Source organism: Impatiens glandulifera, chromosome 1, assembly GCF_907164915.1.
Source record: "Impatiens glandulifera chromosome 1, dImpGla2.1, whole genome shotgun sequence".
NCBI classification, from domain to species: Eukaryota; Viridiplantae; Streptophyta; class Magnoliopsida; order Ericales; family Balsaminaceae; genus Impatiens; species Impatiens glandulifera.
This window is the reverse complement of record NC_061862.1, coordinates 50,208,019-50,280,107: the sequence shown is the minus strand read 5'-3', so window position 1 is coordinate 50,280,107 and position 72,089 is coordinate 50,208,019. Positions and strand designations below refer to the sequence as shown.

General features: G+C 29.0%; 1 protein-coding gene across 1 annotated transcript; it reads left to right on the top strand.

Annotated features, from left to right (window-relative positions):
* Positions 1-19,750: 19,750 nt before the first annotated feature.
* Positions 19,751-23,424, top strand: LOC124924936 (calmodulin-binding protein 60 D-like). Its single transcript, XM_047464920.1, has 8 exons — positions 19,751-20,094; positions 20,372-20,447; positions 20,574-20,632; positions 20,711-21,204; positions 21,283-21,443; positions 21,633-21,836; positions 22,226-22,463; positions 22,548-23,424. The coding sequence occupies exons 1-8, from the start codon at positions 19,967-19,969 to the stop codon at positions 23,060-23,062; spliced, it is 1,875 nt and encodes a 624-aa protein (XP_047320876.1). The 5' UTR covers positions 19,751-19,966; the 3' UTR covers positions 23,063-23,424.
* Positions 23,425-72,089: the final 48,665 nt, after the last annotated feature.

Here is a 72,089-nt window from a genome sequence, read left to right as displayed (position 1 = left end):
TGTGAGTTTCAACTTGACACCAAACTTTTAAAAAGTATATTTATTTTATTTTATTTTTTGTATAGAGCATATTTGAATTAGAATTTGGATTTAGACGAGAAAACGTTACACATATTTATAAATATATATACGTATAATTAAGTTATATTTCAAATTATAACTTGTAAAAAATATTGTGAGCTTTTTTTCATCCCAACTTAGTTATAGCTCGAACTCCTCCGGATACAATGATTCCCTCTTTTGGTTTTATTAACCAATGATAATCATTGTTATGTATAAATTATTTATTTTATAAATTACAAATCCTTTATATACTGTCATATTTATTTTGTTGGGTTGTTAATATAAAAAAATTCCAAGTAAAAGACAATTATATCAGTCATTAGATATTGAATTGAAATATTTTAATATATTAATAAGTCATATTTGTCATTATATTGAATTGAAATGTTTGAATATATTACTAATAAGTTGTACAAAGGGACTGTATTTTAGCTATTATTTTCATTTTATTTTGAATTTGTGTCTTACATCATTACTTTTTTTTTCGGCGTTTTTGTATTGTCCAAATAATTAAGAATGATTGGATTGATTGCATTATAATATAATATATAAAATTGTTTGTGTATAACAATATTATATAATAAATAACTAAAATGGAAAGGTTTTATGTTACATAGAAAGAGATTCATTGTAAAAAATAAATTTGATAGTCATTGAATATATATATATAGTACCCATTCCTAAAGTAAATAAATGATTCGATTGTAATCCAATTGGCTTGGAACTTTAGTGTGAAAACGAGGAATCATTCTTTCAACATGATGACCCCCCACCGCACACAAAACAATAAAAAAAAAATATGGACAAACAATTTAAAAATAAATTGAGAAATAATGGTTTATGTGAAGAATGAAAAAAAAATTAGTTGGAATGTAATTAAATGAATAAATGATATTAAATTTGTTAATATATGTATAATTATAAAAAAAATACATAATATTATTTTATCTAAATTAACACCCAAATAAAATATCTAAATTAAAAATGTTTTTTTTTGTATTTAAAAATTAATTAAAAAAATAAAAATCTATATGAAACAAGTTCTAATATGAAACAAACAAATTAACATTAAAAACAGTAAATCCATGTGTGATTTGTCTCACGTGATTAAGGTAATTAAATAAAATACATTAAAAAGAACCGAATCCAATGACCAGACATACGTCCTTGTCACGGTCACGGCTGTTAGTATTATTAAAAAGAACAAATCATCTTTTACTTGCAATTATTATCCCATTTATATAGCTAACTGGATGTAGTCAAAATTAAGTGCTTATATATTAAAATATGAATAGTAAGTACATAAATAATTGTACTTGTATATAATTATATTTATTTCTTTTCAAATAATCGGTAATAGTACAAGTTATACTTGTATATATTATTTGAAATAATAATACAAATTGCATTTATGATAGGAAAAACCATTTTTGTCTTTTTATTTTGCTGTTTTCTTACTTTTAAGTGAGATTTTTGTTCAGACACACACTTGTTTGACTTGGGTTTTTTTGGAAGATTTTTGAGATTTTGTAAAAAAAAAAAAAACTTGTTTAATAAATAAAAAAGTTATTTGAGTTTTAATTAATTTAATTACTAGATGATACAAATAAAGTAAAAATGTTTTATCATTTTAATCGACGAAATCGATGACTTGATGATTATAATAATAATGATATAATTGAGAGAATTTCTAAAAATAAAATATGAGAGCTTATTAACAAAATGTGCTTATCGTGGATTTTCATAAACTTACTATGCAAAATGGGACATGCACTTTAAACTTACAATGCAAAAATCCTAAAGATAAAGGTTATATAACTACAAAGTAACACAGTTTCATATAAAACATAAGTAAATGAATATTTGCTTTTGCCTCTAAAGATAAAGGTAAATGAATAATCATTTATCCTTATCAAAGTATGCAATATTGAATCACTAAGCAAATAGTGGTTCCACTGAAATGAAATGTGTTGGAATGCATGTATGTCTAATCTATGCAAAATAGGCCAAAATAGTTAGGATGTTCTTCACTTACTCAAAGCATATTCATCAAACGGGTAATTTTCTCCAAGAATTACCATCCCAAAACTCTCATAAACTCAAAATTCATGAATTGCTTTAATTCGCATATTCCTGTTTGAATAACCTCAGTTAATCGTATCATTTTTTTTATAAGAATTGATCTTCAGTAGTTTGAGAAAAATCAACATATAATGATTTTTTGAATAACATATTGAGATAAAATTGAATTTGGTTATACAATAGGTGGTTGGTAAACAATTTTCGGTTTTTAAGAAGGTAAACAATTTAGTAACTTAAGTTCTCTTTTTCAATTGATGTAGACTGCAATTTTGAGGTAAACTTTTCTAGCAAAGATATATATTTTTGTGTTTGTTAAATATTATTAGATTTGATGCGAAAAGTAAGGTTAATTAGATTTGATGCGAAAAGTAAGGTTAATTAATGACTTCCGTTCATCTATTTTATTAGGTTACGGTGATATCAAACAAAATTTGTAGTAGTAGAAACCTTGACGGAATAAATATTTCTTACCTATATATGATACCAAAATGAGAATATTTCATTTAATTGAGTATTAGATTTAAATTATTATATCTTGCAAATATTTTGAGATTAATACTTTTTTAATTTATTCATACTTTTACTTTTTTTTCTATTGTTTAAAAAATTAAAGACAATATTAAGCTTATTTATCAAATTAAAGACCATGTTTAAAAAAAACATATAAACTAAAATGTGTATTATTAATGTCAAGGTGTAACTTAAATATTTTGTATTGTAAGAATTGAAATACATATTATTCATTCTCAACTCATTTTTTTCCTTAATATTGTTCTCATTTTTTAAAAATAACGTACTATTTATAAGATCTTGAATTTACATCACAATAGAAACGAAAATAGAAATAATAATTTGTAATTTATATTTTTTATTATATATTCTACTTCTATCAAGTGATTTGACAACATTATATTGTATATTGTATGTAAAAGAGACTTATAGCCATTTTAAACAACTTTAACTACCAATATTTATGTATAACTTAATTCTTTTGAAATTGTTCTTTAATTTTCATCTAGACGCTTAAAGGTACGCTTCAATAGAACAAAAGAAAATATTGTTATAAAAATGCATCAACAACAACAGAAGTGATAAGGAAATAAGTAATTTTGAATGATTACTTGTCCTAATATATATATATATATATATATATATATATATATATATATATATTTCTTTTTAAATTATTCATTTGATGTATAATTATTGTGTTGAATATTATGTTTAGATTCTTAAAAAATTTATCAACTCTAACCGTTTATCCAACTACTCAAAATATGTTATGAAAACTTGCACAAGTTGGTAACATATTTGATTAAATTTCAACCAAAAATATGTTCAACATTGAAATTTGAGATCATTGACCATAGATAGAAACCATCTAAAAATGTTCTTAAATTATATATATATATATATATATATATATATATATATATATATATATATATATATATATATATATTTGTTAAAATGTGATTTTTTTTTTTTTTTTTTGTATTAAACCGATTGTGATATTGTGAAACTTGGTAAGAAAATAAAATGACAACAGACATCATCCAAATAAAAATTAATTAAATAATATTTATATAATTTTGAGATTATATAAATATATATTAATTAAAAAATATTAAGTTATTACGAGGTAATTAATTATAAATATTTTTATTAATTTAAATATATTAATTTATAAACATTGATAATATATGTATTTGATAAAATAGTTAAAAAGAACTTCATTTGTACACTTAAGGTGTGTTTTTGATAAAACTGAAAATTAAAATCTGAATACTAAAGACTGAAATTTAAGTACTGAATGACTTAAATATTTAAAAATAACAACTTAAATTATCAAATAAGAACATCTTAAATTTAAGTACTTAATATATAAGTTAATTTGATAATATTTAAAATTAATCTCTGAACAAGTACATTAATACTATTATACCCTTATATATTGTTTATATTAAATAATAAATTCAATATATTCAAATTAGATAATTAGGTAAATGTAATTTATATTAAATATTAAATAAAAAACAAAATATTAATATTTCTTTTAAATTCACTCACATATTAGTCAATTGATTTACAATTTGTTCACGTAAATTAATCATAAAAGCTTGATCTGTCGGTCTCGAAGACTCCATCATTGTAATTCATCGTTGTTGATTATTTTGAGTCATATTATCAACTTCATATTGTTCGAAAAATGAGTCGGTCATGTATCTCTTTCTGATAAAATTATGCAACGCTGCGCAAACAATAACAATATTTCTTTGGGTTTGAAAACTGTATGGCGCCATCTTATCCAATATTGGAAATCGAGTTTTCAATACACCAAATGTACGTTCAATGACATTTCTTAATTTTGCATGTGCTTGATTAAATAATTCTTTGTTCGTTCGAGCTCGACCACCTCGTTGAAAATCAGCGAGCCAATAACGCACATTTCGATAGGGGGCATAAATCCTCGAGTATGAGTATATGCAGCATCACATAAATAATATTCATCTACAGTTTAAAATAAACATATATAAAGTTATTAATATAAATAAATAATTTTAAAATATAGAATAATAATTTACCTGGTGCTGGAAATGGAAAGTTTGACAATGGATTACGCATCGTCTTAGTTAACACCTTAGAATCATGTGTCACTCCTTCCCATCCCGCCCAAATAAATGTAAATATCATATCGAAATCACAAATAGCTAATACATTTTGATAACATTTCTCCTTTCCTCTTCCTCTATATCGAACTTGCTCATTTCTCGGAACAACATCATTCACTAGAGTTCTATCTAATGCACCTAATGCCCCCTAAATAAATGTTAAAATAAAGAACATTTTGCACTTGTACTTTAAAATAAGCTTCATATTTTAGCTTATTATTTTTAACTTGTTTCCACTGAAGTCTATAAAAATAAGTGGTTATAAAGATATGTTATCAAACAGGCTTATTTTAAATAAGTTCTTAATATATTAAATTAAGTGATAAGTTAAGTTATTAAACACTGCCTTAGTTTATAAGTTTGAATAAAAAAAATATTTAAAAAAAAAAAAATCAATATTAGTTTAGATTAAATAATATAAACATAATTTTAATAATATATTAATAAATTTAATAATATTTTCCTATTCAAATTTATTTCCACTCCAATTTATTTGTTTATAGATAAAGTATATTATTTCTCTTTAAATTTGAGGGACAATCAATAAGAGTTTGTTTGATGTTTACTTATTAGGATAAAATTCAATTTTTATCCAAAAATCCAAACATCATATCAATAATTTAATTGATAATTTTATCTTTTTAAATATCAAAATTATTCTCTAATTTTAGAATTTCTCTAAGTCATCGTTCTCTCACCTAAATCATATCTTTTAAACTTAAATTAATCTTCAAATTTTAAAAACTATTTTTTCCTACTTTTATCAAACAAGAATTTTAAAAAAACTCTAATTTTAGAAAAACTCAGATAAAAACTAAAAAAAAAAAATTCCTTAAACAAACTCGTGTTGTCAAAATGATTTCATGTGCCTTTTAAATAATATATAAATAATATAGGTTTTTATTGATTTAAATCTTTTTATACCCATGGATAATTGGCTGGTTTGATTCCTCATTTATAAAAGTAGCTTATAAGTAGCGTCTGTTTGCATAATAAACTCACGGCAAAAAATTATAATCAAATATATTTTGCGTTTAAACTTAATTTTCTTTCTACCTCTCTCATCAACGTTTAAACTTATAATAATTTGCGTTTTTTCTCTCTCATCACTTTTAAATATTTTTTTATTCATTATATCTCATATATTTTATTCATTCTTAATTATTTTATTCATTTGTTTTCATCTATTTAATCAATTTTTAATTATTTTATTCATTCTCTCATATATCCCAACTATTTCTAATATTTTTATATAAAATTATTTTAATAATAAAACGAATATTTAAATATATTTTTATTTATTAATTATATCATGTATATTTTAATATATAAAATAATTAAGTAAAATATGAAATATAAATAAATTTTGATTTTTTGATTTTTTTATAATTATAGTTTTAGAAACCAAATTAATTTTAATTAATTATTTAAAATTATATATTACAATTAAGATTAATCAAATGTGACACGACATGAAACGAATAATAATACAAAAATGTTGAAAGAGCCTGAAAATGAATTGACAGTGAAAAATTAGGTCAAAGATGTGAAAAGATTAAAATATATATAATAAATTAATTTTCTTTATTAAATTAATCTTCTCAATATTTTTAAAAAATAATTAGAAATAGAAATGGAGAAAAAATGGTGATTTTCAAATGAGAAAAAAAAGAGACGGAAAATTTTAAAATGTTAGTAAATATTTTTATATCATATTTATATTAAATATATTTTAAGATATTTATAAAAATTAATATATTTATCTCATTTATTTTAAAATATATTATTTTTAAATTTAAATCATTTATTAATATTTAAAATTATATATTAACAAAAAATTATAAAAATTAATATATTAATATAATTTATTTTTAAATATACTATTTTTAATTAAAATTATCTATTAATATTTAAATTAAATTAATAAATATATATAAAAAAAATTATATATATTATTCATTATTAAATAATATTATAAATATAAAAAATAAATAAGTTGAATGTATAAACTTATCCAAGTTTAACGTTTAAATAAACTAATATCATATCCAATGTAATTGGAATAAACTGAATTAGTTTGCGTGAATAAGCTAGCCGAATCAAACTATCAAAATATGTATTTGATTAAATAGAGAACATGAGTTTTAAATTTTTACTTAAATTTAAAAATGAGAATAGAGTAATTTTATTTTTTTAATATTTTGTGTAATTCTTAATTTAGATAAAATAATATTTTAAAATAAATTTAATTATATATATGAAAAAATTTAAGATAAAAGAGTATATTATATTTATATGAAAAAATTTAAGATAAAAGAGTATATTATATTTCATCTTAATTCAACTATAAATGTTTCTAAATAGATAATAATCTTTCTTTGAGATTTGTTGAACTATAAAATAAATGTTGTCAAATGAATTGAATGATTCTTAAAAAAATATATGAAAAAGGATGTGCCCTAATAATATAATTTGATTAGTTGAAAAATTATAAAAAAAAAAATACTAAAAAAACAAAACAAACAAAAGTAAAAAAAAATGTCCACTGAATTTTTGATAAATGTTAATAAAAAAAATGTGAGCCTACTTGGATTTAGCAGTTTTCAAACATGCCAATTTTTTTGTTTCAGAATAGTTGTTATTTTTCAAATATATGCTTATAATAATAATAATAATAATAAAAGAGTGCATAATATATTTGTTTTATTTTAAAATATTAAGGCTATGTATAATAAATATTTTATATATATATATAACCAAGGCCCACATGCCGCTGTATTCAATTTAATAATATCGTTTCCAAACAAAGATGGGGTTTGGGATTTCACAAACAAAATACACTAATTATTATTTCCTCAATTCATGATTGTCACTACTGACACAATAACTTTTATTTATTATTTTTGTTTCTAACCAAATTTGTATTTAAGTTAAAATGATAAGTCTGATGTAGATTCTTTTTATTTATTATTATAATAATATTTATTATTTTTATTATTATAAGTCTGATAACTTTTATTTATTCTTTTTATATATATTTTTTTTAGTAAAGGTTGATTAAACATTTTTTTATAATATAATTTAAAAGTTTATTAAAAAATCACATTTTTAATTCACTCCACATTTCAAAACATTTCATTTAATTCAATTTTATCTCTTGTACATATCAAATACAAACTAAATTACTCTCAATTTTTATTTTCATAATTTTTAAAAGTATTTATGATTGTGATATTGATGATAAAATACTTATTAGATTTCAAATAACTCACTATTGCCAACAACTTTTGGAAAACATTATATTTCATTTTATTTATTGTTTACATTCTATTAAGATTATATATCTAATATTATATTTGAATGATTAAATGTATTAAATATTAAGTTGATTAACAGTATACATTCAATAATTTTACATATTTATAAAATAATTTAAAAATAATTAATCAAACAAAATCAATCACGAAAATATTAACATCCAAATAGAGTATGTAATTCAAGTAACAAAATTGTGCTCAAAAGACAGAAAATGAAGGATTTTGCACTAATTTTCTAAATTAAAAATAAATAAAAATATTAACATAATAATTTTAATATTATAAAAATACAAAATAATCAAGTTGATGACCATAATATTCAGTTTGATGTCAATGAAACTGACATTTAATTTATTGAATGAAATAAATAAATTTAAATAATTTTTAAATAAATTATTAATTTTCCAAACATTCTTTAATTAATTCATATTTATTAATTAAAATTCTAAAAAAATTATTTTATAAAATTGAAATTATTATATAATAATATCATTTAATCCTTTTTTTTACTTTTATTCAAAATAATTCACTTTACAATGGTTCAACAGGAACTGAGTTATTTAAATTACTTCATAAATTATTTTAATATTTATTTTAAAAAATCAAAAATACATTAATTTAATTTTTTTTATAAATTTTGAATACAAAAATTTAATAACTTATTCCAAATAATCATACACAAATCTCTTTCTTATCTAGTAAAATTTTAATTTTGTAACCTTCATATAATCTCACATCAAATATTTTTCTATCATTTCATTTATAATTAGTCTAATTGTTGTTGAACAGGAAACATCCAATGATTTAAATTATTGTTTTTAGTATGAACATTATTAATCCTAGTGTTGCTAGAAGAAGAAACAACCCAATAAGTTAAATTATTATTATTATTATGAACATTATTATTACCCCTAGATATTGTCTTACTGTTGCTATAAGAGGAAACAACCAATCATTTCAATTATTATTATGAATTATTACAATATGTATTATTATGTATCAATAAGTACAATATTATTATTATACAGTAATGTGATGGATTACCATTGTTACACCATTATTATTGTTAAAATTATTATAAAAATAATGTAGAAAATTAAAGATTGAATCTCTTTGTTTTTACTTTAAGAATAAAATTACTAACATATTTTGAAATTGATAAAATAACAAGATGAGACGTTCCTCACACAATCATGATCTATAAGCAACCAGTTACAAATAAAACATTATAACTAAAAACATTAATTGTCGTCATCACACCCTACAAACTTTTTTTAGTTATACCAGAAATATCCGAGTCACTAGTATATTTATGTCGATGAATAATACAATACGACTCACATGAAACGAAAGACAAATTCCAAAAAATCAAGGAAAAACCACACAAAATAATTCGTTTTTATAAATCAAAATCCAAGAATCATTCTACAATTTAAATTACATTCACATAGTACTTACTTCATTTGGAAAGAAAGAGAAAATATATCTTAAAAAAAATACAATAGAGAGAAAAATATTTTATCTTTCTTTCCAAATGAGGTAGGTGCTATGCGAAGGTGCTGTATAAGAATGCTGTATATATCATTACTCATTTCGTTATATATCTTAAAACTCTTAATTATTAATTATTAAGTTTAACTATTATCAAACAAGCTCTGTATTGTGAGGTTTTTGCATAGTGATTGATGATTTAAAAATTTGGAAAAATTAAACAGATCAATATTTTTACTGTAGTTGATTAAAACTTAATCATTTTATATATATATATATATATATATATATATATATATATATATATATATATTAAAATGAATAATTATTGATTATCATAAGAATTTGAAATCGTTTAAATAATATCTATTATTAACATTTAAAGATATTATTATTTATTTTATTATTTGAACTTAATATTATAAATGATCATTATTAATTTATATATTATGGCGTATATTTGACCTAATTTTAAAAATGTTTTTGTTCATTATTATAATTTTATTATTTATTGAAATATTTTAATTTTAAATAATTTAAATGTAATAACTCGTAGGTATTTATATATTTTTTTAAATAAAGTATGGATTACAAATTTGAAAAAAAAAATTATTATTTTAATTTAATGAACAGTAATATATTAATTAATCATACATGAGTTATTCGTGCAAATCAAATGTCTTCCCGAAATGTTTAGCTTTGAATTTACTCTATACATTCTTTAATAAAAGTACGATTTTGGTGTCATTTATACGAATAAAGAATAAAAACGTAAATAAAATAAATTTAATAAAAGAATAATAATAATAATAATATATATTTAATGTTTAAATTTTTTAATAAATTACGAATAATATATTAAGATAATAAAATAGAACGTTTTCATTTCACTTTTTATTTATTTTGATCACATATTTTTTTCGAATAAACATCTCATCTCGTGACTTTACACTTTCACTTTGGTCAATCAAATATTTGATTCATATTTTTTAATATTTAACATCGTGACCTCACACTTTGGTCAATCAAATATTTGATTCATATTTTTTAACCACTTTCAATTGATATCAGCCTATTATCTCTCGACAAACCACATCACAATCGCACTTGGTTAAAAGGTTATACTTGTTTTGTTAGGTTGCTAATTCGAAACATGCATATAACATTTTTAATTTTATTTTTAACTGTTTTAAGTTTATGGGCGGGTCAAACCACAATCCGACTCAAGTATCTATTTACTCATATATATATATATATATATATATATATATATCCAAATTAACCACAACTCTCGATCCGGCAATCCAGGCACTTTAAAAATTAAGCATCATTATATATATATATATATATATATATATATATATATATATATATATTTAAATTAGTATTTCTTATGGATTTTATGATGTATCGCTATGCATTTCAAAACTCTTTGTTAAAAATTTAACAAGTACATGCTTTATGCAGTTTCAGTTTCACTTAAGGATAACAATTTAAAATCGTCTCGCGGAAACTGAATTGAATTAGCTCGTTTGAGGCTGTTTTTTTTTTCAAAACTGAGCGGGGATGGGGCGATGATAGTATTTGTGTCCACTACCCCGACCCGTCCCAATCTCACCCCGATTCTTCCCCGAACACTATAAATACAATTAAATATATAAAATCACTAATATTTTTATTTATTAATTATATTTTATAAGATTGATAAGTTTACTTCTTTATAATAATATAAAATTTTAATATATTACAATATATATTATATTAAAAAATTCGTTTATATAATTTTGTTTTATAATTTTTTATTTTTTAAAATATATTTTATAAACGGTGCCCCGCGGGGATTCTCTGAAACCAAACGGGAAAAGGATGATATTAAAATTCTCTGAAATAAAAACGGGGCGAGGATGGTAAATACATTCTCTATCCCAAACCGCCCATTGACATCCCTAGTTTCACCCGATAATTTAATTAATTAAATGATTATTTAAGTTAGGTATGATATAAAAAAAAGAAGGTTTTTTTATAAAAGAAAATAAGATAAACTCACTAAGTTAACCTGGTCTGTCGGATTTCCGGTGCTGGTTGGCCGAATTTAACCATTCATTTCTCTATCTACTCAACTTCTATTATTTTTTTTCCAATAACTCATCTTTCTATTCCGTCCGAAAATACTTACATCCTTTCTCTAAACTCACAATTAACTCATTAATTACACATGTTCTAATAATTAAAAATCATCCAGTAAATATTAATATATTTTTATCTATATATAATTAAATTAATAATACTTAAATAATTAAAATAAAATAAAATAAATTTAAATATTATATATTAAAATAAAATATACATTATATAAATATTAAAATTACACACATATTTTATATTTAATTAATTTTATAATTAAAATTTATATTATTAAAATTCGACATATTAAATTAAATAATTTAAATAAATATACACTACCTAAACGTTCAAATAAAGTTATATAAATAAAATTAAACTACATAGATAAAATATATATTTTATTTTAATGTTTAGATAAGGTATTTTATTTTAGTTTATAATATTATTTAAATTGTTTAATTTAAACTACATCTATCATTTTTTTTAATTGATTAGTTAGAAATTTTACAAAAATATAAGTTTAATTTTAATTATATATATTATATTAGTAAAATTAAATAAAAATAAATAATTTAAATAAATATACATTATATAAATATTAAAATAAAATACATAAAAATAAATTAAATTGTATAATAAAATTAAATTATGTCCTAACCACCTAAAAAGAATTCATATCTTATAATAAAATTAAATATAATATATTTATAAAACTAAGTCAAGATAAAAATAAATAATTCAAATAAATATATTATATAAAATGTATAAATATAAAATAAAGTTGTGAGAATAAATAAGAGGTATAAATTTATCTTTTATGTAATATATTTATTTTAATTTGGAATATTTATTTGAATTATTTAATATAAAATGTTAAATTTTAATTATACATATTATATTTATAAATTAAATAAAAATAAAATTTGTTAATATTCTGAGCCAACAACTGAAAAAGAACAATTGAGGTTACTCCAATAATGGAATAACCGTGTATTGACTAAATAAATTAGCGAAGAAAGTATAATCTTATGGGCATATAATGTTGGGGTGAAACAACAATTGAAACTCCGATATTACTCGTGAGTGTTGAGATCCATTAAACGACGGGATAACACTGTGTTGACTATATGACTAATAAAAATCTCATAAAGAGGAGATTGAATGTATTGAAAGTGTTAGGATCGACTACAACAATAGAAGGGGGTTGAATATTGTTGTACTAATTATCACTTTCAATGCGATTTTAATCATATTAGAGATTAAAATCTTTTTCTATTCTTCACAAATCGTCGCAAGCTCTTGAACGGATTCAAGTGCAAAAATTGCTTGCTAGATTTGAAGCGACAAATTACGTATTAAGAGATGCGGAAAAGAAATAACATGAGAGTTTTATGGATGTTCGGAGATTAAACTCCTACGTCACCCCTTATTATGTTTTTAAAAGGATTCCATTAGAAGTCTTTAGTTTGTATAGCTTCTACACAAACTCAGTCAGAACATAAGACTTAACTACTGACTGTTATGAACTCTTAGTTATCACTCTGTTGAATAGACAACTTTCTGTTCAACTTACAATACTGATAAGACTCACATATATTATAGTGTATACTTTTTATAGTTAGAAAGAGAGAGTAAGAGAATGAAGAATTACAAGAGCTTTTTCTAACTGTCAACTGTTCGAAACTTTTAGAACTGGTTCGTCGTTGTACTCTGATGATCTTTTATATTGAATCTTAGCAACGGTTGACTCTAATTCTCGGATTGTGAATTGACTAGAAGGATTCGCTGTACAGGAAATCCAAGGATCCGCCATTCATAAATCTAGGGATTCGACGTTGTACTTTGATGTTCTTTGATTTTGAGATTAGCAACGATCGAATCTGATATATAGATACATGTCGACTTTTTAGTGGTTGAACACTAGATGGCAGTTAAGTTGACTTGGAAGTTTTCTAATAACAAACGTTGTTGTTCGCTATGTTGATGAGGTATGTAGATAAGCGGGCGCTTCTTCAGACAATTGTTGAAGCAAGGGTGCTTCCAACGCTTTTTCAGACGACTGCTGAAGCAAGGGTGCTTCCAACGCTTCTTCAGACGATTTGTTGAAGTAAGGCTGTTCCAACACTTTTTTAGACGACTACTAAAGCAAGGCGTCTGCTCACACTTCTTCAGACTACTACTGAAGCAAGGCGTCTGCTCGCGCTTCTTCAACTCATCTGTTGAGGCAAGCCGTCTTCCAGCGTTTCTTCAACTCTGCTGTTGAAGTGAGACGTTTGCCCGTGCTTCCTCAGATCTGCTATTGAAGTGAGACGTCTGTTCACGCTTCTTGAGTTGTGTCTGCGCATTAAATATTTGCACAACTTAGTTTTATTCACTTATGAATTCATCATTAAAACTATGTCGTATTAATTAAACTTATTTTTATTCACCTAAGTTCATTTTACTCAATTAAAACATTTTTTAATTTCAATTTAATTGATTATTTTTTTTTAATTAATTTTTCTTTTTTCCTTATTTAACTTAATCTAATTAATATATATTATTATTATTATTATTATTATTATTATTATTATTATTAATACCATGAATAAGCTCACTGTGAATTAGTAATTATTTATGTGATTGAGCTCATTTTTTTTTTTAAATGTTTTTAATTGATTATAAATGTTTGTGATATCTTAGGTTGATAGAGTATATTTGAATAATTTGTGATTATTAATATCATAACTAGATTTGAAAAAAATAATTAAAAAATATATATATGAGTTGTCACAATTATATTATTTTTATTTTTTTAAATAAGGATAACTGACACCTACAATCATGCATCTCAGTTTATATTTAAAACATTTTCGATGAAAATCGAATATGTGACATTTTAGTCTTTATTAAATGATAAAATATATTCAATAAACAACAGGATTTAGAAAAAATGATCTTAGATTGACTATTTTTACCGAGCCACTCTAATAGGTTTTTCACAATTATATTACTATATTTGCAATTTATTAGATCAGTTAAATCCTTTCATTATTTCAAAATAAAAATAAAAATCACCAATAGTGAAAAATATATATTATAATGAATTTAGTATATTTAACCAAAACTTAATCACTTATTTAGAATATTAAATAATAATTAGAAAGAATAATCAATTTCTTATTTTTCAGTTTTTCTCATAATTGCTTTTTTTTTTTTTTTTTTTTAATGTCAATGAAAAGTGGCTATACTCAATGTCAAATCTTACTCAGTATTGGGTTAGTTAATTACTCAAAAAATAAAAAAATTAAATATCACTTCACTCCATCAAATTTATCAAATTAATTAATTCATTAATTAAAATATTAAAATATAATTTATTTTAAATTATTATTTTTTATTTTATTTATATATATTAATAATCTTTAAAAAATTTTAAAAAAAAAAATAGTAATCAAAATTATTACAAATCATTTATATATGTATTTTAATAACTCCAGCGAAGCGAAAAAGTCTTCTTATTTTGTTCTTTAGATTTGACTTGTCAGATGTGTTTTTAGGTTAGATCTGGAGAGATGACTAATCTAATTTGATTTGGTTTGTTTGGTTCAACTAAGTTACCACCGATAGTGTTTGAGTTACTTTATTTTATTTTTTAGAAAATCGATAAAATTCGGGGAGTTAATTGTTATTTTTGAAAATTTACGATCTCGATAATCTATTGAGTAATATGTTTTCATGTTATTTTTTTTTCGTTTTGTTTAAACGATTTTTTTTTATCATTTTTAATATACAATAACTATTTAAGTATATATATAAATATATATATATATAGATGATAGTTAAATAAAGATTGGAATTTGAATCTAACAATTCTTATGGGCAGGAAATTTTATTTCTATGATTTTTAATATGTTAAAATAATTAGATGTCTATTTAAATACTAATAATTTTCTAGATTTATAAGATGTTTACTTGTTTAGCTAAATTTATAGATGTATTAGATATTTATTTGTACCAGATTGTGTTATATTAATGAAATACATGTGTACCAGATTGTGTTATATTAATGAAATACATGGTTCATATATATATATATAAATCTGTTAGATAATTATTATTAGATTATATTCAACTATTAATTCAAATAATGTATGTAAAGTTGAAGAGTTGATTTGCAAAATGACAAATTCAAGTCTAAATTAAATAATATCAATATTAATAGTCAACTGAAATATATTGACCCGAGGTTTAGCCATCCAACGCAATTCTAATAGCCTTTTAAACAGGGGTTAGTAGTTCACTTTTTATAATATTTTCTGACATTTAAACATCGAATTTTGAGAGTACTTGTTAATATATATATATACTTTAATTAATTCAAATATTATTTAATAAATGAGTTACTCACGTGCTTATTCTTATAAATGTTATTTAAATAATTCATTAAATATAAAGTTATTTGTTATATATCTTTTTATTTTTTTTAAACTAAAGTTGTTCATCTTGGTTACACAAAGTTTGATTTTTTTTTTAATTTGATTTAAAATTTGGTAAAAAGTTCACTTTTATTTATTTACTTTTCACTTAAAGAAATTTCATTTGATTGAATAAAATATTTCCAATTAAAAAAATAAATTACTTTTAATTTTTACTTTATCAACTTTTAAAAGTCATTGAGTTTGTGATTATAATAGTGACAAAAGATTAATTTTAAATAATTGAATTATGAAAAGTTATATTATTTGAGAACACTTAATTAAGTAACATAAATTATTTTAAAAGACCACATATCACCCCTTAAGTTGGAGTGCACAGTATGTTAATTTTTTATATTAAAAATTTGTATTATTTAATTAAAAAGAATATATTAATTTAATGAAAAAAAAGAAAATATTTTATTTTAATTTAGTCTGTTAAGCTGATTGATGAATGAATAATGGTGAGTTATTTAACTGAGCCATAAATAATAAGTTACATTGATTCAGTTAATTCCAAATTATATGGAGTCTAATTTATTAGTTAATTATTTGTTACATTTATTTATTTAATTTTTTTAACTAATAAACTAACATTGACACATGTAACCGATTGGTTTCATAAAAATCACATTACCATTTAAACTACTTAGTGGAGTTGTTAAATTTGATTATTATTTAATAAATTTTAATTCAAAACCTATTTTGAATTTTTATTTTTAACATTGAATGTATATTTTATGTCTAATAATTAGAGTATATAAAAATTATTATTATTTGTATGGTGTATGGAATGAATACAATTAAAATATAGATTTATAAAATCAACAATTTTATTTTGACTTATTTTTTAAAAAAAAAATTTATACTATTTTATTTATTTTTAACAATTAAATTATTAAATTTATTAATTAAATAAAAATAATAAAAACTCAAAATCAAACAAGTCCATAAGTAAAAATGTGAGAGATAAAATATTACAGTTAAGAGAGAGAAATGCATCACGTGATGAAAAATGGCAGTCTCGGAGAGAGAAAATCGCTGCGGAGAATAAATAAATAAATAAAAAATCGAAACCGATAAGAGCTGTTTGATTCAGGTTATTAGCATAAGTTTATTGGTCTTAACTGTGGTAACAACATATTCCCATAATCAAACGAGGTCATTATATTTAAGATAATCTTGTTTAATAGTATTTTTTATTTTATTTACTTATCTTTTGTGTTATTAAGTTTTGATTGAAATGGATATCTTGCTAGAATCATGCTACCATCTTTCCTTCAAAAAGAATAAATATATTTTTTTTTATTATTATTATAACTAAACTTATTTTAAAGGGAATGCTGTCATTTTTTGGTCAAAGAATGCATGTCTTTTACTCTTAAAGGACAAAATCTAGATTTAATTAAAGTAGTTAGTCAGAAGCTAAATTTAGTTTAAAAAATATGTATAACCCCCAAAAAAATTAAGTTATATAAAATTCAAATAATTTATAAATATTAGGCGTATCTTTCTTAAATAATAAATTAATAAAAAAAATGTATTTAAATTTTTCTAGAAAAATGTATGTTACCTTGTTAAGTGGGTTTATTTTATGAAAATATGACAACCTTTGAATTTTGTAGTTATTTATTTTCAATTAATTTATATAAAATTCAAATAATTTATAAATAAATATAATAATAAAATTTAAGATTATAAAATTAAAATCTTAAAAAATGTAATAAATTTATTTTTAAACATTCTAATGATAGTAATATTTTGGTTTTGAATCAATTTGGTAGATTTTAAATTAACCGGATATTTGATTTCTTAAACATAATTTTTTAAGTTATAAGTAATTATTTTTCATAATTAAATTAAAATCATTATTAAATCGAACAAGCCTTACCTATTTTCTTATAAAAAATAATTCTTATTTAATTCAATTACATATAAAAAATTAATTAATAAATAATATAAAATAACACTTACAAAATTAAATATAAACCATATTAAATTATATAAACAATAAAAACTAAAAAATTACAATAAAAAAATTTAACGATATTGAGGGTTACTCAAAAAACAAATTCATTTGAGTCACTAAACGATGAATATGAAAATAGAATAAGTCGAACAAATTAATGACAATTAAAATTATTCTTAGGCAAAAACGTTAGTAAGCAACTCTAAAAAAAGATTATATCAAAAGAAAATGATTATCCACATATATGATTGAAATAGTGAAAAACAGATAACCGTAAAAACCTTCGTAATAAACCTAAAATCCAATAATCTGTTATTAAAAATATAAAAAATAATCTAAATTCGATAATTTTATCTTATTTACCACTAAGAAAAGAACGAGTACAAACTAAATGATCCCTAATCCAATTAAAAAGTATGAATCGCAAACACAATTAGAGCGGTCAGATAGACAGACCAATCCATAGCAAGGTGGGCAAACCCTTCAAAACTCATCGTTTGACAGGTTGACGACGGACCGATTCACCATCTCGGCGGGCTGAAAATCCCTAACCCAACCCAAGATGGGTTATGGATTAGGCGGGCCAGCCCGCGGGTTGTTTCACTACAAATAAAAATAAATAAAAATCATTAATAGTTCTAAAAAACAAGAGTTCAAGAACATGATCAAATAGTCATAATACACACTAAATAAGAATATTGTCTATCGTTACACATTAATTGACCAAATAGTTCAACAAAGTAACTAAAATTTGAAAAATTCATAAAATAAAAATTTCAGTAAAGTCAACATTCTTTATATCATCAATCGAAAACGAAGAAAAGAAAGACGGAACAAATAAATAATCGGCGGCCAATGGGCGAAGTATTGAGTATTGACTGCTGCAGTGCTTTTGGGAGATAAAAAAAATTAGGGGTATGCGGCATATGTTATAAGACTACAAATCATATTAGATTTTTTTTGCCAACCCAAGCCCGACCCGCCTAGGCCCGCGACCCGAGTGGCCTGGCCCGTATAGGCCCACTCCCAAATGAGTTTATAATATTTCAACCCAAACCGTCTAAATTGTTTGACGGGACGGGACAACCAAATTGACGTCTCTAACACAACCCACCTATAACTTAAAATATTATTTCGATTACAAAAATTGAAGAAAAAAATTCGATCTAGTTAAACAAAATGACAAACCGAATAAAAATACAATATTAACTCAAATTTGGATGATAAAAATACAAACAAAAAAATATTGTAAATGCTTGAGTTTCCTCATAATTGTTAGTATCAATTTTCACAATCTCCAGTGTTGGATCGGCCATGTTTGTTTTCATTTCTTAATAGTTTTGTTTTTAAATTTTGTTTGGGGTTGATAGGTAGGTTAAATTATTATATAAAAGTAAAATTACTAAACTCGAAGTTAAAAGATAATTTAAAAAAATGAGCTGTGGCATTAACTGTGGTGTATGGCTATTCCTGTTATCCAACGGTCACGATTTACACAACCGCCCTACTGTTGCAGAGTTGCAGTAGAAAAGGAGGAGGGGCCAATCACTATAATAAAACCGAAAATGGAACTGTAGAAGAAGAAGAAGAAGAGAGCTTAAATGGTAGAGCATTATTAACGAAGATTCGCATACGTTTCCTTTCAACCTTTCTCTCTCTCTCTCTTCTTTTCCTTTTCTCTTTCCCCTCGGATTCTGCCTACAGCAGGAGAAATTTGTTCATTTCGAAACCATTTTTTTCCATCTCCTTCCGAATCTGCTTTTAGTTTTACTCTGAAAGAAGAAGCAATAAATGCACTCTAGATACATGATGGACAGATCAAATCTCACTACTACTACTCTTGCTAGAGACAAACGTTCTCTGGATTCGACTTCAACAGACGAAGGCCAACGCGAACCAAAGAGGCCAGCTCTAGCTAGGTATACGCTTCTCCTCTCTTTTTCTTTCTTCTTTTTCCTTCACTCATTATACACAACACATGAATGATAGTTTGAGTTTAATTAGGCTCGTTAATTGTCTTATCATTACTCATTACGCATGGCGTGTAAGAAACTGACATGCATAACCTATAACTTTCTTCAATTCTTTTTCTAAGGCCGAATTCAGAGGAGAACGAACGTCTTCCTTCGATGCATGTCAATAATTTGAGGAAATTGAAACTTAATTTGATCTTCCTTTCTGTATGTATATTTGCAGTGTCATAGTCGAAGCTCTTAAGGTTGATAGTTTGCAGAAGCTTTGTTCCTCGTTGGAGCCTATACTTCGCAGAGTTGTAAGCTACCTAACCTAACCTAACCTAGCCTAGCTAGACTTCAGTCTTCAGATCTAGATTTCATTTGTCTTCTAGTTTCTTGGCCTAAGAATCTCTATGATTAATTTCCTTTCTCTGAAATAAAAGGTCAGTGAAGAGGTGGAGAGAGCTTTGGCAAAGTTATGTCCAGTCAGACATAACCCGAGGTAACTATTTTCTGCCATTATTATCATTTCATAGAAGAATTATTTGTTTGATAATGGCGATGGTGTAAAATTTTGCAGAGCTTCACCAAAACGTATACAGGGACTAGATGGGAGAAACTTGCAGTTACAGTTCAGGTCAAGGTTATCTTTACCTCTTTTTACTGGTGGGAAAGTGGAAGCAGAGCAGGGTTTGGCTATTCACATTGTTCTTATTGATGGAAATACTGGCCAAGTTGTTAAGTCTGGTGAGGAATCTTGTGCGAAACTGGATATTGTAGTGCTTGAGGGCGATTTCAACGATGAAGATGACCATGGTTGGAGTCAGGATGATTTTGACTCTCATATTGTGAAGGAACGTGAAGGGAAAAGACCCCTTTTAACTGGTGAATTGCAAGTGGTACTCGTGGAAGGTGTTGGGACTTTAGGAGATATGTCGTTTACGGATAATTCGAGCTGGATAAGGAGCAGGAAGTTCAGATTGGGTCTGAAAGTTTCTTCGGGATGTTGTGAGGGTGTTCGCATTCGTGAGGCTAAAACAGATGCGTTTACTGTCAAGGACCATAGAGGAGAATGTGAGTTTTCTTGTGTTTTTCTTTCCTTTTCATTTTGGGGTTTTGTGTTCAAATTTGTTTCGTGTTTCGCATATGCAGTATACAAGAAGCATTATCCACCAGCACTCACAGATGAAGTTTGGAGACTAGAGAAGATTGGGAAGGATGGATCATTTCACAGGAGGCTCAATAAGGCTGGAGTTCGCACTGTGGAAGATTTTCTTCGACTTGTGGTTAGAGATGCTCAAAGACTAAGAAATGTAAGATTCTTTTACGGGTTCATTTGAGATTATTTTCAAATAATCCACTGTCCAATTTTTATCCTAATAATCCAAATATACATCAAACAAGACATTCTTCTAAATAATCCAAGATTATTCAAATAAACCCAATATCTAACAAGGCTAAGAGCCGTTTTATCATCTTCTCTTTCTGTTTGTGCTTACTAGATTCTGGGAAGTGGTATGTCAAACAAGATGTGGGATCTCCTGGTGGAGCATGCGAAGACTTGTGTTCTAAGTGATAAGCTCTATGTTTACTACCCAGACGACGTGAAGAACATTGGTGTCGTCTTCAATAACATCTATGAATTTAGTGGCTTAATTGCAGGCACAGAATATCACTCAGCTGACTCCCTTTCAGAAACTCAGAAGGTTTGTAATGTGCCCATGTTTCTTTTGACAGTTTTTATGATAAAACAACTTATTGCTTAATCTAAATAATAAAGTGAGTTAAGCTAAAATTGCTTAATTATTAAGATTCACCTCAATATAAGTTAAAAGCTAAATATTTTAACACAGTAATATAGTAGAGTGTGCCAAAGATAACTTTAATCCCTATTGATTAATCAAATAGTAAAGATAAATAGTCTAATCCACTCAGATTAGCTCAAGTACAAAGAGGGTAAAATAGTCTTTAAGTAGTTCCCGATATTATAAAATTAATTACCTGCTTAATATTCATATATGTTCATTTGATTTATTCAACATGATTTTCTTTATTTAATTTTTGTTTTGTTTTATCAAACCTTTTTTGGTTTCAGGTTTATGTGGATACCTTGGTGAAAAAGGCATATGAAAATTGGATGCATGTTATAGAATATGACAGCAAGTCTCTAGAGAACTTGAAGGAAAACAAGAGCATAGAAGCAACAGCTCCAAACAATGTCACAATGATGCCACAAGACTACTCAAACTCCTTCGAATCTCAATCCGCACTTCCAAGTTTTTCAGCTTCCATCCCTTCTCAGATGCCAATGAATCCGCTTCTTCCGTTGGTTGGTAAGGACACTGTTTATACACATTTTTTTTATTATTTAAAAAAATCTTTACTAATTTCGGAATGCGATAATTTGGATTGAATAGGACAAGACACTCAATATCCCAACGTTCCTCAAAGTGTAAACATCAGCAGTTCTATTCCATTCGACTCAAATCCATACCCATTACACAATCAGATAATGACTCAAGTGGAACCCCAACATCCAATTAACGAGGATCTGTTGTCGAATTTCGGCCCTTATAGTAACTACGACGACTTCAATATCTCAGAGGAGGAGATTCGCATGAGAAGTCACGAGATGCTAGAAAACGGAGACATGCAGCATTTACTTAGAATCTTCAACATGGGTGGTACTACTACTGGTCTAGGCCAAAGCTCCATTAATGGATCTGATTCTAACAACTACCCATTTAACACTCCGGCTGCATATAATCCGAACTCGACCTTCGGCTACGGGCTTGTCGACGATCAGGGTCCTCCTTCAGGCAACGCGGTTCTAGGTTGGCTGAAGCTCAAGGCTGCACTAAGATGGGGGATTTTCGTAAGGAAGAAAGCAGCTGAGAGACGGGCACAACTTGTTGATCTTGATGATTACTGAGTCTGGTAACTTCTCAACTCCACGTCTAGTTTACTAATACTAATAACTGCCACAAGTGTTCCGACATCTGTGGAAGTTGTTCTGGTTCTGAATCTAGTGATAATTATATATGTATTGTATCCTATTGTGTTTTTTCTTGATTTTATGTTTTTTGTTTATTAGTGGAGATTAAATTGTTAGCACGTAATGGTTATATATATATATATATGTGATAGTTTAATAATGGTTGTTGTTTTATGTTGTTGTTGTGAGTTAAACCCTTGTCTTTTGACATTTAGAAGAATAAATTAAAATTATTTCTGTATTATTCTATGTATGTTCTTGTTCCTAATTTAATGTGAAATTATTCGTCAAGTGATGATTTGGATAGCAGATTCTTTTGTCTGCCACGGCAGCTAATAGTTATACAACCGTGATGGGGGACCATAGGCATGGTCTCATATTTTCTCTCAAGTATTGATTTTGCAAGTAGTGGCTAAAGAAACTATACTTTTCAGTTTTGTTTTTGTCGCCATGCTCAATCTGCTGATCACAATACTTTTTGCATTTGTTTATTTCTTTCCATCTATGTTGTAGGCAATGTTTATGAGTCTGAATTTGGATCTTGATAACAAATTGTCAATAAATTATTTAATCTGTATCTGATTAAGTTATGTTTGTAATGTGATTTGATATGGATCCTTATGAATTAGATAGAAATATCAAATAAGGGCATTAATGTGTTTTGAAGCTAAATCGGCCATCATGTTATAACTTTGAAGGGTATATAGTAGATTTAAAGTGGTCTAGGAAAAAGGTGAAAGATGATTGTAACGTTACATGTATATGGTCTTGATAGTTTGGTTGAATTAAAGGGACCACTAAAGAACCTATGAAAAAGTTAAAACAAAGAAGATGATATATGACTATGTAAAATAATTAGCTTGCACCAAATATCACATGCAGACAAAGGTGTCTCTTTTTTGTCTTCCCAACTTGTGATGTTATCCATTTTGATGTTTTTATTTATTTATTTATTTTGAATGGTTCTTAATTTTGATTATGTAACTGATTAACCTGTGACAATTCATGTTATGTTAAGATGATTTTTATTTAATTTTAGTTTTTTTTATCCCAATAGAAAACTTGTTTCCTTCTGCTAATATCACTAGCAACTCTAATCCTCAATTCAACCTTACCACGCTTCTTGGACAATTCTTGATAATGTTTAAGTTCTTGTGAATCCTCTCTTCTAGTCTAACGACAATCAAATGTAGATATCTCTAGTCTCCCTGAGGTCTTGGGTTCGAACCCATCAGACGACAAGTTCTGCGCCTGATCAAATGGTTAAGTATATTTGCGGGCTATATGATTAATCCGCGAGGATTAGTCGCACTCCAAAAGAGAAGCAGAACTCAGCGTTTTAAAAAAAAAGGTTCCTGTGAATAGTTTACTCGAGTTATAGTCTAAAATTGGATTTTTATTACACTCTCAAAACAATTGGCTTTCTATAACATTTACCACCAAAGTAGACATCACAATTATTGTATGTATGCCTATGAAATGAAGAATGATGTTTGATATATATATACTTGTACAAGGATTGGATATAAATAAATATATGCTTACAAACCCTACATCAATACTGTTCAACCAGCTTCTTGACTCAATTTTGTAGTTGTTGAACACCCTATTTTCTTGAATCCCTTTGCCTAGTATGATCATGATACTATATCATGGTCAATAGTTTTTGCCTTCTTTGAATTTTATAGATAATTATTGATGAGCTTGCCTTTTGTGTGTGTGTGTATGTGAGAGAGACTCATGAATTATGATCTCTCAAATCAAATTAGACGTGCACAAGTTGAACCAAAGGTGTTTGAACTTGTCAAGAAATTGTAAAGGGTTCAAATTGTCTTTGGCCCATTGACCTAATTAATCAGAACATGATTATGCATGACATGAATTGGTCATCTCATCTGTCAATTAGAATTGTCAATTAACTATTTGGAGTTTTATATATCCTTGAAAGTCAAGCTATACTTTCATGATCAGATCAATTCATAGATGTTAACTAACTGGTCCAATTGGCCAGCAAATAGGAAATAGGGAGACCCTAAAGCTGACTACCTTTAGCTGTCCCTCTTATTATTCATGCTAAGTGGGGGCTAAGCTTTTTGCTATGGGGCCAAGTTCACCGGCTTGCTTTGAATTGCTTGTCCAAACATTGTATGTATCAATGTATGTAATTATAAGTGGTTTCATTCAATCCTATACACATTTGGAACGTAACTAGCCTGTCTTTCAAGGTGAAAGATTGAGCGTCGAGTTAACCTGGGGGAAAGTTAAAGTGGCAATGATCAAGGTCTTTAGCATTCTTTTTAGTTTAATTTCCATCGATTTCTATTTGGTTTGTCTTTTGATCCCCATTGGGGACTATAATTCTTTCATATTTTTTGTTTTGTTTGTCTATGTTGAGTTTTTTCAACTTTGGTTTTAAAAGTTGAGATTTTGTTTGGTTACGTGTTTAATGAAATCTTTAAAATTTTAACAAAAATAGTAGTTAGTTTTTTTTAAGAAGAAATGATTAAAATGTGTAAATTAACTTTGAAACTAAATTATATGGATTGGAATTTTTCAATATATTAATTGTTAGTTAATTAGTATAATAATAATTTATGGATTCTAGGGATGATAATGAGATGAAATCGAACTCGTGACCTTTAGATCTCTTAAGCTGACTCTTATCACTGGACTATTTTGGTAGGATATTTCGGGGATTTCTTTTAATATCATTCACGGCCCGTTCGGTTTTATTTGGTTTCGGAAAATCTTCATGTGGCATCGTTAATAAAATATTTTTATAAAAAGTAAAAAAATTATACAATAAAATTATATAAATATATTTTTTAATATAATATATAGGGTATATATTGAAATTTTATATTATTTTAAAGAAATAAACTTACTTCTCTTATAAAATATAATAAATAAATAAATATATGAGTGATTTTATATATTTAATTGTGTTTATAGTATTCAGGGGCAAAAATAGGGTGAAATTGGGGCGAAGGACACAAATACCATTCTCGTTCGGTTTCGGGGAAAAACCGTCCCAAACAGGACAATTTAGTTCGGTTTTCACGGGGCAATTTCAAATTGTCATCCTTACTTAATTTATAATACATAAATATGTCAATTATAATTCGTCCAAACATTTTTGGAAGATTTTTTTTCATTGAATAGGTAGTTAATCATCCGTCATATTTTATAAAAGTTTTAAATTTAATTTAAGTAATAATTAATTTTTTTAATATATTACATGGTATAAAAAGATAATTTTATCAAAGAAAAAGTAACACATTGTAAACTAAATCATTATATAGATATCTTGTTATGGAGGATAAAACAATTTATTTCATTCATTACTTTTGCAAAATTATAAAATCTTCACAAAAATGATAGTGAAAATCTATTTGGATATATATAAAATGGTATAAGCTGTGACAAAAAAAAAATACAAAAATTACCCACATTTGTAATGGCTAAAGATGATAATGAAAAAGCTCACTTCAAAACCTAGAACTCAATTATCATGGTTCTAATACCTCAAAACATATGCGAACGGGGAGATTTAATATCGTCTTTGCTTTATTTATTGTAAATTCTTTAGCTCCTATTTTTGGAAGTAGTGAACTTTACTATGAATTTTGTAGATTTAATATCTTTTGGCACAAGATTTTTAGCATTTCATTTTTTAACCACTTTTTCAATGCATATTAAGCTTGTCATTGACGTAATTTTCTGAAGCCTCCAAATTAAACATTGTGAATAAAATTTTATAAGGTTATGAGTTGTCTCACCTCAGAGCATTCATGCCACTCATGTCTTTGTTTTTTCTTCTGAGAAGATGAGTGCAGCTTCATTGAGACATAACCTGAACTTGATTTATGGAGTCGTAACCTTGAGACTTTCTTATCCTCTGTATAGTTCTCCACCATAAGTTATAGAGTTGTAAACGGTTCGGTTCGATAGTTTTGTACACTGAAATGCACAACTAAAACATTAAAGTTGGTTTGAGAAAATCTCAGATTACGAGTTTCGATTTATTGATCAATTTGGTTTGGTTAGGTAAAAAAATCGATTTACTTTGATCAGTTTTATTCCTAAAAAAAATACTAAATAGTTCAATCATATAAAAATTTGTTTAAAAAACAAATATAAACTATGTAGATTTACTTTTAAAAAACAAATAACAATATATTATAGTTGAACTAAAAACTTAATAATTAAAAAAATGTCTAGGTATCAACTTATAGTTCTATTTAAAAAGTTAATTATGGTTGGTTTGGAGGTTCAAACGTCACTAAAGCAACTAACTGAATCTTCAGTTTGGTTTAACAATTTCATAACCTTTAGTCATTCAATTTGGTCGATTCAGGTTGATTTAATTGATTCGATTGTTTTTTTTGAAAACGGTTAAAACCATTTCATTAAAATCTCAAAAGTGGGAGAGTCAAAAATTAAAGCTAGACAAACCCTAACTATGATTAAAAGATGCCAATCAAACGACCCTAAAGAACCTGATTAATATCAATCAAACATACGAGAAACAGAGATTACAAACAAAGATTACAAACTGTATCAAATCCTAATTATCCTAATTAGGAATTTTATTACCATACCAACCTGATGATTCAACATGTTGTCTTTATCTTCCCTTGTCATTCCTCTTCCCTTTCCCCTTCCTCTTGCAATGAAATGGGGATGAACTGAAGAAGTTGATGAATACTACCTATTCTCATTTATATTTTTTTTCTTTATATGAACCCGTTCTGATTTGATAGAAAGATTTATTTTTCAGGATTACCGGACTCTTCACCTTGTTGTTCTCAACTTGAATTTCTATATCATTGTCTACATTTCCTTCAACTTCAGCTTTGGAATCCTCAACAACTTTAAATTCCTCTGTATCAACCTTGGATTCTCTTCTTTCTCTTGATTAATCTGTGTATCTTGCTCTCTCTTTTCATCAGCAACCACTTTAACTTGATTTGATTGCGATTCCTCAATTATCTCTTCAACATTATTAGGTTGAAGTTCCACCTCCTTCTTCGTACTGCTTTCTTCTTGTACATAATTTTCTTTATCTTTTGTTTCATGTTCTTTAACCACATTTTGCTCTTTGATTATAGACACCCCTGTTTCATTTTCCTGCATCTTTACTTTCTGACTTTTTTGAATTTTTTGATCTTCTTCCTTAGCCAAATCACATTTTGGGCTTGTATGTTGGAAGATATTATAGAAAGAGCATCTGTCTGGCCTCCACTCATAAGTGATTTCCATGACAGTAGGTTTTCCTTTTCTGTCTACTATTGTTGTACTTTTCGGCAGTGTGCTTTTAGGACGCACCTCTATCCTAATTCTAGCAAATGATATGTGCTCTTCTTCTTCAGTAATTGGATCCATTTATAATGGTCTACCCAATAAACCTGCAAAATGACTAAGGCTTTAGAATTGTACATATGTGCAGGTATATTCCAGAGCTTGAACCATATTTGTGCAGTTTCTTTTAGTTTACTCAACAAGTTCAAGTCTTCAAACCATTTTCCCAACTTCATGTAGTTGGATCCTATATATGTATATCCATTTCCTAGAATTTCCTCCAGATTAGATCCCTTCTTGAATTTAAGGAAATATAGATAATGGATATTTGCTAAAATCTTCTCCAGCCTTTTTTCTTCCCATTGTTTCAATAGTGCATTTTTAGTAATTGGGTTTTTCCTATATAGTTTCCCACAACTATATTTTTCCATTTATTTATATAATTTTCCTCTACTTTAATAGGCAATTTAAATTCAAATGGAGAATTCAGCACCTCTACTTTTTTCCGTGTATTGCCCAAGTAGATTTTCCCTTTATAAGCATGATTTTCTGACTTTTTTGCATTGTTCTTCTTCCAGTCTTCATTATTTTTCCATGTCGAGTTTCTCCTGATAGTAAATGACCTAGATTTAGGATCCTTCATCAATTCATTCATCGTATCAACTGAACATTGAATATACTGTACTTTATCCTTATTAATGACAATTTCTCCCCTTTTGGAATGCATAAGGAGATTTGTAATCTAATTCTTAAGCCCAAACATATTAGCTCTTTCATTATAGCGTATCTTTCAAACTCCTTTATTATCTCCCTGTTTTCCTGCATTATTTTATATATGAGTTTTTCAGCAGCAGTTGGAGTAGATTTTTACTTGTGTTGTTATCATGCTGTTCTTTGCTAACTTCTTCAACAATTCTTTTTAATTTCTTTTACCGTTGCTTCCTTAATTCCTTTTAGCATACACTCCCTGACTTTTTAGATTTATTAATTTTATTCTTCCCTTTTCCCATAATGGCAGAAATAGAGTAATAGAACAAAGTAATTGTAGAAACCCTAAAAGATGATTACAGATAAACCGCAATTGAGGGCAATATTTAGCGGCGTTTACAAATATACAAGAAACCCTAGACTAGCAACACTTAATGAATGTCGCAAGACAATACCGGGTCACCCGTGCCGATCGTGCCATGCCACCTGTACCTATCGTGCCGTCCGTGCCGATTGCGCTTCTTTTGATTAATGATGATTTCGGGACCGATTTGATGACTTACGACGCAAGACAAAATCGTGTTTTCTGTGCCAATTGTGTATTTCTGCCTGTACCTATCGTGTCGTACCGCCTATACCGATCGTGATTCGATCGGTTTACCTCCACCCTAATAAGACATTACTAATACATATGGTCTAATCCATATCCTACTCGCGCGAGGTCCGTCTCTTGATCTAATGAGTCTGGCATGTGATAGATTGGAATGTGACTCAACATGTTCTATACCATTATCCTCTTTGACATTATAAATGGGAACGACGTTTGTATGCGAAACTCGAGATCTTTACGAGGTTCTATGCATCACTCTTGCATGTGGTATTACAATCTCCTTGTTAATCTTTTCCATCTTGATTCTTTATGGAATGCGAATGTGATAACACAAGCTGACTCGACTTTGAGCTGCCTGAATCTCCAAATCTATAAGAAAAAGAAACTCATGTTCCCATGTCCAACTATTTGCCATTATTTAATTGTAAATAAATAATAATTTCATGTTTATAATTTATATAAAATAAATAGACTTAACTTTTTTTTTATAAAACTAGACATTGTTTTTTAATTTAAAAAATTCTAATGAGAGATGAGTCTTGGTTAATTACCCGACTTACCCGGGACCAGCCCTGACAATAACCAAATAGTGAAACCACTACGTTGTGTGATATAACAATCTATTTATAGAAACAACCACAACCACACTCGCATTCTATCTATTTTTGCAAAGAAGAAAATATCAAGCCTATTCTTCCCAACAAAACATGTGTATCAAGCTATACGTTGCCCAAGACCTTGTCTCTAAGCTTGCATTGGGCATCGATGATTTCCTTGCAGTCGGCAACGTGAAGAGAGACCCTTCGTTCAATCTTCGACGATAATACACATTGAGATGAAGATCTATAAATTCTAACTGTTGTAATAGAATGGGGGAATGACATAAACAATAAAGAAAATCACAGATTTAACGTAGTTCACGAAGATAAAACTTGCCTACGTCCACCTACCTAGAAGAAAATATTATTAAGAAAATCAAAATATATATTACATCACGATATTTTAGATATGACATGAGTTTAAATAACACTCAGTCTCCTCCGAAACCCTGACATATACAAAACTAAGACCGAAAGTGATGCTCTCAAGGCAACTATTTTAGCTTTCTAAAGTGCTCGACCACACATTTAAATAAGCATAAACTAGGTCAACACAAATATCTTGGCGAAGAGTCACCAAAATATTATCACAATATTTTTCTAGTTATATTACCATAACAAAAGATCATTTTTTTTGTGTTAATCTTATTTTCTTAGATTAAGATTATACACCAAAATGTATAATTTAATTTTTTTTCCAGTATTCTCCTTACTTGTAATAACAATTCAAAACATTAACATTGTTCTTAATTAGATCTAATTGTTTGCACTTTCTTGATACAAAGACTCAAACCACCCTTCAATTTGTTAGAGTATAATATAATATATTTATAAGATATTATTACAATATTATGAATTGTGATAATATCAATATTATATTATTTAATTATTTAATATGTCAATTATAATGTCTATATAATAAACATAATTTATGTATCCATAAATAACAATTCAATACAATCTTTCTCTCTTTAATTTAACATGATATCAGAGCTTTGTTATTGTTCTTCTTGAGTCAATCAAGTGATAGTCTTTCGCTGCCTTCCATCAATGGTTACCTTAGCCATTGATGGAGGGCTCTAATCATTTAGTATTAATATTATTTTTTGTGGTGGTCTTAAACAACTTATTTGGGGCTTTATATTTCATTTGAGTGGATTTGTTTTTGTTTAGTTGGATTGGGGATTTTGGTAGCTTGGTAGAAATGAGTTTGATTGTTTTGTTCTTAAGTGAGGAGGGTAACTTGGACGGATCGAAGGTTGATTTGGTTGAATTAGTTGGTTTATAAGACTATTGGTTTTATTATTAGTCTTGGAGGAGAGGAAATTGGAAATGAGTTTTTGAAGGTTGGTTTGATTGGTCTTTGTTTGATTGGTTTTGGTTTTGGTTGATTTTGTTGAGTATAGAGAGTTAAATTTGGTTTGGTGTTTCCCTATTTTGTGAAAGAGTAATGATAGGGGGAGCGAAATATTTGCAGCGAATGGGGCAGCGAAGGACGTGGAGTGCTGACTAGACAAGCGGACTCAATATATATTTTTCTCTTTATTTTTATTATATATTTTTTAAAATTATTGTACATATGCGATTATTATACACATTTTTAATTATTTCTCTTTCTCTCAATAATTTAATTTCTTTTTATTGAAAAAAATAAAATTTATTTTCAATAATAAAAATTACTCAAATTAAAATAAATAATAATTAATTGTGTTATATTTAATTAAAAATATTTAATTGGGTTAATTTACTATTTTATATTAATAAATTACACAATCTAATTAAAGTACCAAAAAAATATGATCCAAAATTTAAAATAAATTTACCAAAAAAACATGGTCCAAAATGTATTATAACATCTACTTTTACAAAATCAAACAACATAATATAATTGATAAATTGTCTTTAATTATCTCATCGCAATAGTAGTTTTCACTAGTCTTCTATCGTCAAAATATTGACATTGAAACTTTCAAATCTACCAGACAAATTAGAAACAATATATAATTTAGAATAAAAATAATATAATTTAATATTAAAAATAATTGTCTAAAACATAATAAATCAAACTTTTTTTTAGAGCCTTTGTAATTAAAATGATTAATAATTTATTATTATTATTATTAATATATATTATTAAATTAATAGATGATATAATTAATTAATTGAATTTTAAAAAAATATATTTATGATAATAAAAATTAAAGAGATTAATTATTAAGTGTTTTTTAATAATAAAAATTGATTTTTTTTTATTGAATGCATCTTAATTAATATAGAGAAAATGTAAATAGTGAGAGGAGAGAGAAAATTATCAATGAAAATAAAGAGAAAAATAAATATATACCAAGCTTGTCTATTCAGCATTCCACGTCATTCGCTGCCCCATTCGCTGCAAATGTTTCGCTCCCCCTATCATTACTATTTGTGAAACTTGGTTATATTGGTTTTGGATTTGGTTGTTGTTGAGAATAGAGAGTTGAATTTGTTTTGTGTTTTCCCTAAGTTTGGTTTGGTTTAGTTGGTTGTTGTGGGTTGATTTCAGTTTGGTTTTTTGGAGGAGTTTGTGAAACTTGGTTTGATTGGTTGTTAATTTTGGTTTGTCTGAATCGAAGAAGAGCTGTTTTTTTGGTGGATGGTCAATGGATTGGCAGAAGAGAGAAGAGAAGGAAGAGAAAAAGATTAAGAATGATGTGTAACTTTTTATTGATCGCGTTTTCGTTTTCTGATTGTCAAACTCTCAATGTTTTCTGACTGTCAAACTCTCAATGTAACTTTTTATTGATCGCGTTTTTGTTTTCTGACTGTCAAGCTCTCAATTTAATAGACATGATCTATGTAACTATAAATAACAATTAAATACAATCTTTCTCTCTTTAGTTTATTGATATCATAAAAGTCTAATTTTACTAGATATCATGACTTAATTATTTGATGTTGTAGTGAATTGTTTTGTTTCCTCTTCTAAAAAATTATGGATCAATGAGATGGTTTCATTATTTCAAAAAGAAAATGCCCATTTTTTATTTTATTTTCCATTGATGGCTACCAAGCCTTGCTATTGGAGATAGATGTTGCCAAGACTTCACGCCAATTATATATATATATATATATATATATATATATATATATATATATATATATATATATATATATATATATATATATATATATATATCCATATCATTAGTTGAGTCAAACATTTTTAGTCAAAGAAAATTGAGTAACAAGAAAATATATCATTTTTTAAGAGTGCATGAGAAAAGATTTCATATTTACAATATTAGAATAAAAGTTTAAATCTTTGATGAAGGAAACATTACATTCAAACAAATAGTATATGCTTCCTCACCATTTATTTTCTTTTCGATTAAATCCTGAAAATCCTGAAAAGAGAAAAAACGTGAATGTAAAGAAAGCACAAAGCACAAATCACTATAACGATCCAAATGAGCTAAAGAAATGCACAAACACTTAAAAGACATTAACAACATAGAAAATATTTCAATAAAAAAAATACCAAAATTAGGTGACACTAAAATACAATCATAATACTAGTTTCATTTTAATTTATATACAAGTCAAACTAAATTCTTTTATTCGACCTCACAGCAATTGATAAACAATCGATCATCATTTTTGAAATATCAATTCTTTGTTTCATATAAAGTAACATATTTCAAATTGTTTAACTGGTATAAAATAAACTAATAATGGAATAATTAGCGACGAATGAAGGTCAAAATTGAATCAAAATAAATAAAATTCCTATCTTAAATTACCTTCGCTAAATATTAATAACAACGCAATTAGACCCATTCCTAGAGCTTCCATAGCTAATCATAATTAGTTTTTGGTTATTGCTTCCGTCATTGCTCCGGATGCTTTAATAAATATTTGTTGAAATTACTTTTTTTTTTCATGGTCAATAGTGAAGGGAAGAAAAACCATCACTATTTCCTTTTTTTTTTTTTTTACTAATTTTTTATTTTTCAAAATAAGTTATTTTAGAATTATACTATGAAATTTGTGGTGTTAAAAAAACTCTTACATTGATATTCCCTACTAATAGCTAACACCTAAAATTCTCAAACTTAAAGTCTAATAATATTAGTGATAGGGGAGGGAAATTTGGGAAGAATTGACATGACATCACGTTATTGACTGAAAAAAAGATATCATTAGCGACGACATAAACAGTTGCTAAAAATCATAATGCCGTTGCTAATAAATATTAGCGTCAGCTAACAAAACCGTATTCATTTGTCTCTAAAAAGTTCGTCGTATAATTAAAATATCAATGACAACGAATGGGTACCGTCATTGATAATTTAAAATAATAGCGACAACATTATCCTCATCTGGGTTGATAGACACCTCGGGAATGGTGGAATCTGGATCATCCAGTTCCTCAATGTCCGAAGTGATCCCATAAAGCTCATAGGATCATTGGATTATACGTCATCTGTATGAGCTCGGATCTCGTCTAAATGTCTCAATATAGCTTGTTTTGTAGCCCGTTTAGGTGCCATGATATATGCAAGAAAAATAAAGTTAAAATTGTAAAGAGGTCATCCTATTTGACACAAATAAAACCTGTCTAGATGTTCGAATAAGGAGGATTTATTTTTTTGACAATTTTCCATTCATGTCTAGATGCCATATTCGTAGCTAAAAAACCTGTTGTGCTTGACTTGCCATTACAAATGGATCATGAACCTCGAATCATGAATCTGAGTTCTCAATGTCCAGTTCACATTAACACTTACAACCCATATTTATCTACTTTTATACCATGGTCCTTGGAATGTACATCAAACCATCTACACTTGGAAAATAATTACTCAGGCAACCAAATTACTGAACTTCTATGATATCTGTGAGTACTCCATAGTAATTTATTGTTTCGGCCTCATTGTTGCCAATTACTAAGACACAACTATTTTTCGTGATTAACCCTTCGTCATGCTTCTCGTTGTTGAACTTGTACCCGTTTATTTTATATGAGTTATACTTCTTAGCATAAATCATCGGGCCACTCCCAAGAATCTTTAGACTAAAGTTCGATCTGATTCATTAGTCAAATGTCCCCACTTCCTTCTTGAAAAAACTTATGTAAAGTTTATCGTGTTCAAGAATAGAAAGATTGAGTCGCCTTGTATCGTTCAACTCTTGCGTGAATTCGCTGCATATAATGAAATTTAATTGTAATTAGTTAATTACAAAATTCACACTTAGTCTCTAATAAACTTATGAACTCTTACTTGTAATATTGTTCGACTTCGAGACAATTTTTCAAAATGTATACGTGAGCACGCTCCCGATCACCCGGTTCGTATGTGTAAAGTGTTGCAAAAATCTTCCATTGCCAAAAATATAGAAAGTGTTGAAGTTGGTTGTATCGATGTCTCTACTGATTCATGATCTTTTAAATATGGAGCACATAAACTCATAATCTCGTACAAAAGGTAACTCTCACTAATTGATCCTTCATGAAAGTTTTTTGTTCCGAAGGTACTTTTTCAAGGTACCCATAGATTGTTCTATTGGATAAATCCATCGATACTGGACAACCCCCTAGCAAAGCCTCAAATGCCAAGTGTACAAGCAATTGTACCATTATATCAAAGAATGAAGGTGGAAATATATTTTCTAATTTATAAAAGATCAAAACAATATCATCCTACAACTCTTTCCATTCATCTCGATTTAAGGATTTTTGACACAACAATCGTAAGAACCTAGATAAGTGCACTAGAGCATCGTACACATCATCCAGAAGTAAAGAACGTATGGCAAGTGAAATCAAATACTGTAATAGGATGTGATAATTTTGACTCTTAAATCCATAAATTTTCTTATCAATTACGTTTACACCTATAATATTGGAGCAGAACCCGTTTGGCGTTTTTACATCTTTAAGAAACATACATAATCATGTCTTCTGATTCGAGGAAAGTACGTATGTGGCTTCCAAACATTGAAGAACACCATCGACCTCAACGGAATGCAATGATTGTTTTATGTTCAATAATTCCAAATCTTTACAAGCTCTGAGTCCATCCTTCATTTTCTTTAAAATCCATTATAGCGCCCAACACGCTATCACAAATGTTTTTCTCAATATGCATCTCATCCAATAATAACGTTTTCTAGTATGATAGTTCGAAAAATATGTTGAGTTTATTCCAATTATCACCCCGAGATTCATGAGAAATATTTCTCCTTTTAGGACGATATTTAGTCAAACAGATGCCTTTCAAATCTCTTGCATGCATTAATATTTCAGTTCTAGACAAAAGATCAGGTGTCGGTCTTAACTATGTATTACCGTCAAAAGAATCTATTTTCCTGCGCCAATGATGAGTAGATGGAAGAAATCGTCGATGATTCATATAACACTTTTTCTGGTAGTGTACCAATATCAGTGAAGCTGTATTCTTATTACAACACAGACATGTAAGTTTTTCCTTCGTACTCCATCAAGATAAATTTGCATATACTAGAAAATCATTAATTGTCAATGACATAGTTGCCCGCAAATTGAAATATTTTTTACGACTCCCATTGTACTTCATCACACCGGTATGTCATAACTCTTTTAACTTGTCAATCAATGGCTGAAGAAACACGTCAATCAAATCCCCGAGACCTTTTAGCATGGGGATTAGCATGGAAAGAATGAAGTTATTTTTATCCATACAAATTGAAGGAGGGACATTGTAAGGGATAATAATAATATGCCAAATGCTATAAGAAGTCTTTCAATTTGTAAAGGGATGGAATACGTCACTTGCGAGAGAAAGTCTTATATTCTGAGGCTCGGAGGAGAAATCTTTAAACTTTTAATCGAATGACGTCCATATCATTAAATTTGCTAAATGCCTTAAGACTTCATCATTAACATTAATATTATATTTATGCCAAGTCATTTGAGGAGCGGTTTTGGAGCACATGTACAACCTTTGCAACCTCGATGCAAGTGGGATATATCGTAAATTTTTTTTTTTGGAATTAACTTCCCATTCGCCTTTTTCTGAAGCATAACACTTGATTGGTTGATCTTCTATCTAGACACACCATAAACTTTACACTCTTCCAAATATTTATCTTCTTTATGGAAGAGTATACAATAATTATTACAAGCATCAATTTTATTATACGTTAAATCGATGTTTATAATAAATTTCTTACACTCATAGTATGAACTTGACAACTCAGAATTATCTGTCAATATTTTCTCTTTGAGAAATTTTAATAACAAATCAAATGACGTGTTGATCCATTGACCAACATTTTTAAGTGAAGTAATTAAGTAAGGTGGAGGCTTTTGAAATTCGGGATCCTTCGTACAAGTGAAGTTTCGAATCATCCAACAACTGGTAGAATTCCTTGGCATTGTCAAAAGGGTGTTCATTATTTGTGGCTTCAACGGTTGGATACAAATAGTTGATAAGGTGCTCCATAAATTGATCATCGTGATAAATTTCTTCGTTAATTTCATCATTAACATCATTCTCTCCTAGACCACTCTAATTTTCATTTTTAAGGTCAACTAATTCATCATCCTCATCATCATTACCTACATTAATACCGTCTCTTTCATTCGAAGATCTTGTTTCCCCATGAAAGTACTAAAAATTATAATTTTACGGATCCCAAATGCAGTTAAATGATCTTGACCACTGTTCTATTCTCATAAGTTGATTTGCACATTTTACACACGAACAATCAATCGAATTTATGTTAGTAGACCTAATCGCGAAGTCTATGAATATTTCAACCCCTTGCACATAATTTGGATCATATCAGCGTAAAGTCATCCAACTTTTATCGGGGACTTTATTTTAACTAGGAATTAACAACAAATAATGAAATTAACATCTACCTATTTAATTACTATCAACATATAATAAATTATCAACATACTAACTAATTAATGAAATCAATACCTATGATACATATAAACTAACACCAAAACACAATGTAAAAACCTAACATATTAATCCAATTAAGTCATTTATCTAAACATGCAACCCTAATAATTCAAGTAAGTCATTTATCTAAACATGTAACCCTAATAATAAAAAACATAGGCAAATTTTAGAACTTATCAAATGAAGAATGCGCACGAAGAGTAAATCTCGAATACTTGATTCCGACTGATAAAACTGAAAATACAGAACAATGTATTGAAGTAAACAACAAAATAAAAAAATAATTGGAACATAATTTGATTTTATTTCCTGAGGATGGAGCGTTCGATAAAGAGGAGATTGATAGAGCGGCGGAGCGGAGATAGAAAGAAAGGAAAAGAGAGAAGGAAGAGAAAAAGAAAACGATTGGGTGTAACTAAATAACTATAGCGATAGTATTGTCGTGTGCCGTCGCTGATAATCAATCTAAAAACTCGACAAGAAACTAGAATATCAGCGACGGAAAACGAAAATGCCATCGCTGATATTATTCAATCATCAGCGACGACATTATCATGTGTCAACAATGAATATTAGCGTCGACTTTAGGTTAAAACCGTGGCTGATATTATTTTTCCAAAAACGATTCGAATTCAGTAAAAACTTCTCTTTATTAGTGTCGACTTTAGGGTAAAACCGTTCATAATAATATTCATTTAATGAATATTAGCGTCGTCTTTAAGTTAAAGCCGTGGCTGATATTCTTTCCAAAAAACGATTCGAATTTAACATAAACTCCTCTTTATTAGCGTCGACTTTAGGGTAAAACCATCCCTAATAATATAACTTTTTTTTATGTACTAATCAAATTGAATTTGAGTTGATTTAATTTTTTTAAACCATCAAATTATAGATTACACAAATTAATATTTAGTTGACACTTGTAAATAATGTTATATATTTAGATTATTTTCCTATAATAAAATTTACAGATCACTTTATTTTTTCAATTAAGTTATAATTTTAGATTTTAAATCATAAAGAAAGATTTAAACAATAACCAAAGAAAAAATAAATTAATATATAAAATAAGACCATCATGGAATATTATTCAAAATCATTAAATCCCACTTAGTCAAATCTATAATCTCTTTTATCGCACGTCCCTACTGTACAAATGCCTCGCGCATCTGCTTCATGTGATTTCACACATAGTTTTATGTCATTTGATTAATTTCTTATAGCTACGAACACGAATGTGATGACTTATGAAGAACCATTAGAAACTCTTTTAGTTCATGCATGTAATGAAGAAGAAAGTTCAAAAAGAAATGGTGGTGATCCAAGAAGTGAAGGAAGCACTTTATATGTCGATAATAATCATGTAAATAAACCACATTGATGGACGACTTGAAGTCAATAAACCAAGACACTAAAGTTACTGCAGGACTTTGTTTCTCCTTGTCTTCTTCTTCAACCAATGTGCTTCTAACCAATAGACAATCAGGCTCTTCTAGGATATCTTCATCTTCATCTTCAATTTCTTTCTAACCAATAGACAACAGTAACACGTTGAGTATAATTATGATTGTCTATTGCGATCATAATTGTACTCAATGTGTTGATATTGTCTGTAGGCCTTGTCTTCTTCTTATCTTCTTCTTGAGTTTAGAGATTGTTGATCATTGAGAAGCGCCTAATTGGCTATTGGTTGGAATGAAATTAATAGTTTCATTTTTCACCACTAAAGGAAATCTTAAATTCCTAAATGAGAAGCGAGAGAGGAGCGTGCTATTTAACATACCATGAAAACTTTTTTGACAAAGAATGTCAGCGACAACTTTGTCGGTAGCGTCATTGGTATTATAGATTATCAGCGACAGCGATAGCATAATGCAATGACTGACAGTCTTTATAATATCAACCACGACATTATGCTATTTCCATCCCTAATAGTTTTTAGAATATCAGCCACAACAATAGCATAATGCCATGACTAATAATCTATAATATCAGCCACAACGTGATAATATCACCGTCGTTGATAGTCTTTTAAAAAATGGTGGGAAAATGGCGGAAAAACCTGAATTTTAGCGACGACGTTGACAATAAAAACCATATCTGATAATAATTATCATTCACGGTGTAACTTCGTCGTTGCTAATATTTTTTTATCGACCACGGTTCTTTGGTCTCCGTTACTAATAACAATTATCAGCCACGGTGGCCGTCGCCAAATTTTGTTGCTAATAACCCTAATTCTTTTTTTTTGAATAAAGGAGAGCTAGTATGACAACCCCACAATCATGACTCCCCTCTTAAACTCAAAACGCTTCCAGATGGAATCGAACCTGTGATCTTTTGGTCTTTTAAGCCAACTCTTACCACTAGGCTACCTTGGTGGGATTAATAACCCTAATTCTACGAGTGATAAAAGTGTGAGGAGAGAGAAATAATATATTATTTTTTATATTTTTTCAGTCAATTAAATTGCGCCATGTCATTCCCTCTCTCTATCATTTTTCAATATTTAAATTCATCATAACATGACATTTTGATAGAGTTATAGTAACGATATTGGGTTTTGACCGGGTTGAGTCAAGTCCATGGTGTGATAAATGTTTAAAGTCAATTATATGAATTTTAAATATATAATCTTGTAAACACTAAAATTTTACCTGCCTAATTTATAAATGTTAAAATAATTATTTTGAATAAATAAAATTAAAATAATTAAAATTAAGGCCAAAGACACAATTAAATAATATTTTTGAGGCATACCCATGACATTGTTAACTATGTCACATTAGTATGAATCCCATTAAAAAACTATATAAAGATGGACTTATAGAAGATATGGATTATGAATCTATTGATACATGTGAATCATTTTAGGAGGACAAAATGCTAAGGTCATCTTTCAAAGGAAATTTGAAAGGGATACTGAATTACTAAGCGTAATATATTCTGATGTATGTGGGCCAATAAAGACAGAAGCTAGAGATAACTGTAGATACTTAATCATTACTGATGATATAAGTAGATATGAGTATATTACCTTATGTCACATAAATCAGAGTTCTTTGAAAAGTTCAAAGAACTATAAAATGAAGTAGAGACTTAAAGTTGCAAGAAAATAAAAGAACATTGATTTGACCGTGATGGTGAATATGTAAGCAACAAATTTGATCATCATTTGAAAACCTGTGTGATAGTAACACAATTGTCTACCCAGGGAATACCATGGTTGATTGGTGTGTCTAAAATGAGAAAATGACTATGCTAGACATGGTCTAATTAATGATGATTTTTGTTAATCTTCTGATATCCTTTTGAGAATATGCCCTCACTACCGCTATACTTACATACAAAGAACTCCATCAAGAACTGTAGATAAAACTCCATATGAGATATGGATTGGAAATGTTTCAAAGTTGTCTTTTCAAAAAATATAGGAATGTGAAGCTTATGTAAATCGTTTACAAACAAATAAGCTTGTAAAAAAAATCAGATAAATATTTTTTTAGGGTATCCAAAAGGAAGTTTTAGATATTATTTCTATAATCCAATTGAACAAAATGTGTTTGTTGCAAAATATAATGTCTTTTTGTAAAGAAAGTTCTTTTCCAACAAATCAAGTGGGAGAAATATTCATCTTGAAACAATTCAAGATGATGAAGAGCAACAAACTCAACAACAAGACATGGATGATGGAAATGATGAGATGATTACGTTTGAATGCCTAGGACCTCAGATCATTCATGAGATGGAACAAGAAGATCTACAAATAGTTGTTGATAATGTTTCAGATTCAGTTGTTGAACCCACTCGTAGATCGTTCAAGGTACAACTAATATGTTATGATGATTTCATATTTAATGTAAGTCTTGGTGTTCTTATGCTAGAACATTAAGACCTTCTACCTATAAATAAGGAGTGATGGGTTTAGACTCCAATAAATGATCTGAGGCATTAGGTCTAAAATGAGTTCGATGTTTGAAAATCAAGTATGAGACTTGTTAGATTTTCAAGATGGGGGGTAAACCCATATAAGCAAATAAGTTTTCAAACTCACAATTGACAATGTTGAAAATGTATATGTTTAGACAATGATAGTTGCCATATATTTTTGACAAATTCATGGTATGTAAAGAGACATTTTCACGAGTTTTCATTATTAGATTCATTATGATAATTCTATCTATTGCCACATATTATGAATATGAAATATGACAATGAATGTCAAAATTACTTTTTCTAAATTACTTTTGAAAGAAGATGTGTTAATGACACAACATGAAGATTTTGAAGATTCAAATGATGCTTGAAAGGTATGCAAGCTTAAGAATCAATTTATGGACAAAACAAACATTAATGAGTCAGAACTTTCGATTTGATAAAAGAAGCAAAGAGTTTGATTTCATTAGATACAAAGAGGATCCTTGTATTTAAAAGAAGTTTAGTGGGAGTAAGGTAATATTCTTAGCCTTCTATATGGATGACATACAACTTATTGAGAATGACATTATGATGTTAGATTTCGTAAATGAATGAGTAAAGAAGAGAATCCTTGTGTTTACAAGAAGTTTAGTGGGAGTAAGTTAGCATTCTTAGTCTTGTATGTGGATGACATACTACTTATTAGGAAGGACACTCTGATTTTAGATTCCGTAAATAAATGACTAAAAAAGGTTCATCAATGAAAGACTTGAGAAAAGACTGGTACATATTTGAATTAATATCTATAGAGATAGATCCAAAATGCTTCTTAGATTAAGTCAAAGAACTTATAGATAAATGTTTTATTCAAGATTCTAAGAATGGATGTTATCCATTCAACATAATTTATATTTCAACAAGATGCAATATTCTAAAACATCTATTGAGCTTGAGAATATAAACAAGAGCTTAGTGCTTGATATTTGATACAATAAGTAGTGTGAGATAAATTTTATACACTTCTGCTATATGATCTATAATGTATGCCATATTATGTAAACGTCCGGATGTTGCATATGTTCTGAATATTTGTAGCATATAACAATCAAGTTTTGAAGAAGTACAATGGAGTGCATATAAAAATATAATGTAATACTTGAGAAACACCAATAGTAATTTCTTAATATATGGGAAGATGAAAATTTAATCGTACAAGGCTATACCTATGCAAAATTTCAGACTAACCGAGATGACTTTGAGTCTCAATCAAATTATGTTTTCATCCTTAATGGAGAAACAGTGAGATGGAAGAGTTCAAGACATGATATACCAAATTCTACAATAAAGACTCAGTACAATGTTACTAGTGTAACAACAAATGAGGTTATTTAGACGAGGAAGTTCTTAGATGAAAACAATGTTGTTTCTAGTATTTCAACGTATATAGACATTTGTAAACACTAAAAATCCATACTCCCATTTATAATATTAAAATAATTATTTTAAATTATTTTAAAGTAAATAAGATCAAAATAATTAACTCCATGGCCAAAATCCTATTTAAAACAATTAATTAGAATTAATTAATGTGTTAAATAATCAAATTAATTAAGAGTTAAGGCCAATATATAAAAAAATTAAATTATTTGGGATAAATTTTGTAGTCATAATGTCTCAAAATAACTTTAGAAAAATTAAAGGACAAAAATAAATAATTAAGAGTGAATTTTGTATTCAATTTACCTAAAAGAATTATTTATTTAAATCCTAAAAATATACAAATAAAATAAATAAATGGATAAAATATTTGCAATATTTATTTTAATATTTGTGTATATAAAAAGATCAAAATTAAAACCAAAAGGGTGAAAGAAAAATCAATTTCAAACAAACCCTTATGGATTTAAAATAAAAATAAAATTCGTGATCATATGTGGCTGAAACCAAGAGAATCGATTGCAGCATACGCCAGGACCATCGGATCAGCGCTGGATTTTCATCCATCGCCCAAAAAGAGGTCACGTACTCCGTTGTAACGGAAGTAGGCGCGTGCCTGGGCGGCAACGAATCAAGAGACACCCGTTAACCATGATGCTAATGGAACGCATGTTCTTGACAGAACGCTGACGAATTGGCAATAGAACGCTAAAACAGACAAAATGACATCGTTTTTTTCTCCGGTTGACTTCTTCATCGCGATGCCGCAAAGATAAAGATGAAGAACACAAATCAATTTTGGCTTTTTGGAACTCAACCATTTTTTGATGGTTTTGACCGATTCAAAAGCTAGAATGATCACCCTACAATTGTGATCATTCTCCCTACAACCGTAGGCCTCGTCAATTCCTACTCCGACAAGTTGACTAAAGAACAACCAAAATATTTTGGCTGATTCAAGCTGCTAGGCTTCCCTAACCGACTTAGGAGTAGTATAAATACCCTTCTAAGGTCCTTCCGAAGGGAACCAACCAACATAGTCCTCTTATATTTAAGAAATTCGAAATTCGCCATTAAAGCTTTAAGCTTTTGGATTTTTCAAAACTTGGTAAGGTTCCAATAATCCTCAAATTCATATTCATAGTTTGAACTTGAATTTTTTATATTTCAAATTAAAGAAGCTTGTATGGTTTCTGTTTATGTGATTTTATGATTGAATATTAATTCTAGGATCATTTAGAAACTATTTGGATATGATAGAATCGATGAATTGATCTAACAAACAAAAACCCAAATTTGAATTTTCAAAATAAAAAACAGGTTTGTTGTTCTTGGGTTAATTCAATCGAATCATAGCCCAAAAAAACTTCCCAACATAATTGTAATGATGTTGGACAACTATTTGGATCATGTTTGATCCACCCCGATCATGTTTGATCAAAATCAAAATTTTCAAATAAAATGAAATTTGTGATGTTCTTGAATTGGTCAAAATGAACGGTCAATGTTCTTGTTTTGGTACCAATCAAGTACATGTGATATATGAAAGCTATTGCATAACTCTTTTCACTTCAAAACAACTTTTAAATCAAAAACCCAAATTTTGATCACAAACTATTTTGAACAAATTGATCATCTATGTCGATTGATACATTGAGATGATGATCAACATGTTCCTAAGAGCATTGTGAAGCTACCCAAGCTTTTAGATCAAAGAATTAGAGCTAAAAAAATGAATTTTAAAAAAAATCAGATCCTTGTATTATTGAGGCCCGAGGCCCGTGAGCATAGGAACTAAAGATCCGACTGAGAATCCTCGGTCCGGACCGAGACCAAGGACCGATAAAAATAAACCAGGACCAAAACCTAGGACCGGTGATCTTGAGTTAGGATCGAGACCTAGGACCGATGTATTTGAGCGAGGACCGGAAAATCCGACTGATGATTCTCACTTAGGACCGATGGAATTTGGACCTAGGACCGAGAGGTCTGACATGGGACCGAGAATCCCAAACCTGGAACTAAGTCCCCCGAGACCAAGGACCGAGGAACTTAGCCTAGAGCTAGCCCCGGATCGAGAGATTTATACACCTCGACCAATAAACCTAGCCCGGGCTAGTCTAGGACCGATAGGTTCTTACACCTAGACCGATAAGATTAGCTAAGGACTGAGAGTCCTTAGCATCTCGACCGAGAGACGCCGATACTCAGATCGAGAGCTCTTGAGCCCATAATGAGTGTCTCCAGACCCCGACCGATAAAATTGGACCCAAACCATAGGACTCCAGTCCTAAGGCCTGTTTGGCTCCACTTTTCAAAATAAAAAATTATTTTTGTAATTTTGGGACTTCAAATCATTTTCTAAAAATCCCGAAAAACTAGAAAATACATATTAAATACTTTTGGGATATTTTCATAAAATATTTCAAATAAAGGTTTGTTTGGTGTTTATTTCTAAACCCTAATGCCTTTAAAAATGATTGATATTCTCCAAGTATTTCCACCATAGTTATCATCCGCAATAGGTACTAGCATTTAAATATTAATGTTTTAATATTTTAAATAACACTAAAACCTAGAAGCATGACTATGACCATAAGATTAATCTTTTATTGATTTTTTCTAAAATCAATTGGCGACTTTGTCTTCAAATAAATAATATTTTCTTAAATTAATTATGTTTAATTAATTTAAACCGGATTTCAAATCAAATCGTCATTTGATTATAGCAAATCCCCAGATTATTAAAATTTGAATAACTTAATTATTTTTACATAATTAATTTTAAAAGTTGCCAAGTATAATCCTTTAAAATTAATATTTTATTTTAAAAGATGCCTGGCATACAAACCAAGGTTGAAACCACTAAACCTCGAGTCACCTCAGCCCCCCCGTATTGCTACAATTCCCCTAAATACATGTTAAGTTATGAGAGGTGATTTCCCGGGGGGTTACAACATATATTGTGACAAAATGATGTCATAGCCCAGGCCAAAGAACCGAGTTCGAACTCCAAATCTAGACACATTATGAGAAAGTGTCACCTTATTAGACAATCATCACTATGGGTGAAATTAAGATGTATAAGGTACATATTGACGATAAAATTATAGATCCAATGACAAATCCTATGTTTAGCCCCAAGCGTGAGTCACACTAGGGCTAAGGATCTCAAGCGCATTGGAAAATGACTTTGAGTTTGTTTTTGTATTTATGAGTGTGAACACTAGTTTTATGTTTGACTTGATGATTTATAATATTTCATCCTTATTTATTATCGATTTGATCGATATTAAATAATATTTCCAAATAATTCATTATTAACAAATGAGATCACCTTAAGTGTTCTGGTGAAAATCATTCACGCCCCGTTCGGTTTTATTTGGTTTCGGAAAACCTTCATGTGGCATCGTTAATAAAATATTTTTATAAAAAGTAAAAAAATTATACAATAAAATTATATAAATATATTTTTAATATAATATATAGGGTATATATTGAAATTTTATATTATTTTAAAGAAATAAACTTACTTCTCTTATAAAATATAATAAATAAATAAATATATGGGGTGATTTATATATTTAATTGTGTTTATAGTATTCGGGGCAAAAATAGGGTGGAAATTGGGGCGAAGGACACAAATACCATTCTCGTTCGGTTTCGGGGAAAAACCGTCCCAAACAGGACAATTTAGTTCGGTTTTCACGGGGCGATTTCAAATTGTCATCCTTACTTAATTTATAATACATAAATATGTCAATTATAATTCGTCCAAACATTTTTGGAAGATTTTTTTTCATTGAATAGGTAGTTAATCATCCGTCATATTTTATAAAAGTTTTAAATTTAATTTAAGTAATAATTAATTTTTTTAATATATTACATGGTATAAAAAGATAATTTTATCAAAGAAAAAGTAACACATTGTAAACTAAATCATTATATAGATATCTTGTTATGGAGGATAAAACAATTTATTTCATTCATTACTTTTGCAAAATTATAAAATCTTCACAAAAATATAGTGAAAATCTATTTGGATATATATATAAAATGGTATAAGCTGTGACAAAAAAAAAATACAAAAATTACCCACATTTGTAATGGCTAAAGATGATAATGAAAAAGCTCACTTCAAAACCTAGAACTCAATTATCATGGTTCTAATACCTCAAAACATATGCGAACGGGGAGATTTAATATCGTCTTTGCTTTATTTATTGTAAATTCTTTAGCTCCTATTTTTGGAAGTAGTGAACTTTACTATGAATTTTGTAGATTTAATATCTTTTGGCACAAGATTTTAGCATTTCATTTTTTAACCACTTTTTCAATGCATATTAAGCTTGTCATTGACGTAATTTTCTGAAGCCTCCAAATTAAACATTGTGAATAAAATTTTATAAGGTTATGAGTTGTCTCACCTCAGAGCATTCATGCCACTCATGTCTTTGTTTTTTCTTCTGAGAAGATGAGTGCAGCTTCATTGAGACATAACCTGAACTTGATTTATGGAGTCGTAACCTTGAGACTTTCTTATCCTCTGTATAGTTCTCCACCATAAGTTATAGAGTTGTAAACGGTTCGGTTCGATAGTTTTGTACACTGAAATGCACAACTAAAACATTAAAGTTGGTTTGAGAAAATCTCAGATTACGAGTTTCGATTTATTGATCAATTGGTTTGGTTAGGTAAAAAAATCGATTTACTTTGATCAGTTTTATTCCTAAAAAAAATACTAAATAGTTCAATCATATAAAAATTTGTTTAAAAAAACAAATATAAACTATGTAGATTTACTTTTAAAAACAAATAACAATATATTATAGTTGAACTAAAAACTTAATAATTAAAAAAATGTCTAGGTATCAACTTATAGTTCTATTTAAAAAGTTAATTATGGTTGGTTTGGAGTTCAAACGTCACTAAAGCAACTAACTGAATCTTCAGTTTGGGTTAACAATTTCATAACCTTTAGTCATTCAATTTGGTCGATTCAGGTTGATTTAATTGATTCGATTGTTTTTTTTGAAAACGGTTAAAACCATTTCATTAAAATCTCAAAAGTGGGAGAGTCAAAAATTAAAGCTAGACAAACCCTAACTATGATTAAAAGATGCCAATCAAACGACCCTAAAGAACCTGATTAATATCAATCAAACATACGAGAAACAGAGATTACAAACAAAGATTACAAACTGTATCAAACCCTAATTATCCTAATTAGGAATTTTATTACCATACCAACCTGATGATTCAACATGTTGTCTTTATCTCCCTTGTCATTCCTCTTCCCTTTCCCCTTCCTCTTGCAATGAAATGGGGATGAACTGAAGAAGTTGATGAATACTACCTATTCTCATTTATATTTTTTTTTCTTTATATGAACCCGTTCTGATTTGATAGAAAGATTTATTTTTCAGGATTACCGGACTCTTCACCTTGTTGTTCTCAACTTGAATTTCTATATCATTGTCTACATTTCCTTCAACTTCAGCTTTGGAATCCTCAACAACTTTAAATTCCTCTGTATCAACCTTGGATTCTCTTCTTTCTCTTGATTAATCTGTGTATCTTGCTCTCTCTTTTCATCAGCAACCACTTTAACTTGATTTGATTGCGATTCCTCAATTATCTCTTCAACATTATTAGGTTGAAGTTCCACCTCCTTCTTCGTACTGCTTTCTCTTGTACATAATTTTCTTTATCTTTTTGTTTCATGTTCTTTAACCACATTTTGCTCTTTGATTATAGACACCCCTGTTTCATTTTCCTGCATCTTTACTTTCTGACTTTTTTGAATTTTTTGATCTTCTTCCTTAGCCAAATCACATTTTGGGCTTGTATGTTGGAAGATATTATAGAAAGAGCATCTGTCTGGCCTCCACTCATAAGTGATTTCCATGACAGTATGTTTTCCTTTTCTGTCTACTATTGTTGTACTTTTCGGCAGTGTGCTTTTAGGACGCACCTCTATCCTAATTCTAGCAAATGATATGTTCTCTTCTTCTTCAGTAATTGGATCCATTTATAATGGTCTACCCAATAAACCTGCAAAATGACTAAGGCTTTAGAATTGTACATATGTGCAGGTATATTCCAGAGCTTGAACCATATTTGTGCAGTTTCTTTTAGTTTACTCAACAAGTTCAAGTCTTCTAAACCATTTTCCCAACTTCATGTAGTTGGATCCTATATATGTATATACATTTTCCTAGAATTTCTCCAGATTAGATCCCTCTTGAATTTAAGGAAATATAGATAATGGATATTTGCTAAAATCTTCTCCCGCCTTTTTCTCCCATTGTTTCCATAGTGCATTTTTTAGTAATTGGGTTTTTCCTATATAGTTTCCAAAACTATATTTTTTCCATTTATTATACAATTTTCCTACTACTTAATAGGCAATTTAAAATTCAAATGGAGAATTCAGCCCCTTACTTTTTTCCGTGTATTGCCCAAGGTAGATTTTTCCCTTTATAAGCATGTGATTTTCTGACTTTTGGCATTGTTTCTTCTTCCAGTCTTCATTATTTTTCCATGTCGACGTTTCTCCTGATAGTAATGGACCTATGATTTTAGATCGCTTCATCAATTCATTCATTCGTATCAACTGAACATTGAATATACGGTACTTTATCCTTATTAATGACAATTTCTCCCCCTTTTGGAATGCATAAGGAGATTTGTAATCTAATTCTTAAGCCCCAACATATTAGCTCTTTCATTATAGCGTATCTTTCAAACTCTTTATTATCTCCCTGTTTTCCTGCATTATTTTATATATGAGTTTTTCAGCAGCAGTTGGAGTAGATTTTTACCTTGTGTTGTTATCAATGCTGTTCTTTGCTAACTCCTCAACAATTCTTTTTAATTTCTTTTAACGTTGCTTCTTAATTCCTTTTAGCATAACACTCCCTGACTTTTAGATTTATTAATGTATTCTTCCCTTTTCCCATAATGAGCAGAAATAGAGTAATAGAACAAAGTAATTGTAGAACCCACTAAAAGATGATTACAGATATAAACCGCAATTGAGGGCAATATTTAGCGGCGTTTACAAATATACAAGAAACCCGAGACTAGCAACACTTAATGAATGTCGCAAGACAATAACGGTCACCCGTGCCGATCGTGCCATGCCACCTGTACCTATCGTGCCGTCCGTTGCGATTGCGCTTCTTTTGATTAATGATGATTTCGGGATACCGATTTGATGACTTACGACGCAAGACAAAATCGTGTTTTTCTGTGCCAATTGTGTATTTCTGCCTGTACCTATCGTGTCGTACCGTCTATACCGATCGTGATCGATCGGTTTACCTCCACCCTAATAAGACATTACTAATACATATGGTCTAATCCATATCCTACTCGCGCGAGGTCCGGTCTCTTGATCTAATGAGTCTGGCATTGTGATAGATTGGAATGTGACTCAACATGTTCTACTACCATTATCCTCTTTGACATTATAAATGGGAACGACGTTTGTATGCGAAACTCGAGATCTTTACGAGGTTCTATGCATCACTCTTGCATGTGGTATTACAATCTCCTTGTTACTCTTTTCCATCTTGATTCTTTATGGATATGCGAATGTGATAACACAAGCTGACTCGACTTTGAGCTGCCTGAATCTCCAAATCTATAAGAAAAGAAACTCATGTTCCCTGTCCAACTATTTGCCATTATTTAATTGTAAATAAATAATAATTTCATGTTTATATTTATATAAAATAAATAGACTTAAACTTGTTTTTTTATAAAATAGACATTGTTTTTTAATTTAAAAAATTCTAATGAGAGATGAGTCTTGGTATTACCCGACTTACCCGGGACCAGCCCTGACAATAACCAAATAGTGAAACCACTACGTTGTGTGATATAACAATCTATTTATAGAAACACCACAACCACACTGCGCTTCTATCTATTTTTGCAAGAAGAAGAAAATATCAAGCCTATTTCTTCCCAACAAAACATGTGTATCAAGCTATACGTTGCCCAAGACCTTGTCTCTAAGCTTGCATTGGGCATCGATGATTTCCTTGCAGTCGGCAACGTGAAGAGAGACCCGTCGTTCAATCTTCGACGATAATACACATGAGAATGAAGATCTATAAATTCTAACTGTTGTAACAGAATGGGGGAAATGACATAAAACAATAAAGAAATCACAGATTTTAACGTAGTTCACGAAGATAAAACTTGCCCTACGTCCAACTACCTAGAAGAAAATATTATTAAGAAAATCAAAATATATATTAATTCACGATATTTAGATAGGACATGAGTTTAAATAACACTCAGTCTCCTCCGAAACCCGGCATATACAAAACTAAGACCGAAGAGTGATGCTCTCAAGGCAACTATTTTAGCTTTCTAAAGTGCTCGACCACACATTTAAATAAGCATACACTAGGTCAACACAAATATCTTGGCGAAGAGTCACCAAAATATTATCACAATATTTTTCTAGTTATATTACCATAACAAAAGATCATTTTTTTGTGTTAATCTTCTATTTCTTAGATAAGATTATACCCCAAAATGTATAATTTAATTTTTTTTCCAGTATTCTCCTTACTGGTAATAACAATTTCAAAACATTAACATTGTTCTTAATTAGATCTAATTGTTTGCACTTTCTTGATACAAAGAATCAAACCACCCTTCAATTTGTTAGAGTATAATATATATATTTATAAGATATTAATTACAATATAATGGCATTGTCATAATATCAATATTTATATTATTAATTATTTAATATGTCAATTATAATGTCTATATATAAACATAATTTATGTATCCATAATAACAATTCAATACAATCTTTCTCTCTTTAATTTAACATGATATCAGAGCTTTGTTATCGTTCTTCTTGAGTCAATCAAGTGATAGTCTTTCGCTGTGCTTCCATCAATGGTTACCTTAGCCATTGATGGAGGGCTCTAATCATTTAGTATTAATATTAATTTTTTGTGGTGGTCTTAAACAACTTATTTGGGGCTTTAGATTTCATTTGAGTGGATTGTTTTTGTTTAGTTGGATTGGGGATTTGGTAGCTTGGTAGAAAGAGTTGATTGTTTGTCTTAAGTGAGGAGGGTAACTTGGACGGATCGAAGGTTGATTTGGTGAATTAGTTGGTTTATAAGACTATTGGTTTTATTATTAGTCTTGGAGGAGAGGAAGGAAATTGGAAATGCGTTTTGAAGGTTGGTTTGATTGGTCTTTGTTTGATTGTTTTGGTTTTGGTTGATTTTGTTGAGTATAGAGAGTTAAATTTGGTTTTGGTGTTTCCCTATTTTTGTGAAGAGTAATGATAGGGGGAGCGAAATATTTGCAGCGAATGGGGCAGCGAAGGACGTGGAGTGCTGACTAGACAAGCGGACTCAATATATATTTTTCTCTTTATTTTTAGATTATATAGTTTTTTAAATTATTGTACATATGCGATTATTATACACATTTTTAATTATTCTCTTTCTCTCAATAATTTAATTTCCTTTTTATGAAAAAAATAAAATTTATTTTCAATAATAAAAATTACTCAAATTAAAATAAAAATAATTAATTGTGTTATATTTAATTAAAATATTTAATTGGTTAATTTACTATTTTATATTAATAAATACACAATCTAATTAAAGTACCAAAAAAAGATGATCCAAAATTTAAAATAAATTTACCAAAAAAACATGGTCCAAAATGTATTATAACATTCCTTTACAAAATCAAAACAACATAATATAATTGATAAATTGTCTTTAATTATCTCATCGCAATAGTAGGTTTTCACTAGTCTTCTATCGTCAAAATATTGACATTGAAACTTTCAAATCTACCAGACAATTAGAAACAATATATAATTTTAGAATAAAAATAATATAATTTATATTAACAATAATTGTCTAAACATAATAAATCAAACTTTTTTTTAGAGCCTTTGTAATTAAAATGATTAATAATTATATATTATTATTATTAATTATATTAAATTAATAGATGATTAATTAATTAATTGAATTTTAAAAAAATATATTTATGATAATAAAAATTAAAGAGATTAATTATTAAGTGTTTTTTATATAAAAATTGATTTTTTTTTATTGAATGCATCTTAATTAATATAGAGAAAATGTAAATAGTGAGAGGAGAGAGAAAATTATCAATGAAAATAAAGAGAAAAATAAATATATACCAAGCTTGTCTATTCAGCATTCCACGTCATTCGCTGCCCCATTCGCTGCAAATGTTTCGCTCCCCCTATCATTACTATTTGTGAAACTTGGTTATATTGGTTTTGGATTTGGTTGTTGTTGAGAATAGGAGTTGAATTTGTTTTGTGTTTTCCCTAAGTTTGGTGGTTTAGTTTTGGTTGTGTGGGTTGATTTCAGTTTGGTTTTTTGGAGGAGTTTGTGAAACTTGGTTTGATTGGTTGTTAATTTTGGTTTGTCTGAATCGAAGAAGAGCTGTTTTTTTGGTGGATGGTCAATGGATTGGCAGAAGAGAGAAGAGAAGGAAGAGAAAAAGATTAAGAATGATGTGTAACTTTTTATTGATCGCGTTTTCGTTTTCTGATTGTCAAACTCTCAATGTTTTCTGACTGTCAAACTCTCAATGTAACTTTTTATTGATCGCGTTTTTGTTTTCTGACTGTCAAGCTCTCAATTTAATAGACATGATCTATGTAACTATAAATAACAATTAAATACAATCTTTCTCTCTTTAGTTATTGATATCATAAAAGTCTAATTTTACTAGATCATCATGACTTAATTATTTGATGTTGTAGTGAATTGTTTTGTTTCCTCTTCTAAAAAATTATGGATCAATGAGATGGTTTCATTATTTCAAAAAGAAAATGCCCATTTTTTATTTTATTTTCCATTGATGGCTACCAAGCCTTGCTATTGGAGATAGATGTTGCCAAGACTTCACGCCAATTATATATATATATATATATATATATATATATATATATATATCCATATCATTAGTTGAGTCAAACATTTTTAGTCAAAGAAAATTGAGTAACAAGAAATATATCATTTTTTAAGAGTGCATGAGAAAAGATTTCATATTTACAATATTAGAATAAAAGTTTAAATCTTTGATGAAGGAAACATTACATTCAAACAAATAGTATATGCTTCCTCACCATTTATTTTCTTTTCGATTAAATCCTGAAAATCCTGAAAAGAGAAAAAACGTGAATGTAAAGAAAGCACAAAGCACAAATCACTATAACGATCCAAATGAGCTAAAGAAATGCACAAACACTTAAAAGACATTAACAACATAGAAAATATTTCAAAAAAAAATACCAAAATTAGGTGACACTAAAATACAATCATAATACTAGTTTCATTTTAATTTATATACAAGTCAAACTAAATCTTTTATTCGACCTCACAGCAATTGATAAACAATCGATCATCATTTTTGAAATATCAATTCTTATGTTTCATATAAGTAACATATTTCAAATTGTTTAACTGGTATAAAATTAAACTAATAATGGAATAATTAGCGACGAATGAAGTCAAAAATTGAATCAAAATAAATAAAATTCCTATCTTAAATTACCTTCGCTAAATATTAATAACAACGCATTAGACCCATTCCTAGAGCTTCCATAGCTAATCATATTAGTTTTTGTTATGCTTCCGTCATTGCTCCGGATGCTTTAATAAATATGTGATTGTGAAATTACTTTTTTTTTCATGGTCAATAGTGAAGGGAAGAAAAAACCATCACTATTTCCTTTTTTTTTTTTTTTTTTTTACTAATTTTATTTTTCAAAATAAGTTATTTTAGAATTATACTATGAAATTGTGGTGTTAAAAAACTCTTACATTGATCTTCCCTACTAATAGCTAACACCTAAATTCTCAACTTAAAGTCTAATAATATTAGTGATAGGTGAGGGAAATTTGGGAAGAATTGACATGACATCACGGTATTGACTGAAAAAAGATATCATTAGCGACGACATAAACAGTTGCTAAAAATCATAATGCCGTTGCTAATAAATATTAGCGTCAGCTAACAAACCGTATTCATTTGTCGCTAAAAAGTTCGTCGTATAATTAAAATATCAATGACAACGAATGGGTACCGTCATTGATAATTTAAAATAATAGCGACAACATTATCCTCATCTGGGTTGATAGACACCCTCGGATGGTGGAATCTGGATCATCCAGTTCCTCAATGTCCGAAGTGATCCCATAAAGCTTCATAGGATCATTGGATATACGTCATCTGTATGAGCTCGGATCTCGTCTAAATGTCTCAATATAGCTTGTTTTGTAGCCCGTTTAGGTGCCATGATATATGCAAGAAAAATAAAGTTAAAAATTGTAAAGAGGTCATCCTATTTGACACAAATAAAACCTGGTCTAGATGTTCGAATAAGGAGGATTATTTTTTTTGACAATTTTCCATTCATGTCTAGATGCCATATTCGTAGCTAAAAAACCTGTTGTGCTTGACTTGCCATTACAAATGGATCATGAACCTCGAATCATGAATCTGAGTTCTCAATGTCCAGTTCACATTAACACTTACAACCCATATTTATCTACTTTTATACCACGGTCCTTGGAATGTACATCAAACATCTACACTTGGAAAATAATTACTCAGGCAACCAAATTACTGAACTTCTATGATATCTGTTGAGTACTCCATAGTAATTTATTGTTTCGGCCTCATTGTTGCCAATTACTAAGACACAACTATTTTTCGTGATTAACCCTTCGTCATGCTTCTCGTTGTTGAACTTGTACCCGTTTATTTTATATGAGTTATACTTCTTAGCATAAATCATCGGGCCACTCCCCAAGAATCTTTAGACTAAAGTTCGATCTGATTCATTAGTCAAATGTCCCCACGTCCTTCTTGAAAAAACTTATGTAAAGTTTATCGTGTTCAAGAATAGAAAGATTGAGTCGCCTTGTATCGTTCAACTCTTGCGTGAATTCGCTGCATATAATGAAATTTAATTGTAATTAGTTAATTACAAAATTCACACTTAGTCTCTAATAAACTTATGAACTCTTACTTGTAATATTGTTCGACTTCGAGACAATTTTTCAAAAATGTATACGTGAGCACGCTCCGATCACCCGGTTTCGTATGTGTAAGTGTTGCAAAAATCTTCCATTGCCAAAAATATAGAAAGTGTTGAAGTTGGTTGTATCGATGTCTCTACTGATTCATGATCTTTTAAATATGGAGCACATAAACTCATAATCTCGTACAAAAGGTAACTCTCACTAATTGATCCTTCATGAAAGTTTTTTTGTTCCGAAGGTACTTTTTCAAGGTACCCATAGATTGTTCTATTGGATAAATCCATCGATACTGGACAACCCCCTAGCAAAGCCTCAAATGCCAAGTGTACAAGCAATTGTACCATTATATCAAAGAATGAAGGTGGAAATATATTTTCTAATTTATAAAAGATCAAAACATATCATCCTACAACTCTTTCAATTCATCTCGATTTAAGGATTTTTGACACAACAATCGTAAGAACCTAGATAAGTGCACTAGAGCATCGTACACATCATCCAGAAGTAAAGAACGTATGGCAAGTGAAATCAAATACTGTAATAGGATGTGATAATTTTGACTCTTAAATCCATAAATTTTCTTATCAATTACGTTTACACCTATAATATTGGAGCAGAACCCGTTTTGGCGTTTTTACATCTTTAAGAAACATACATAATCATGTCTTCTGATTCGAGGAAAGTACGTATGTGGCTTCCAAACATTGAAGAACACCATCGACCCTCAACGGAATGCAATGATTGTTTTATGTTCAATAATTCCAAATCTTTACAAGCTCTGAGTCCATCCTTCATTTTCTTTAAAATCCATTATAGCGCCCAACACGCTATCACAAATGTTTTTCTCAATATGCATCTCATCCAATAATAACGTTTTCTAGTATGATAGTTCGAAAAATATGTTGAGTTATTCCAATTATCACCCCGAGATTCATGAGAAATATTCTCCTTTTAGGACGATATTTAGTCAACAGATGCCTTTAAATCTCTTGCATGCATTAATATTTCAGTTCTAGACAAAAGATCAGGTGTCGGTCTTAACTATGTATTACCGTCAAAAGAATCTATTTTCCCTGCGCCCATGATGAGTAGATGGAAGAATCGTCGATGATTCATATAACACTCTTTCTGGTAGTGTACCAATATCAGTGAAGCTGTATTTTATACAACACAGACATGTAAGTTTTTCCTTCGTACTCCATCAAGATAAATTTGCATATACTAGAAAATCATTATTTGTCAATGACATAGTTGCCCGCAAATTGAAATATTTTTTACGACTCCATTGTACTTCACTCACACCGGTATGTCATAACTCTTTTAATTGTCAATCAATGGTGAAGAACACGTCAATCAAATCCCCGAGACCTTTTAGCATGGGGATTACATGGAACGAATGAAGTTATTTTTATCATACAAATTGAAGGAGGGACATTGTAAGGGATAATAATAATATGCCAAATGCTATAAGAAGTCTTTCAATTTGTAAAGGGATGGAATCGTCCACTTGCGAGAGAAAGTCTTATATTCTGAGGCTCGGAGGAGAAATCTTTAAACTTTTAATCGAATGACGTCCATATCATTAAATTTGCTAAATGCCTTAAGACTTCATCATTAACATTAATATTATATTTATGCCAAGTCATTTGAGGAGCGGTTTTGGAGCACATGTACAACCTTTGCAACCTCGATGCAAGTGGGATATATCGTAAATTTTTTTTTTTGGAATTAACTTCCCATTCGCCTTCTTCTGAAGCCTAACACTTGGATTGGTTGATCTCTATCTAGCCACACCCATAAACTTTACACTCTTCCAAATATTTATCTTCTTTATGGAAGAGTATACAATACTTATTACACGCATCAATTTTTATTATACGTTAAATCGATGTTTATAATACCTTTCTTACACTCATAGTATGAACTTGACAACTCAGAATACTGTCAATATTTTCTCTTTGAGAAATTTAATAACAAATCAACTGACGTGTGATCCATTGACCAACATTTTTAAGTGAAGTAATTAAGTAAGGTGGAGGCTTTTTGAAATTCGGGATCCTTCGTACAAGTGAAGTTTCGAATCATCCAACAACTGGTAGAATTCCTTGGCTTGTCAAAAGGGTGTTCATTATTTGTGGCTTCAACGGTTGGATACAAATAGTTGATAAGGTGCTCCATAAATGATCATCGTGATAAATTTCTTCGTTAATTTCCTCATTAACATCATTCTCTCCTAGACCACTCTAATTTTCATTTTAAGGTCAACTAATTCATCATCCTCATCATCATTACCTACATTAATACGTCTCATTTCATTCGAAGATCTTGTTTCCCATGAACGTACTAAAAATTATAATTTTACGGATCCCAAATGCAGTTAAATGATCTTGACCACTGTTCTATTCTCTAAGTTGATTTGCACATTTTACACACGAACAATCAATCGAATTTATGTTAGTAGACCCTAATCGCGAAGTCTATGAATATTTCAACCCCTGCACCTAATTTGGATCCTATCAGCGTGAAAGTCATCAACTTTATCGGGGACTTTATTTTAATAGGAATTAACAACAAATAATGAAATTAACATCCTACCTATTTAATACTATCAACATATCATAAATTCTCAACATACTAACTAATTAATGAAATCAATACCTATGATACATCTAAAACTAACACCAAAACACAATGTAAAAACCTAACAATTAATCCAATTAAGTCATTTATCTAAACATGCAACCCTAATAATTCAAGTAAGTCATTTATCTAACCATGTAACCCCCTAATAATAAAAAACATAGGCAATTTTAGAACTTATCAAATGAAGATGCGCACGAAGAGTAAATCCGAATACTTGATTCCGACTGATAAAAACTGAAACTACAGAACAATGTATTGAAGTAACAACAAAATAAAAAATAATTGGAACATATTTGATTTATTCTGAGGATGGAGCGTTCGATAAAGAGGGAGATTGATAGAGCGGCGGAGCGGAGATAGAAAGCAAGGAAAAGAGAGAAGAAGAGAAAAAGAAAACGAATTTGGTGGTAACTAAATAACTATAGCGATAGTATTGTCGTGTGCCGTCGCTGATAATCAATCTAAAACTCGACAAGAAACTAGAATATCAGCGACGGAAACGAAAATGCCACGCTGATATTATTCAATCATCAGCGACGACATTATCATGGTCAACATGAATATTGCGTCGACTTTAGGTTAAAACGTGGCTGATATTATTTTTTCCAAAAACGATTCGAATTCAGTAAAAACTTCTCTTTATTAGTGTCGACTTTAGGGTAAAACCGTCATATAATATTCATTTAATGAATATTAGCGTCGTCTTTAAGTTAAAGCAGTGGCTGATATTCTTTCCAAAAAAAGATTCGAATTTAACCATAAACTCCTCTTTATTAGCGTCGACCTTTAGGGTAAAACCATCCCTAATAATATAACTTTTTTTATGTACTAATCAAATTGAATTGAGTTGATTAATTTTTTTAAACCCATCAAATATAGATTACACAAATTAATATTAGTGACACTTGTAAGCTAATGTTATATACTTTAGATTATTTTCCTAATAATAAAATTTACAGATCACTTTATTTTTTCAATTAAGTTATAATTTTAGATTTAATTCATAAAGAAAGATTTTAAACAATAACCAAAGAAAAATAAATTAATATATAAAATAAGACCATCATGAATATTATTCAAAATCATTAAATCCCACTTAGTCAAAATCTATATCTCTTTTATCGCACGTCCCTACTGTACAAATGCCTCGCGGCATCTGCTTCATGTGATTTCACACATAGTTTTATGTCATTTGATTAATTTCTTATAGCTACGAACACGAATGTGATGACTTATGAAGAACCATTAGAAACTCTTTTAGTTCATGCATGTAATGAAGAAGAAAGTTCAAAAAGAAATGGTGGTGATCCAAGAAGTGAAGGAAGCACTTTATATGTCGATAATAATCATGTAAATAAACCACATTGATGGACGACTTGAAGTCAATAAACCAAGACACTAAAGTTACTGCAGGACTTTGTTTCCTCCTTGTCTTCTTCTTCAACCAATGTGCTTCTAACCAATAGACAATCAGGCTCTTCTAGGATATCTTCATCTTCATCTTCAATTCTTTCTAACCAATAGACAACAGTAACACGTTGAGTATACATTATGATTGTCTATTGCGATCATAATTGTACTCAATGTGTTGATATTGTCTGTAGGCCTTGTCTTCTTCTTATCTTCTTCTTGAGTTTAGAGATTGTTGATCATTGAGAAGCGCCTATTGGCTATTGGTTGGAATGAAATTAATAGTTTCATTTTTCACCACTAAAGGAAATCTTAAATTTCCTAAATGAGAAGCGAGAGAGGAGCGTGCTATTTAACATACCATGAAAACTTTTTGACAAAGAATGTCAGCGACAACTTTGTCGGTAGCGTCATTGGTATTATAGATTATCAGCGACAGCGATAGCATAATGCAATGACTGACAGTCTTTATAATATCAACCACGACATTATGCTATTTCCATCCCTAATAGTTTTTAGAATATCAGCCACAACAATAGCATAATGCCATGACTAATAATCTATAATATCAGCCACCAACGTGATAATATCACCGTCGTTGATAGTCTTTTAAAAATGGTGGAAAATGGCGGAAAAACCTGAATTTTAGCGACGCGTTGACAATAAAAACCATATCTGATAATCATTATCATTCACGGTGTAACTTCGTCGTGCTAATATTTTTTTATCGACCACGGTTTCTTTGGTCTCCGTTACTAATAACAATTATCAGCCACGGTGGCCGTCGCCAAATTTTGTTGCTAATAACCCTAATTCTTTTTTTTTGAATAAAGGAGAGCTAGTATGACAACCCCACATCATGACTCCCCTCTTAACTCAAAACGCTTCCAGATGGAATCGAACCTGTGATCTTTTGGTCTTTTAAGCCAACTCTTACCACTAGGCTACCTTGGTGGGATTAATAACCCTAATTCTACGAGTGATAAAGTGTGAGGAGAGAGAAATAATATTATTTTTTATATTTTTTCAGTCAATTAAATTGCGCCATGTCATTCCCTCTCTCTATCATTTTTCAATATTTAAATTCATCATAACATGACATTTTGATAGAGTTATAGTAACGATATTGGGTTTGACCGGGTTGAGTCAAGTCCATGGTGTGATAAATGTTTAAAGTCAATTATATGAATTTTAAATATATAATCTTGTAAACACTAAAATTTTTACCTGCCTAATTTATAAATGTTAAAATAATTATTTTGAATAAATAAAATAAAATAATTAAAATTAAGGCAAAAGACACAATTAAATAATATTTTGAGGCATACCCATGACATTGTTAACTATGTCACATTAGTATGAATCCCATTAAAAAACTATATAAAGATGGACTTATAGAAGATATGGATTATGATCTATTGATACATGTGAATCATTTTAGGAGGACAAAATGCTAAGGTCATCTTTCAAAGGAAATTTGAAAGGGATACTGAATTACTAAGCGTAATATATTCTGATGTATGTGGGCCAATAAGACAGAAGCTAGAGATAACTGTAGATACTTAATCATTACTGATGATATAAGGTAGATATGAGTATCTACCTTATGTCACATAAATCAGAGTTCTTTGAAAAGTTCAAAGAACTATAAAATGAAGTAGAGACTTAAAGTTGCAAGAAAATAAAAAGAACATTGATTTGACGTGATGGTGAATATGTAAGCAACAAATTTGATCATCATTTGAAAACCTGTGTGATAGTACACAATTGTCTACCCAGGGAATACCATGGTTGATTGGTGTGTCTAAAATGAGAAAATGACTATGCTAGACATGGTCTAATTAATGATGATTTTGTTATCTTCTTGATATCCTTTTGAGAATATGCCCTCACTACCGCTATACTTACATACAAAGAACTCCATCAAGAACTGTAGATAAAACTCCATATGAGATATGGATTGGAAATGTTTTCAAAGTTGTCTTTTCAAAAAATATAGGAATGTGAAGCTTATGTAAATCGTTTACAAACAAATAAGCTTGTAAAAAAAATCAGATAAATATTTTTTTAGGTATCCAAAAGGAAGTTTTAGATATTATTTCTATAATCCAATTGAACAAAATGTGTTTGTTGCAAAATATAATGTCTTTTTGTAAGAAAGTTCTTTTCCAAACAAATCAAGTGGGAGAAATATTCATCTTGAAACAATTCAAGATGATGAAGAGCAACAAACTCAACAACAAGACATGGATGATGGAAATGATGAGATGATTACGTTTGAATGCCTAGGACCTCAGATCATTCATGAGATGGAACAAGAAGATCTACAAATAGTTGTTGATAATGTTTCAGATTCAGTTGTTGAACCCACTCGTAGATCGTCAAGGTACAACTAATATGTTATGATGATTTCATATTTAATGTAAGTCTTGGTGTTCTTATGCTAGAACATTAAGACCTTCTACCTATAAATAAGGAGTGATGGGTTTAGACTCCAATAAATGATCTGAGGCATTAGGTCTAAAATGAGTTCGATGTTTGAAAATCAAGTATGAGACTTGTTAGATTTTCAAGATGGGGGGTAAACCCATATAAGCAAATAAGTTTTCAAACTCACAATTGACAATGTTGAAAATGTATATGTTTAGACAATGATAGTTGCCATATATTTTTGACAAATTCATGGTATGTAAAGAGACATTTTCACGAGTTTTCATTATTAGATTCATTATGATAATTCTATCTATTGCCACATATATGAATATGAAATATGACAATGAATGTCAAAATTACTTTTTCTAAATTACTTTTGAAAGAAGATGTGTTAATGACACAACATGAAGATTTTGAAGATTCAAATGATGCTTGAAAGGTATGCAAGCTTAAGAATCAATTTATGGACAAAACAAACATTAATGAGTCAGAACTTTCGATTTGATAAAAGAAGCAAAGAGTTTGATTTCATTAGATACAAAGAGGATCCTTGTATTTAAAAGAAGTTTAGTGGGAGTAAGGTAATATTCTTAGCCTTCTATATGGATGACATACAACTTATTGAGAATGACATTATGATGTTAGATTTCGTAAATGAATGAGTAAAGAAGAGAATCCTTGTGTTTACAAGAAGTTTAGTGGGAGTAAGTTAGCATTCTTAGTCTTGTATGTGGATGACATACTACTTCTTAGGAAGGACACTCTGATTTTAGATTCCGTAAATAAATGACTAAAAAAGGTTCATCAATGAAAGACTTGAGAAAAGACTGGTACATATTTGAATTAATATCTATAGAGATAGATCCAAAATGCTTCTTAGATTAAGTCAAAGAACTTATAGATAAATGTTTTATTCAAGATTCTAAGAATGGATGTTATCCATTCAACATAATTTATATTTCAACAAGATGCAATATTCTAAAACATCTATTGAGCTTGAGAATATAAACAAGAGCTTAGTGCTTGATATTTGATACAATAAGTAGTGTGAGATAAATTTTATACACTTCTGCTATATGATCTATAATGTATGCCATATTATGTAAACGTCCGGATGTTGCATATGTTCTGAATATTTGTAGCATATAACAATCAAGTTTTGAAGAAGTACAATGGAGTGCATATAAAAATATAATGTAATACTTGAGAAACACCAATAGTAATTTCTTAATATATGGGAAGATGAAAATTTAATCGTACAAGGCTATACCTATGCAAAATTTCAGACTAACCGAGATGACTTTGAGTCTCAATCAAATTATGTTTTCATCCTTAATGGAGAAACAGTGAGATGGAAGAGTTCAAGACATGATATACCAAATTCTACAATAAAGACTCAGTACAATGTTACTAGTGTAACAACAAATGAGGTTATTTAGACGAGGAAGTTCTTAGATGAAAACAATGTTGTTTCTAGTATTTCAACGTATATAGACATTTGTAAACACTAAAAATCCATACTCCCATTTATAATATTAAAATAATTATTTTAAATTATTTTAAAGTAAATAAGATCAAAATAATTAACTCCATGGCCAAAATCCTATTTAAAACAATTAATTAGAATTAATTAATGTGTTAAATAATCAAATTAATTAAGAGTTAAGGCCAATATATAAAAAAATTAAATTATTTGGGATAAATTTTGTAGTCATAATGTCTCAAAATAACTTTAGAAAAATTAAAGGACAAAAATAAATAATTAAGAGTGAATTTTGTATTCAATTTACCTAAAAGAATTATTTATTTAAATCCTAAAAATATACAAATAAAATAAATAAATGGATAAAATATTTGCAATATTTATTTTAATATTTGTGTATATAAAAGATCAAAATTAAAACCAAAAGGGTGAAAGAAAAAATCAATTTCAAACAAACCCTTATGGATTTAAAATAAAAATAAAATTCGTGATCATATGTGGCTGAAACCAAGAGAATCGATTGCAGCATACGCCAGGACCATCGGATCAGCGCTGGATTTTCATCCATCGCCCAAAAAGAGGTCACGTACTCCGTTGTAACGGAAGTAGGCGCGTGCCTGGGCGGGCAACGAATCAAGAGACACCCGTTAACCATGATGCTAATGGAACGCATGTTCTTGACAGAACGCTGACGAATTGGCAATAGAACGCTAAAACAGACAAAATGACATCGTTTTTTTTCTCCGGTTGACTTCTTCATCGCGATGCCGCAAAGATAAAGATGAAGAACACAAATCAATTTTGGCTTTTTGGAACTCAACCATTTTTTGATGGTTTTGACCGATTCAAAAGCTAGAATGATCACCCTACAATTGTGATCATTCTCCCTACAACCGTAGGCCTCGTCAATTCCTACTCCGACAAGTTGACTAAAGAACAACCAAAATATTTTGGCTGATTCAAGCTGCTAGGCTTCCCTAACCGACTTAGGAGTAGTATAAATACCCTTCTAAGGTCCTTCCGAAGGGAACCAACCAACATAGTCCTCTTATATTTAAGAAATTCGAAATTCGCCATTAAAGCTTTAAGCTTTTGGATTTTTCAAAACTTGGTAAGGTTCCAATAATCCTCAAATTCATATTCATAGTTTGAACTTGAATTTTTTATATTTCAAATTAAAGAAGCTTGTATGGTTTCTGTTTATGTGATTTTATGATTGAATATTAATTCTAGGATCATTTAGAAACTATTTGGATATGATAGAATCGATGAATTGATCTAACAAACAAAAACCCAAATTTGAATTTTCAAAATAAAAAACAGGTTTGTTGTTCTTGGGTTAATTCAATCGAATCATAGCCCAAAAAAACTTCCCAACATAATTGTAATGATGTTGGACAACTATTTGGATCATGTTTGATCCACCCCGATCATGTTTGATCAAAATCAAAATTTTCAAATAAAATGAAATTTGTGATGTTCTTGAATTGGTCAAAATGAACGGTCAATGTTCTTGTTTTGGTACCAATCAAGTACATGTGATATATGAAAGCTATTGCATAACTCTTTTCACTTCAAAACAACTTTTAAATCAAAACCCAAATTTTGATCACAAACTATTTTGAACAAATTGATCATCTATGTCGATTGATACATTGAGATGATGATCAACATGTTCCTAAGAGCATTGTGAAGCTACCCAAGCTTTTAGATCAAAGAATTAGAGCTAAAAAAATGAATTTTAAAAAAAATCAGATCCTTGTATTATTGAGGCCCGAGGCCCGTGAGCATAGGAACTAAAGATCCGACTGAGAATCCTCGGTCCGGACCGAGACCAAGGACCGATAAAAATAAACCAGGACCAAAACCTAGGACCGGTGATCTTGAGTTAGGATCGAGACCTAGGACCGATGTATTTGAGCGAGGACCGGAAAATCCGACTGATGATTCTCACTTAGGACCGATGGAATTTGGACCTAGGACCGAGAGGTCTGACATGGGACCGAGAATCCCAAACCTGGAACTAAGTCCCCCCGAGACCAAGGACCGAGGAACTTAGCCTAGAGCTAGCCCCGGATCGAGAGATTTATACACCTCGACCAATAAACCTAGCCCGGGCTAGTCTAGGACCGATAGGTTCTTACACCTAGACCGATAAGATTAGCTAAGGACTGAGAGTCCTTAGCATCTCGACCGAGAGACGCCGATACTCAGATCGAGAGCTCTTGAGCCCATAATGAGTGTCTCCAGACCCCGACCGATAAAATTGGACCCAAACCATAGGACTCCAGTCCTAAGGCCTGTTTGGCTCCACTTTTCAAAATAAAAAATTATTTTTGTAATTTTGGGACTTCAAATCATTTTCTAAAAATCCCGAAAAACTAGAAAATACATATTAAATACTTTTGGGATATTTTCATAAAATATTTCAAATAAAGGTTTGTTTGGTGTTTATTTCTAAACCCTAATGCCTTTAAAAATGATTGATATTCTCCAAGTATTTCCACCATAGTTATCATCCGCAATAGGTACTAGCATTTAAATATTAATGTTTTAATATTTTAAATAACACTAAAACCTAGAAGCATGACTATGACCATAAGATTAATCTTTTTATTGATTTTTCTAAAATCAATTGGCGACTTTGTCTTCAAATAAATAATATTTTCTTAAATTAATTATGTTTAATTAATTTAAACCGGATTTCAAATCAAATCGTCATTTGATTATAGCAAATCCCCAGATTATTAAAATTTGAATAACTTAATTATTTTTACATAATTAATTTTAAAAGTTGCCAAGTATAATCCTTTAAAATTAATATTTTATTTTAAAAGATGCCTGGCATACAAACCAAGGTTGAAACCACTAAACCTCGAGTCACCTCAGCCCCCCCGTATTGCTACAATTCCCCTAAATACATGTTAAGTTATGAGAGGTGATTTCCCGGGGGTTACAACATATATTGTGACAAAATGATGTCATAGCCCAGGCCAAAGAACCGAGTTCGAACTCCAAATCTAGACACATTATGAGAAAGTGTCACCTTATTAGACAATCATCACTATGGGTGAAATTAAGATGTATAAGGTACATATTGACGATAAAATTATAGATCCAATGACAAATCCTATGTTTAGCCCCAAGCGTGAGTCACACTAGGGCTAAGGATCTCAAGCGCATTGGAAAATGACTTTGAGTTTGTTTTTGTATTTATGAGTGTTGAACACTAGTTTTATGTTTGACTTGATGATTTATAATATTTCATCCTTATTTATTATCGATTTGATCGATATTAAATAATATTTCCAAATAATTCATTATTAACAAATGAGATCACCTTAAGTGTTCTGGTGAAAATCATTCACGCCCCGTTCGGTTTTATTTGGTTTCGGAAAACCTTCATGTGGCATCGTTAATAAAATATTTTTATAAAAAGTAAAAAAATTATACAATAAAATTATATAAATATATTTTTTAATATAATATATAGGGTATATATTGAAATTTTATATTATTTTAAAGAAATAAACTTACTTCTCTTATAAAATATAATAAATAAATAAATATATGGGTGATTTTATATATTTAATTGTGTTTATAGTATTCGGGGGCAAAAATAGGGTGAAATTGGGGCGAAGGACACAAATACCATTCTCGTTCGGTTTCGGGGAAAAACCGTCCCAAACAGGACAATTTAGTTCGGTTTTCACGGGGCGATTTCAAATTGTCATCCTTACTTAATTTATAATACATAAATATGTCAATTATAATTCGTCCAAACATTTTTGGAAGATTTTTTTTCATTGAATAGGTAGTTAATCATCCGTCATATTTTATAAAAGTTTTAAATTTAATTTAAGTAATAATTAATTTTTTTAATATATTACATGGTATAAAAAGATAATTTTATCAAAGAAAAAGTAACACATTGTAAACTAAATCATTATATAGATATCTTGTTATGGAGGATAAAACAATTTATTTCATTCATTACTTTTGCAAAATTATAAAATCTTCACAAAAATATAGTGAAAATCTATTTGGATATATATATAAAATGGTATAAGCTGTGACAAAAAAAAAATACAAAAATTACCCACATTTGTAATGGCTAAAGATGATAATGAAAAAGCTCACTTCAAAACCTAGAACTCAATTATCATGGTTCTAATACCTCAAAACATATGCGAACGGGGAGATTTAATATCGTCTTTGCTTTATTTATTGTAAATTCTTTAGCTCCTATTTTTGGAAGTAGTGAACTTTACTATGAATTTTGTAGATTTAATATCTTTTGGCACAAGATTTTTAGCATTTCATTTTTTAACCACTTTTTCAATGCATATTAAGCTTGTCATTGACGTAATTTTCTGAAGCCTCCAAATTAAACATTGTGAATAAAATTTTATAAGGTTATGAGTTGTCTCACCTCAGAGCATTCATGCCACTCATGTCTTTGTTTTTTCTTCTGAGAAGATGAGTGCAGCTTCATTGAGACATAACCTGAACTTGATTTATGGAGTCGTAACCTTGAGACTTTCTTATCCTCTGTATAGTTCTCCACCATAAGTTATAGAGTTGTAAACGGTTCGGTTCGATAGTTTTGTACACTGAAATGCACAACTAAAACATTAAAGTTGGTTTGAGAAAATCTCAGATTACGAGTTTCGATTTATTGATCAATTTGGTTTGGTTAGGTAAAAAAATCGATTTACTTTGATCAGTTTTATTCCTAAAAAAAATACTAAATAGTTCAATCATATAAAAATTTGTTTAAAAAACAAATATAAACTATGTAGATTTACTTTTAAAAAACAAATAACAATATATTATAGTTGAACTAAAAACTTAATAATTAAAAAAATGTCTAGGTATCAACTTATAGTTCTATTTAAAAAGTTAATTATGGTTGGTTTGGAGGTTCAAACGTCACTAAAGCAACTAACTGAATCTTCAGTTTGGTTTAACAATTTCATAACCTTTAGTCATTCAATTTGGTCGATTCAGGTTGATTTAATTGATTCGATTGTTTTTTTTGAAAACGGTTAAAACCATTTCATTAAAATCTCAAAAGTGGGAGAGTCAAAAATTAAAGCTAGACAAACCCTAACTATGATTAAAAGATGCCAATCAAACGACCCTAAAGAACCTGATTAATATCAATCAAACATACGAGAAACAGAGATTACAAACAAAGATTACAAACTGTATCAAACCCTAATTATCCTAATTAGGAATTTTATTACCATACCAACCTGATGATTCAACATGTTGTCTTTATCTTCCCTTGTCATTCCTCTTCCCTTTCCCCTTCCTCTTGCAATGAAATGGGGATGAACTGAAGAAGTTGATGAATACTACCTATTCTCATTTATATTTTTTTTCTTTATATGAACCCGTTCTGATTTGATAGAAAGATTTATTTTTCAGGATTACCGGACTCTTAACCTTGTTGTTCTCAACTTGAATTTCTATATCATTGTCTACATTTCCTTCAACTTCAGCTTTGGAATCCTCAACAACTTTAAATTCCTCTGTATCAACCTTGGATTCTCTTCTTTCTCTTGATTAATCTGTGTATCTTGCTCTCTCTTTTCATCAGCAACCACTTTAACTTGATTTGATTGCGATTCCTCAATTATCTCTTCAACATTATTAGGTTGAAGTTCCACCTCCTTCTTCGTACTGCTTTCTTCTTGTACATAATTTTCTTTATCTTTTGTTTCATGTTCTTTAACCACATTTTGCTCTTTGATTATAGACACCCCTGTTTCATTTTCCTGCATCTTTACTTTCTGACTTTTTTGAATTTTTTGATCTTCTTCCTTAGCCAAATCACATTTTGGGCTTGTATGTTGGAAGATATTATAGAAAGAGCATCTGTCTGGCCTCCACTCATAAGTGATTTCCATGACAGTATGTTTTCCTTTTCTGTCTACTATTGTTGTACTTTTCGGCAGTGTGCTTTTAGGACGCACCTCTATCCTAATTCTAGCAAATGATATGTTCTCTTCTTCTTCAGTAATTGGATCCATTTATAATGGTCTACCCAATAAACCTGCAAAATGACTAAGGCTTTAGAATTGTACATATGTGCAGGTATATTCCAGAGCTTGAACCATATTTGTGCAGTTTCTTTTAGTTTACTCAACAAGTTCAAGTCTTCAAACCATTTTCCCAACTTCATGTAGTTGGATCCTATATATGTATATCCATTTCCTAGAATTTCTTCCAGATTAGATCCCTTCTTGAATTTAAGGAAATATAGATAATGGATATTTGCTAAAATCTTCTCCAGCCTTTTTTCTTCCCATTGTTTCAATAGTGCATTTTTAGTAATTGGGTTTTTCCTATATAGTTTCCCACAACTATATTTTTCCATTTATTTATACAATTTTCCTCTACTTTAATAGGCAATTTAAATTCAAATGGAGAATTCAGCACCTCTACTTTTTTCCGTGTATTGCCCAAGTAGATTTTCCCTTTATAAGCATGATTTTCTGACTTTTTTGCATTGTTCTTCTTCCAGTCTTCATTATTTTTCCATGTCGAGTTTCTCCTGATAGTAAATGACCTAGATTTAGGATCCTTCATCAATTCATTCATCGTATCAACTGAACATTGAATATACTGTACTTTATCCTTATTAATGACAATTTCTCCCCTTTTGGAATGCATAAGGAGATTTGTAATCTAATTCTTAAGCCCAAACATATTAGCTCTTTCATTATAGCGTATCTTTCAAACTCCTTTATTATCTCCCTGTTTTCCTGCATTATTTTATATATGAGTTTTTCAGCAGCAGTTGGAGTAGATTTTTACTTGTGTTGTTATCATGCTGTTCTTTGCTAACTTCTTCAACAATTCTTTTTAATTTCTTTTACCGTTGCTTCCTTAATTCCTTTTAGCATACACTCCCTGACTTTTTAGATTTATTAATTTTATTCTTCCCTTTTCCCATAATGGCAGAAATAGAGTAATAGAACAAAGTAATTGTAGAAACCCTAAAAGATGATTACAGATAAACCGCAATTGAGGGCAATATTTAGCGGCGTTTACAAATATACAAGAAACCCTAGACTAGCAACACTTAATGAATGTCGCAAGACAATACCGGGTCACCCGTGCCGATCGTGCCATGCCACCTGTACCTATCGTGCCGTCCGTGCCGATTGCGCTTCTTTTGATTAATGATGATTTCGGGACCGATTTGATGACTTACGACGCAAGACAAAATCGTGTTTTCTGTGCCAATTGTGTATTTCTGCCTGTACCTATCGTGTCGTACCGTCTATACCGATCGTGATTCGATCGGTTTACCTCCACCCTAATAAGACATTACTAATACATATGGTCTAATCCATATCCTACTCGCGCGAGGTCCGTCTCTTGATCTA

What these genes read in the sequence shown, in the direction of transcription:
- LOC124924936 (XM_047464920.1), top strand. Translation starts at nt 19,967, where the DNA reads ATGCACTCTAGATACATGATGGACAGATCAAATCTCACTACTACTACT. An exon ending in AAGAGGCCAGCTCTAGCTAG is followed by an intron (nt 20,095 to 20,371) that starts GTATACGCTTCT and finishes GTATATTTGCAG; the next exon opens with TGTCATAGTCGAAGCTCTTA. An exon ending in CCCTTTCAGAAACTCAGAAG is followed by an intron (nt 21,837 to 22,225) that starts GTTTGTAATGTG and finishes TTTTGGTTTCAG; the next exon opens with GTTTATGTGGATACCTTGGT.